We start from the raw sequence: 67572 nt of genomic DNA, 5'->3' as shown, positions 1-67572 counted from the left end.
CTTCACATACACCTTTGAATTTCTTCGCAGATGCAATGAGTTTAAGAATAAATTAAATTCTACTCAATACTGAAAACTTTATTGATGACTCTGGATACAGGCATTATCAGTATTTTCAACGGCTTGCCTGCTTTACAAATAATAATAATTAGATTAAAATGATCAATATTGAATATTACCTAGTATTTTTAGTAGATACATTAGTTTAGTAGATACATCATAATTAATTGGTAAGGAAAACTGGATCAATTGCAATGCTCTAATTTCAAACGTGTCCAGAATGTCCATTGAGATATATAAAAAGAGGTTAATAGTTACATAGCTTAGAGCATATGTATGTATATTTCATTAAACGTAATGTTTTAGGCTATAAGAAGACAAGACACTAAGTATGTAGGCATTTGGAAGTCAGTTCTCATTGTTAACCGACTTCTTTTCCCAGGTTCTGTATTCGGTTGTGGCTATGTTTTTTTATGTATGTTCACCTATTGTTCCGAGATCCGTGGTCGGATTTGAGTATTTTTTTCTTGTTTTAAAAGAGTTACCTCTAAAGTGGCCCCATATTAATTTGATTCTGATCTTATGATGGAATCCATGAGGATTTCAGGGAACTCCTCAATTATACAAGGCACATTTATGGTGATTTGGGTGTTTTCTTTGGCAACTCAAGCATTTCCTCTTAAAAATTACCATTTTTTTTTATATTGATTGATGTAGTAGACCTGATAATGCAGACCACAGATGATATAGAATAGAATAATATTTATTCAGGCAACTCATCGTTACATTACGAAATGCATAACAAAAATGTGAAAGAAGAAGTATGCAAAACACAGCGAACATCAAACTGTACATAGATAAAGATGTGAGGCTGAAATGGTCTCCACGCAGCAATGCAGTTGGTACGACTTAAGCGTTGTGAACGGCGCCGGCGTTGGTTTTCTGTGGAGCCAGCGAGGTGTGCGGTGCGGGACAGCATACTGCGCGAGTTGGGTATCAGACTAAATAATATCTTAATGTAGGAAATACCAATACTTATTATATTATAACAATATTATACATATAATTTTTAAACTAGAAATCGACTTCGCGGAAGGAACTGGAACTAATACTGATATTTTAGAGAATGATGCTCTTAGGCCAGCAATATCTTGTTCAGCCATTAGATGTGTTTTCAGTTTGGACTTCAACCCACTAACAGTAATACTCTCCCAAATACCTAGGTGGCGGAAGGTTATTCCAGCACTTACACCACAGCATACGATATGTGGAACTTCTCTTACATAAGATATTCTTAACAATTGGTACCAAAAAACTAAAAATTGGCCTTAGTCGAAGTCGCTCGGTAGGGTGCCTAGAAGGCTGGCCGCATTTCCCCGCTGGATGGCAATGCTGATCCGCTGGGCAAAATATTGGCCAGCCCTCTGGAAGCGCTTTGACAGCTCCTCATAGAGTCGACTCGCGCTAGGCCCCCACGGCCCCAGGGTTTCTACCCCAAACGCCGCAAATATGTAGTTACTATCTACAGTATCTAGTGTGACATACTTAAATAGGATAATATTTTATTTTATCCTTTTTGATCTCGGTTTACTTTATTTTTGTAAAAAGTTTTTTTATTGTTTTGATGGTTCCATCGGGCAAATACGCTACATCGCGCATCGTTGCCAAAGTGGTTGAAAAGAAGAAAGAGTTATGTTCATATAAAAATTAACATACTTGTACGTTGGTCCCTTGTTATATTTGTTTACTATTTGGTTGATTTTTAATTACACTCTTCTTCACATCTAGCGAAATCGATACGTTGAGCTCATTAACCGTAGAAGGAGGTCAACGGGTCCCAACGCTGACCGCCTCGGAAGTGACAGCAAGGTTCCTTCCTTCCTTCCGGTGCCACAATTATCTTAAAATATACGCCACTTTACTTTTACTTATCATAATTAAGTTTTCGGCAATTAGGTTCGTGACAAGGTGCTCTATATTCGTTTACGCCGAGGTCGGTAGGTAGATAAGCCAACTTGACTTAATGGATAAAAACGAATGTGGGAATGTATTCACAGAATCTTCTACCATGATACATTTTTAGGGTTCCTTAGCCAAATGGCAAAAAACGGAACCCTTATAGATTCGTCATGTCCGTCTGTCTGTCCGATTATGTCACAGCCACTTTTTTCCGAAACTATAAGAACTATACTGTTCAAACTTGGTAAGTAGATGTATTCTATGAACCGCATTAAGATTTTCACACAAAAATAGAAAAAAAAACAATAAATTTTGGGGGTTCCCCATACTTAGAACTGAAACTCGAAATTTTTTATTTCATCAAACCCATACGTGTGATAGTCGATAGACACTTCCAAAGTGGTAAAATGTGTGCCCCCCCCTGCAACTTCTAAAATAAGAGAATGATAAATCTAAAAAAAATATATGATATACATTACCATACAAACTTCCACCGAAAATTGGTTTGAACGAGATCTAGTAAGTAGTTTTTTTAATACGTCATAAATGGTACGGAACCCTTCATGGGCGAGTCCGACTCGCACTTGGCCGCTTTTTTATGTAATAGGAGGCAAATAAGCACACGGATCGCCTATTGGTAAACAATTACCGTCGCTCATGGACACCTAAAGCACCAGAGGGGTTGTAAGTGTGTTGCTGGCTTTTAAGATTGGAGTACGCTCTTTTCTTGAAGGTTTGAAGGTCGTATCAGTGCGGAAATACCGCAGGCGACAGTTCATTCCAGAGCGTAGCATACAATACGTCATTTACAAATTGGTAACTCGATCGGTAACTTTGCATACATCTAGGAATAGAAGAAAATGTTACCTACTAATAACGCGATATTAGACTACAGGCGGCCTTATCTTATCAATAATTAAAACAGTTGATATGGCCGATGGCCAAGGGGAGGGGGCGGGGCATACATTTAGCTACAAATTTTAATATGAACTTTTATGGGATGAATTATTCATACTATTTGTAAGCATTATATCAGATGATGGGTATCAGAGCGCGCCAAAGTCATGTCTAGAGCGAATATTACCATATGGAAGTAGAAAACTCCTGCATGGTGACCATCTCAGATCATGTGACCATATATGATCCTCAATTAATTCCATAACGTCAATACAAATAATTATGAAAATAAGGCGAATGGAATTAATATTAAAAAGAGTTTTTGTTAGGTACCTTCCCAACTTAGGTTAGGTAGGCTTCCTTGAAAATAAATAAAAGCAATTCATTCACTGTATAATCCTATGTTCCTAGAAGACTAGATAGCATTTTATTATCAAAAGCCTTGCTTACTATCTACTTCCGTAATTAGGGATATGTTAGTAGTGTAATACGCATACGTGAATGAATGTTTTATTTATGTACCTATGTTTATCTTTCCGGCTTCCGATCAAACATTATTGCCATATACAAATAAATAAAAGGCGCAGCAGAGGTTCCGCATGCGCTAGACGGCTAAGACTTAGCGGGGGGTAGGATCCCAGGGAATTCGGCGCCTACCTACACGCTTTCCCTTCAGTACATATATTAGGAACATTTTTGGAACCACACAGTCTGCCCGTTGCGACTTGCCTGCGCCTCGGCGTCCGACTGGGTCGCATAAGTGCCCCTGCGGAGCTGACGTAGACGTCCTCGGGTTTTTATTATTTATTTATTTTAAGTTTAGGTTTATTTATTTTTAGATCTAGGTTTTAATTTGAGCTTACTTTTATTAAGTTTTAGATTTAGGTTTTAGTCATATTTTAGTTTAGTTTAAAAAAAAATTGTATTTGTAATTCCGATAAATAAAACTTAATAAAATACCTATAAAATAAAATGCGATACTACCTTTTAATTTACCAATAAACCTATGAATTTGATTCGTATAAGAGGTACCTATAGGTATTTACTTAATTCGCGGAGACCAAGAGATCAAACTATTAGGCATTATGTCATACTTACCTATCAATGCAGTCTGAAAAATGTACATATCAATACAGTCTGAAAAATAATATAACTTATAAATGATGCTCGCAAGTGATTATCACATTCTCGGCATCGCAAAATAACAGGCAAAACTCATAGTGTAATAGCCATTGTCTCTTTAAACAATCAAACCCACGAACGAAGTTCATGCCTCATCGATAGACTCATTGAACTTGGCCCAAATACTCAAATTATGAAGTGATTTAGTAAATATCTTGAGTTTTTGTGCGTCTCGGTTGAGCGCGAGGCAAGGTGAAGGCTGCGCGGGTTAGTTTACCATTTGACATAACATGGCGATAGATTATTTTTAACTGCGCTCTCTGGGAGTTACCTACATGCTAAAGGTCGCATATTTGGTATTTAAGTAATTGTGAATTTAAGCAAACAAGTATTATATCATTACAGTACATATGGTGCTACTTTAGCGCACTAGTGCGAAAATGAGCATATTACGTTACTGTGTCGAACATTTAAAAGGCCATATGTACCGTAAAACGTTGTACGATACATGTGCGAATAGGTAATTCGCAACTCGTGTCGATTTAAAACACTCCCTTCGGTCGTGTTTTAATTTATCGCCACTCGTTTCGAATTTCCTATTTTTCGCACTTGTATCGTAATGTACTATTACAGTACATATGGTGCTAGTTTTCCGCACTTGTGCGAAAATTAGCATATTACGTTACTATGTCGAACCTTTAAAGGGCCATATGTACTGTAAAACGTTGTACGATACATGTGCGAATAGGTAATTCGCAACTCGTGTCGATTTAAAACACTCCCTTCGGTCGTGTTTTAATTTATCGCCATTCGTTTCGAATTTCCTATTTTTCGCACTTGTATCCTAATGTACTATTTTATGTATGTAGGTATACTATGTACAATTGTAAGCTGTTTGTTTCCCAATAAAAAAAAGATTAAGTTATATTTTACTTCTCCTTGCAGTTAAGATCACGTATATGTTTTATGTTAAGTAACTCATTACCTAGTAGTACCTAGTAGTAGTTAGCCCCGAGCTGAAAACTCGCGGTTTGTCAAAAACTTATACTTATAGGGTAGATTCATAGACATGTACTTAACTTTCGAGACGATTGAATAAAAAATGTGGAAATTCGAGATGGTTGCCGTTTTTTTTATAATTTCGACTATGGATATTTAAAGGTACTAATTTTAGGTAGGGCCTTTTAATTTCCTTCGTTGGATGTTTTACCACAAAAATTATATTCAGTCAAAAAAAAAATCATCTCACTTTTTAGGGTTCCGTAACCAAATTGGCAAAAACAAACTTTTATAGTTTCGTCATGTCCGTTAGTTCGTTCGTCTGTCCATACGTCACAGCCATTACTAGAAAAGTATAAGGTATATTTTAATGGAATTAATTTAAATATAATATAATAAGGAATTTAAATCATTGGTCTATTTTGTATGTTGCTAGGGTACATTTCGTGCATGTAACTAAAAATGAAATTATATGTTTTCAGTTAAAATCAAAGTGTGGCACTTCATTCGATAACTCATTTTTAATTGCTACAAGGTTTCTAAGTCTGTCAAGCCTCTTTATCTCGGAACACATGAAGGTCCCAAAGTCCCTTGAAGATGTGAAAATATCAAAAAGATACAGTCGCAAAAAAGTTGGGTACGTTTATTTGACTCTTCGAGTATCTTATTTCGACACACCTAAGGGAATCAAAATTTAATAGGGTACTTTCCGTTGACCTAGAACTGTGTTTGGAAAGTAATAACGTCTTATGGGTACAAGTATAGAGAAAAATCTAAAAACTATAAATTTATTAAAAAAAAGTTAAAATTGTAAGGAACCCTTGGTGGGCGAGACCGACTCTCTCTTTTATCCGTTTTTTTACAAGCTTTTATCTAGTTTCACCTGTCTCGTTGTCTGTCTGTAATCAAATCTTCCAAGTTAAATTTGATCCACTTCCCGGTTTATTGACCTGAAAATTTGCATACATATGTAAGTCGGGTGACAATGCAATATTATGGTACCATCGAGCTGATCTGATGATGGAGACAAGAGGTGGACATAGGAACTCTGTGATAAAATAAAGCAACCTAATTGTGTTTGGGGGTTTTTAAAGAAAAGTACAGTCAGCGATTAAAGCTTGTACCAAAAATGAAATTTTTGCCAATAACTTATTTTTTATTTGTAATGATAATTCTAGTATAGTAGAGGAACTATTTTGTTTAGAGGCAATGTGTTTATGTATGTTAAAGAATGAAATGCGTTCAAGTTAGCGTTGGTGTTCAACGCAATTATCATCAAGAAGGTTTTCTTAGTGGTTTTCCGATGCGTCATCTCAGTATTAACGGCGCGAAAGAACTGTACGAAGCGAAGAGAAGAATTGATAACAGCGGTTCATTGATTGATACAATTCAAAATTTAGGTCAATGTTGTAGTCTTTCAAGTTCAAGATCAGCAACAGAGTCAAACTTTTCTCGGATTTTTTGTTATTATTTACTACCGCCATTGTTTGACTCCGTGAGACTTCCGGTAAAATGTTCTTTACAGCAGTTGGCTACTTGACTGTTTTTTGTAAATAATGTCAAACGATCTTGATTTTCCTGAGGATCAAATGTCTACATAGGACTCATGCCATTTAAGCCACACAAAGATCAGAAATGAGAGTTAAAGTCTGACGCTTGCACTCGACGATTGAAACGCCTCTAACAAAATGATAAGGTGATGTGACGTCACATCATATAAGTCTGTCCTAAATGTATGGAAGATCAAGGAATTTCCCCTTTTGACTCTGAAATATTGCGTTTATGTGTATAGTTGTTTTACGATTATTTTTTCAATAAAATGTAAGGAATCGAATGGTACCATTTTCTTTTCTATTTTTGAAAGACAAAAAAAAATTTTTTTGTGATATTCCGAGCCATGTATTTTTTTATAATCTCAATCTAATTATTTAAATTCCACTTTTTTATAATGGATGGCTCATTTTCTATCCATCTAACTAAATTTTGTTATAAGATTCAACATGTGTCAAGTACCCAGTTGCAAGAAAATATTTTTAACGATTTTGTCTTAAGTATTTAAATCTAGACTAAATAAAATTGTGACTTGTTTTTTTTTTCTTTAAGATTATTTTGGTTAGAGCAAATGAACTTTGAAGTATAGTTATTTATAAATTTTACAGGCGCCGGTTTTACTTTTAAATTTTTCATTATTTCGTTTTACAATGATAATTCAGATAAATAATCAAAAATACTGTTTTATGTCGTGTAATAATGTTTTTTGTACGTTATAAATGTCGAACGGCGAAATAAACAATCTGGAGGCACAGTAGTGCCCCCACCAAGACCAACCTTTTCTCGAAGCGCCTCATCGTTTTTCTGAACCCTCATAACTTGAGTTTGGATTGTTCCAGATAAACAAAATTATCGGGCTAAAATGTATTAATCATATACCTAAAGTTAAAATTGTATAGCTCTTATAATTTAGATTTTATTGAAATCTAAAAAAAAACCGTTTAGTCACTGATTCACTCACTAATGATCTTCAAAATTCTTGGGGTACTTCCTGAAGTCCTAGAAAGCAGAAATTTGGTATGTAAGCTAGTATAAGTTCATAAGCAACAAAAAGAAACTAAAACATTTAACTTTCACCCCCCAATTCCTTAAACTAGGGGACGGAAGTTTGTATGAGACATCCGCAAATATTGATTCTAGAGTTCTGAAAATTTATATAGGGACTCCTTTGTATAAGTACTTATCTCTGATGTCCAAGAAAAAGAATGAAATAATGACAAAATAAAAAAAAATGTCCTAAGAAACTTACAAAAAGAAGTGAAATCCCACCAAAACATTTTCATGTCGGTAAAATGTTGCCAAAACGAGATCATATGGCTCACACTATCAAAAAGATATCAGAATTCATGTAGAGCGAAGCTTTTAACTCTACAAGCCCTAACTGTACAAATTTACACCTTAGTCAAAATATGTGGCCTGGCCGTTTCCGTTTCGCTATCGTCACAATATATTTATGGGCGTAAGGTGAAAAATGTATTGACTGTTCATTACTTTTTTGTTATATACAATAGTTCTTCTAGTAACAAAAGCTTGGCTCTAAATGAGATCTGATAACTCTTTGACAGTGCGGTTTTTAGTGGGATAAAATAAAAAAATAAATATAAACCAACAAGTGCGAGTCGGACTCGCCCACCATCTGACTCGCACCGTCGGACTCGCAACAGAAATACATCATCTGTGAATGGTTCATGAGATACAGCCTGGTGAGAGACGGACAGAAAGACAGTAATAGGGTCCCGTGTTACCTTTTGGGTACGGAACGCTCAAAAGCACTAGTTCATAAAAACGTACTTTGCGAACGCTAAACAGTCACGTAAAGTACCGCTTTTTGAACAACTGTATTAAAAAAGGTTTTTAAAACGTACGATTCAAGAGGTGTCGTTTACAAATCGTATATGTTGTATCTAGATTCTAGTATAGAAAACAGCAACAAAACCTACGATAAAAGCAAAACAGTCCATCCTAGAATATTTCCATCCTCTTCTGTTTCTTTATTAGCGGTTTAGTTTGGAAATAAAGTAAAAAAAATATAATAATAATAATTTAGCCTATATACGTCCCACTGCTGGGCACAGGCCTCCTCTCATGCGCGAGAGGGCTCGGGCTATAGTCCCCACGCTAGCCCAATGCGGATTGGGGACTTCACATACACCTTTGAATTTCTTCGCAGATGCATGCAGGTTTCACGATGTTTTCCTTCACCGAAAAGCAAGTGGTAAATATCAAATGATATTTCGTACATAAGTTCCGAAAAACTCATTGGTACGAGCCAGGATTTGAACCCACGACCTCCGGATTGAAAGTCGGACGTCATATCCACTCGGCCACCACCGCTTAATAAAAATAAAGTAGTCCGAACAAAACTTCGAAATTTGAGTTTGTTATTTAGTGTTTTGAATTGGCAGTGTTCCTGATCCTGGCCTACGTCAGAGCGATGAAATTAGCGATTATAACTAAAGCGTCCTACATTAGCGGTAGTAAGCTATACCACCCCACACTAGCGTCTCCCGAGCGGCGCGCGGCGCCTAGTTAACTGTAAGGCTGCTGCTCGACGCAACGTTATCGCAACTACGTAGCGACGCTATTTTCCATAGCGTTCATTAGACGTCGACGCTTAAAAGACGCTAGTGTGGGGTAGCCCTTTAGCACTTATCATATTACTACGAGTAGTCCTTATATCATGGACATATGTACTAATTAGCTTTTTAACTACTAACTTGGCTACGACAACATTTGACATAGGTATAAAAATCTTAAGCCTTTAGGGATGTAGGTAGGACTTATCTACGTATCATAGCCGTGCGTACAGTTTAGCCTAAATTTATAAAGACACGATACATAGGATTTTCCATCTCGTTCGCCTTTACTCAAATTTGATGTTTACATACTTACTTATATATAAACCAATCCAAAACAGTCTTCATGCATAAAATGACCTTAGCATTGAATTGGTTGTTATTAAAATTCCGATAACAAATATTTAAATTGTTAATATACCTAACTAACCACTAAAGGGTAATAAAAATGTGTATAAATATTCGGAAGTAATCTCGCTGTTAATCGGAAAAGCTATGTCTTAATCAGATTAATTAATCTTTATTCGTGGTCACTGTATTTTGGTTATATTATGTGATTTATAAAATTACTTACATTTTGAAATGTTAAACGTTACGATCCAGTCCACCACGCATAACAGCCATACCAGGCGTTATACCGGGTGTTTCCTGTAACAGGAGCAATAAATTAAACTGTAGGCTGTACTCCTCAAACTGACCAACATTTGTTCAGCGACTTTTAAAAATAACTTATGTTTTGATTTTTATTACACTTTAAAGTTTATTTTAAGGCGCAATGTATTGCAAATTTTGTTATGTTTTAAGCGTGACAAGCAACGTCAAACACACTGATGTCAGCGTACATTGAAAATAATATTTAATTTGTATGAAAAAGGTAAAATCTAAAGATTTCGTAATTTTTAAAAGTTGTTAATCAAAAGTTATATCGTTTGAGGAGTACAATATATGGTTTAATTATTTGCTCGTGTTACAGGAAACACCCGGTATAATCAATCAGTTTGAATTAGAATTAATTGCGCGATAATACGGTAAACGATTGAATACGTTTCTAATGGCTGTTACGGCTGTTATGCTTGGTGGGGAAGCATTGGTCAGCCTTATTATTGAGATGTCCTAATTAGTTTCATCCTGATCCTGACTTTGTTAATATTTTATAATTATACTCGGAGCACGGTAAGTTTTCATGCCAAGCGATACGTCAAGTATGTATGAATTCTTATTGCCAAGTTTATGCAAAGTTAGCGTGCTCTGACCTGGCTCAGACTCTCTGAGTACACACCTACGTTCAAATTTCGAGCAACTCAAAACAAATAGCACAATCGGGTTAGGACCAACCTTGGAATATCTGGAACAGTCATGAAATTTGGTATGTATATAAATTAAAGTCCCCTTTTTCATTCCCACACCATTTGACATTTGGGGACCTCGAGGAATCGCAGCCATCTTGGATGACGTATCGGTTGATTCCTCTTACCCTTCACAACTTGTTTACACTTGTTTTATTACAGAAAAATTAAACCAACCGCCTTGAGAGGACTCCGAATATTAAATCATATTTTTTCTTCTAGCGCCTAAACTATTTAGCGGATTTCAATAAAATAGACATTAGTAGATCCATAAATCCGTTGAACGCGTCGGTGGCGTGATCCTAGTACCTACGTTCTAAAACGTAATACTAAATAATTATAAGTATTACGATATAGTGCGTATTAAAAAAATACTTAAATAATCAATTTAAGAGAAAACTGCGGCCAAGGAGGCTCAGGTAAACTTAATATCGTGTAATATATATAAAGACCCTTCGGCCGCTAGCATAAATAATAATTTAGAATAAAAAGTAATATGTCAGATAATTTTGTTCTTATTATCTTACACATATAACCTATTGCGTGTCGTTTTTCACGTATTTGCCATCATATGTATTCATATTTATCTGTATTTGGTTTTATTGTCATATGTTCAAAAAGTTTTATTATGTATTACACCTGTTGGAAAACCTTAATAATAAATAAATATCATAATGATAACGATAATTGATAACAATAATACACTCAACAGCGGTCGCAACAAAAGCATGGTTATTTTTTTTAAATGTAAGTTTCGAACATTCAGAGCCTATTAGATCATCTGCAGCCAAAGGTATGGTGTACATACTCGTAGCACCTGCTCGAGGATTTGTAAGGCTGCAGTCACGACATTGTGCTATCCCAGCCGGGGGCAATGACCTTCACCACCCACGTCTGTTGCTGCGGCTGCGACTGACACGTGATTGCGGAAGTACCTAGGTACATACCGGTTGCAGTTTAATATAATATCACAAAACAGCTTAAGGTCTGGTGGGGTAATAGGAACACTGGGACAAGATAAACGCTAAAAAAAATACAAATTTCATACTGTCCCTCTGACTACCTTATCGTTTCACCGTGCCATCGTCTGAAAGGAAAGTCTTTAGCTGAAAAATATCCAATCAATATTTGGCGATAGTGATAGCGAAAATAATCCTATTTAAGGCTATCATTTTTTAAAAGCTTGACTAATAGCAATAATAGCACTTGACCTATTGGCACTTCCTCCCAACGCCATAAGTTTTTTTCAACACACTTGCTCAAAACGACGTTTTTATTCCACCGATTTTTGGCTTATGATCCTAGATATTAAACACGCGTGCTTTTTCAGTATATTATAACATTCGTGCTTTTTCATTATATTATCCGACTGAGTTAAGAAGGTAACGGATTGCTAATAATATGCATGGAAACGGAGGCTTCTTAATTTGGTCGAGTAATACATTTTTTTAACCAGCTATTAGGTTTCAAATGTTAGTTCAAAGAGGTTTTATCACACCAAACATAATTTATAGATTAAATTATCTCGTAAATTACATTTATGAATAAACATAACATTTTATCAATTTGATCTCCATCCGTCGAATAGAAATACGAAAATATTACCTTTTTACATTTTTTTTATTGACTGTTTGTCGATTTCGTTCACGCCTTTGCCTTGCGCGCGCATTGGAATCGTGCGTAAAAAAAAATAACGCGCCAGCCATTTGTCATAAAATTGGAATAGTTTTGCATGTTTTTAGTTTATATATTGACGAAAATGTCATTTTCAAGCATTGAAAATGAAGAACACAAAATTGACGCTGCCAGTAATACTAATTGGCGACAAGAGCCGAGAACGATAGACTTTTACCATCAAAATCGGGTGAAAAATAATTGGCGGCATATGAAACTTTTATTCAATGGGAAATCAGCAAAAACGCCCCGTCTTTATTGGAAAACGTGTTGGTAGCTTACTTTAGTGAACTGGCGGATAAGTGCCTACAAGCTCAGCACGCTTTGGTGCAATTATTCGATGTTAAAACTGTAAGCCACCATTTTGAAAATTATACTGTTTTGACATATAACAAAATTAAAAATTTTGAAAAAAACCCACGACGGTTAAAACGTAGTTGAAAAAGGATAAAATAATTTTGAAACCCCCGACTTAAAGAATTTATGCTACGAACTTAATAAAAAAAACCAAGAAATTCCGTCGAGGGCTGCCATCTCTATTTTAAATATAACACCTATCTAAGAACATGCACCAATCAAACCCGAACCCATCACTGAAAACCGCATCAAAATCGGACTCGTAGTTGTGATTTTGCACAAATAAATATTTACTGCAGCGCCCTCTAGTGAGTTGTCACCGTAACACCTATCTAAGAACATGCACCAATCAAACCCGAAATCATCACTGAATAACCTGCCAAGAGCATGTCGGGCCACGCTCAGTGTAGGGTTCCGTAGTGACTCTTCCGTCACAATAAGCTAAACTGGAGCTTAAAGTATAGTAAATTGTTAACCAAGGGATGAAACGGTACCTTTCACCCGAGTTAAACAAATAGGCAAATTTGCATAATCAGTACCTAATTAAAGTAAGTCTTTTTACTATGAAGGGAAAACTTTTTGCGATAACTCAAAAACAGCTAAACTGATCATGTCCGCTATAGTTTTCATTTAATGTCTTTCTTAAGCTCTACTTCACGATTTTTTTCATATTTTTTGGACCTATGGTTCAAAAGTTAGAGGGGGGGGGGACACATTTTTTTTTTCTTTCGGAGCGATTATCTCCGAATATATTCACTTTATCAAAAAATGTTTCTTGAAAACTCCTATTAGTTTTGAAAGACCTTTCCAACGATACGCCACACTCTAGGGTTGAAGCGAAAAAAAAAAATTCACCCCCACTTTACGTGTAGGGGAGGTACCCTAAAACAATTAAATTTTTAGATTTTATTGTACGACTTTGTCGGCTTTATTGATTTATATATCAATGCCAAATTTCAGCTTTCTAGCACTAACGACCACGGAGCAAAGCCTCGGACAGACAGACAGACAGACAGACGGACATAGCGAAACTATAAGGGTTCCGTTTTATGCCATTTGGCTACGGAACCCTAAAAACGGCACCAAAATCGGACTCGTAGTTGTGATTTTGCACAAATAAATATTTACTGCAGCGCCCCCTAGTGAGTTGTCACCGTAACATCTATTTAAGAACATGCGCCAACCAATCAAAACATTCTTTTGGCCACCTTGGCCGAGTGCATCATTAGATTAAAAGCGGAAACCATACAGCTGTCATCAGGTGCAGGGCAAACAGCAAGAGATAAAAGTATAATATCGCGCATAAGTTTACACGATTTGCTACTTCGGTGGTTTTTATCGATTCGACCTCAGATTTAAATTTGTATTGCCTTTTAATATAGTATTTTTTCTACTGATCGACTGTAATGGCTGAATTAAGATTCCGTATATCAAATTATAATTGCGTACTTTTCATGTATGGGCTCCCAACTCAACTATAATAGTATTTTATACAATCGTGATATAATAGAGAGCTTTTCAGTCGAGTACCGTGTTTAGGCAATAAAGCTTGCCGAGTTGCCTAAGTGAAGTATGAGATTGAAAAGCTTGATTATATCACTTCTTTTTCTTTTCCTCGCGTTGTCCCGGCATTTTGCCACGGCTCATGGGAGCCTGGGGTCCGCTTGACAACTAATTCCAAGATTTGGCGTAGACACTAGTTATTACGAAAGCGACTGCCATCTGACCTTCCAACCCAGAGGGTAAACTAGGCCTTGTTGGGATTAGTCCGGTTTCCCCACGATGTTTTCCTTCACCGAAAAGCGACTTGTAAATATCAAATGATATTTCGTACATAAGTGCCGAAAAACTCATTGGTACGAGCCGGGGTTTGAACCCGCGACCTCCGGATTGCAAGTCGCACGCTCTTACCGCTAGGCCACAAGCGCTTCTAAGCTTGATTATATCACTATTGTATACAATACTTTTTTCTCAAACATGCAATGAAATATTGATGTTATGTTCCTTATAATAGGCTGCGAAGTATGACGTTTCAGGTGCGGCTAAGACAAGAGGTCGTTAATGGAATTTCATACAAATCTGGCAGGCCTAGGCCGGCAAAGTCCTCTTTTTTAATTTGTATTCCACATAAATTTGTGGCATCATCATGACATTCAGTTATAAAAAACTAAGCTACATTTTCTTTCTGGTTCACTATGACATTCTGCCACCATGCGTATTAAAAAAAATCAATAAACGAGTTGGTATGTACTTAGTTGCAGTGCAGTTTTATTTACATAATAAATCCACATGAACATAACAAATAACACATTATTATCATATCATATATTATTATCATTAGCTATACGTTACGTGTATACACATTGAAATATTAATATGTCATCCAAATATTAGGTGGCGGTAAAAGTGTCTACTCAAACGTGACTCTAACCATATAGAAATAAAAAGGTTTGGCAAAGGGGAGACTTGACAATTTTTCGCTGTAATTCGGTTTTATCGGATTTCATTTTGTTGTTTGTAATCTTGTTTTGTTATAAATAATTCAATATGAGTTCGGCCGAAACTACCGATGAAGAAATGATTATTGAATACACCCCACCTGAATTAAGAGCCGAAGCAGAATTGACTATATAGAACTTGCCGCCGGTTAATTAAACCAAAAAAAAAAATGCCCACAGTTTCTCAGAACACGTGTTTATGGCATATTTTATAGAACTGGCAGAAACTAAAAAGTCCTCAACATTGTGGGCATTGCGATGTACTTCATGCAGGCCACAATGCAGGTGAAGCATAATATAAACATAAAAAGCTATGTAAACTTAACTATGTGGCTAAAATGACAGGCAAAGAAATCAAAGATATTTAGTTCAGAAGATGTACAAGTATTCCTAAATCAGGCACCCGATGAGATATATCTGATCTGGCCACAAAGGTAATGGACATTTTCAAAAAATATTATGCCCTACGGCCTCAGGGCACACAATCTAACAGGCTTTTTCCGAACTACATAAAGGGAAAATGTACCAGGCAAATGCTATCACTTGCCTGGTACATTTTCCCTTTTTGGCGTGACGGCATAAAATATTATCCCTGCCAAGACAAAAAGCCCAGTTTTAGAATTTGGAACACCCCGAGCTCTATACCGGTAAATAAAAAAATATTTTAGATGACTCATAGAAACAATACAACAATACAATACAACAGTAATATAATCAAGCTTTTCAATCTCGTACCTTTAAAAGGACACTTAGCAAGCTTCGTGGCCTAAACATGGTACTCAACTTGCTACTCAATAGTGCGACTTGGCAAGTTTTCTCTTTTTCAAATTCCTTTTCCCATAGGTGTATACCTATACGTATTACGTACGTAAGCACGTATGTGCTACCTGTAGAATTGATTAAATGCTGACTGTCGTTAGAACTGGTATTCCAGTACATGGCTAGAAAAAGTGTGCTAGATTTTTACGAAAACGCCAAATTGATTTCTGGACTGCTGATGCTGTTTAATTTAAACACTGAAAGGTCACGTATGACTTACTCCTCCAGTAGCGAGCCCGGATTCGCACGGTGTAATTACTTTAATGTACATCGATTTCGCGTCGGTCCCATTAATATGAGCCGGCCCAGGTATAGCTGTAACATTTACTATACACAGTAGAATGGATGTGCTATAGGATTTTTGGAGGATGTTATTATGGTAGGAGGCTGCTGGAGAATGATTGAAAATCTCCATGTCTATTTGGGTCAAATATTAAACGACTAGAGACGTAGAAATTGTTTAAATCTACGCTACATATTTTATTTCTTTCACATGACATATTAAATAATAGCTAGAATGAGGTCACCAGTTACACAATGGATCTAAATGCGCACACAAATGGTATTAGTTAATGTAAAATGTAATCCTTATATATTCGCCATGTCAGAATAAACACGATTAACCAGCTTTTGAAATATTCCATCCAATCAGAAATTTAGTATTTTTAACAAAGTTCATAGGACGGTTTGTAAGGGTGCTTAGAATCTTGGGCGGGCGGACGCCGGCTGGCAGGGCGGGCACGCAGTCCTAGTGGGCCGCGCTGCACTTCCCGTACGACGAGGCCGCGCTTAACCTATATAACCAGTTGTCGCCGCTGAAGCGCTTACTGCCGACCAGCGCCCTCCGCCAACCGTACGCAAAACAGTACGTACTTAAAATAAACTTTTGTAACGTTAATTAAAATTCCGACCCAGCACTGCCAAGGTCGCGTGCGTGCACTGAAAAGTTACGACACCACGTGATTCGCTTCTGTGCGCATAGATACGTGATCTATTAAGAAAATTGTTGTATGTTTGTGCGGCATTGGTACCTTCTACCACCACCGACCGTTGCAGGCCGCCGCGTACGTCAGTCGCCGACGGTCCAGCTCAGTGCGCCCGCGTTGCCGCCACCGCCTCCCCACGCCTGCTCACGCGCTGATCTTTGTGACAGTGTCCCCATCGACAACATGACCAATTACATCAGAATCGTAAGTTTACTTGTTTAAATTGACTAATTTGAATCATAAAATTTTGAAAAGGTTGAGTACTCGCATTTTGATAATTGTGTGGAATGACCGAAAAATAAATAAAAATAGCATTTGGAATAATTACATCGCGAGCCTCATAAACAACGTTTTCGACAGAATTTGTGCAATACGTTCGCGTTATAAATTCATGCGGTTGCAGATGCTATATTCCGTTTAATATTACGAGACTCCAGTAAATTGATCCAATAAATATAATAGTTTATAATTTTGGTTAATGCGTAGTTACATTGTAATAGCGTACGTGTGAAATCCCTCAAATTATCTTGAAAGAGTGTGGGAATAGCAGTGATGAATTTTAAATTCTCAAGGATCTGGGTTGCCCGATGATACTGCGATATCATTTTAATAAACGTATGGAAATCTCGAAAGTAGGTACCTTGCGAAATACGCGAGCTTATGTTACGCAAAGTTAAGATTAATATTTTGTCTTGTACTGAGCAACAAAACTAATTGATTGTCAACGCGTCAAAATAAAGCATTAACCAGATCGCGATAAGGATAGTAAGCGATCTTTATTATTCACCCATAGTAGCTACCAGTTTACAGGGCAAGTTACGATATCACCTTCGGGCCGTCTACGCATTATCAACTAATCTTACTAGATAACATCCTCACCACTAATAAAACAACACAATAAGAATTTCATAATCATATGGAATAAGCTAATAGATACCAGGATACATAACTTACAATGCTCCTTTGTAGGTACTGTTTTTGCAAAGAAAATTCCGTATAAGCACATAATTAAGTAGCGCATATCGGACGATCTAGCTACAATGCATCGCTTACAAAATAGGACCTAAACTGGTTATATGGAACAAATTTCTTAATTCGCTTGTCGTGTAAAATGCCACCTTATCGCTGCATTAAATTCCCCATAAACGTACACTGTTGAAGCAATTACATGACCCAAGTCAATTGTTTAGTTAATCTTAATCCGGACGTGACTAGCGAAATCAGAAAGACTCATTCATTCGCTGAACATACATTTTTATAGATCTATTTTTAAAATAGAACTTATTATAATTATATGCCAAAATAACAAAATAAATAGATAACTTTATAGGTTATTACAACATGAAATGTGTATAACACTATTTTTATCTATAGGTAACAATTCGATGTGTGTGTGTGAGCAATTCAATTCGTCTTCGGACCCTTAGAATAACTGGGACAAATTCTATGCCACTTACTGATCAACTGCTTCCAAAAAAAACTACATATTTTCATTCGGAAAGTTTACGTGTGTATTTAAAATCATCAGATAAAGTTATATCGCAGTTAACCGGTATTTGCAAGTATTTCACTTTATCAGGTAAACAGACATTAACTTTCATCTTCAACTTGGTTGTAAGCTGCAATCTGTCTGCAATTTTATTGATTCACTTTTGTAGATTAGGACGCGGCTACATTCAAGGATTAAGCAAGAACCTACAGTAACGTCTACTGTTTACCCTGTCATCTTTTATACCTATGATAGTTAATCACTTCTTTGATATGACAAAATATTTAATGTTTCGAGTTTTACTCGTATTTATCATTTTACGTATATTTTCATATCAGGCGTGTAATAACAATTACCGTGTTATCATCGTCTAAAAATTTATCGGAGTATAGATCAAGATCATGTATATAAGTAGATCCAAAATAAGTACATAGGTAAAGTCAGACCAAGCTAAGATGGCAGCGATTTTGATAGCCCAGATGGTGCAAGTATTAAGTAAACGTCATCATTTCATAGGAGTTTGACGTTTAAAATACACGCAATCATAGAATACTTAGCAATGTCTGGCCTATCAAAATCACTGCCAACTTATGTTGGTCTGTCTCTATGTGCTTATCGGAGTGAATACACTTAAGAGTACCTACATAATAAATAATGCATTATACCAATAATAGTTGACTGGTCTAATTTACTGGAAAAAGTATGGCATTGATATTTAACGCGATGATGTTATGAATTGAAACCGATAAACGACCTATTTGCGGATAATTTGTAACATGATTAATAGCATTAGTAAGAGAATTTAATGGTTTGAAATAACAGTTCGCGATTTCCAATAACCAATGCCTTAGAGTTAGTTACAGCGTCACTGGATGTTATATCACTAACACATGCTTCCTCGTTGAGCAAGCTACGTTCATCTCACAATTAATTAAACTTGACTCAATTAGTACCTCGACCGTGTAACGAGACGTGTGAATTACAATTTTTAGTGAGATTGTGATTGCATTTCATTGTTTGTGATTAGGCTTTATGTCCATAATAACAGTTTATGCTTTTGTTTTTTTTTCATAGTACCTAATAATGGAAAAATTAACGCGCCATTATACTTACCTATTTAGGTCCACGAAAGGAATTAAGTTTCTCTGGGAGTGTATTTTGATATAACTTGGTTAATTCAAGGTCAAGTTAACATAAAGGGAATATTTTCGGAAATAATCGTTCCGAAATAAAAAATATATGTGTCCCCCCCCCCTCTAACTTTTGAACCAAGGGTCCAAAAAATAATGAAAAAAATCGTGGAACAATAGCTTAATAAATAAAATTAAAACTATAGTGAACATGATCGGTCCAGCCGTTTTTGAGTTATTGCAAAAAATCTTCTCTTCTTAGTAAAAAGACGTACAAATACAAAGCGCTGCGAAGGTACTCCTGTAGTACCTTATGCTTGTAATGTACATAGTACTTAATAATAGCCCCCGTTTGGCCTTTTCTGATTCTGACAGAATGGTAAAGAACTACGATACCCTACACTGAGCATAGCCCGATATGCTCTTGGCCGACTTATATTAAAGAGCTATTTTTACTAATTTTCTAACTAGCCATAACACGCAAGTGTGGAATTGAGACTGACTTATTTCCAGTCCCTTATCCAGAGAACTTCATTTCAAAATATAAAACAATTCAAGAACCGTCATTTACCTACATTTAAATATTTTACCTCCATGCTAATTTTCACCAAAATTGGTTCAGATGTTTAGCCGTGAAAAGATAACAAAGAGACAGACAGAATTAATTCCACGTTTATAATACCTAACCCTACAGTTGTAATGTGATTTATAGACATAAAGCTGATTATTTTTGACATGTGATATTACTATCTGGCTTGGCTCCGACTTCAAACATATCAGTTGGTAACTTAAAAAAACCGGCCAAGTGCGAGTCGGACTCGCGTACGAAGGGTTCCGTACAATTATCTATAAAAATAGCAAAAAAATATGTCTGTTGTATGGGAGTATTTTATTCTAATTTTTAGTATTTGTTGTTATAGCGGCAATAGAAATACATCATATGTGAAATTTTCAACTATTTAACTATCACGGTTTATGATATACAGCCTGGTGACAGATAAACAGACGGTCGGACAGCGGAGTCTTAGTAATAGGGTCCTGTTATAACACCCAAAAAGGCTATTATTTTATTATATCGTTTTTGAAGTCGGTTCACTTTTTATTTTACCATTTTTAGTTTTAAGGCATTATTAAGAGCTTATGAGTGACGCGTGACACATGAATGTAAAATACAATCATGTTTAACACTAAATTCGTTTTCTCCAAAGTGCTCGGATACGTTTACCTTATTGTAGCAAAAATAGTACGGGAATTTCTTCATTATGGTCAAACTCAATTTAAAAACAATTTAAACCATTATTGTCGTGTTTTAGCGGACGGGAAGTTCTTACTGTATTGTTTTTTACTTTTTTAAAACGCGTATCCACTAAGAAAAACGCAACAGCCAATTAATATAGCTGCGGGCTTGGCTACACGACCTGGTCAGCGTCATTTCAAGCTATAGGATAGAGTCGTATAAGACCGTTGTGTAAGATCGTGCGAATATTGCTAAATAAAATCAAAGACTATATAAGTTTTATATTTTTTTAAGGATCTCATGCGTGCATATACAGCGTATATTCCACAATTATATTGAATGAACGAATATTGAATGATGGTACTGAGGGCAGAATAAGTTGTGCCTTTAACTTATTAAAAATAATTAAAGTGGGAAATTGTTTTTGTAGTTTTTGATGTGAAGGTTCGATTTGAGTGCTGGTTGTTGCTTAAATATTTTACCTTATTTCCTCGCATGTTTGAAGAAAAGCACTATATACGCCTCGGCAGATTCGTTTTCTTTGTCGGACTCCACTTCGCATTGTCCGACGAAATCGACACTCCCCCACGAATTGCCTTTTTCCGTCCTCTGCAATAATGTACTATAACTTTAATAAAATATCAGGAATTTCCTCTAGTCCGTCTGGGTAATCATTCCTGGCACTACTCTAAATCTATCCTCTGCCCCGCCACTGACCCAATCCCTTAACCTCACAGCACATCAACCCCTGACCAACCTTGGACCCTGAACCAAACCTTCAACCATCATTCTCCGACTCCTCAACCCCAGACCCTTTAACTCCTAATCCTAACCCCCAATCTCTCCACTTCCAACTCCCAACCGCTCAACTCCTAACACTCGATCACACATTTCCCAACCCCTCAGTCCCCGACCTATCAACTCACCGCCCCCTCAACCCCCTAAACTCTCAAACCCTGACTCGTCAAGCCCCAACCTCAAACCCCCGTCAACCTTCACCACCACATATTATATATTTCCATCACTACCTACATCAAAAATTATAGTACACCCAATTATAATAGTGAAGTTCCACATATCCTTACCACGAGTAAATAGCCTTACCACGAGTTTGACACAGATATATTCGCTAGTGTAACTTACTTTCTATGCATCTCGCTCGTACTGGTATCCTATTAGTGGTTAGGCTACAGTTGCATACATCAAATTCGTAGTTTTCGTGAGGATGCTTGAGTTGCTTAAGAATACAGTCAAATCACCATACATGTGCCTTTAAAAATAAGGAGTTCCCTCAATTCCTCATGGATTCTATCATCAGATCGGAACCAAATTATTATGGGACCACCTTGGAGGTAAAACTCCGTTCAAACAAAAAAAGAAATTACTGAAATCGGACTACGGATGTTGGAGTAATTGGTGAACGCACATAAAGGAAGCCACAACCGAATACAGATCTCCTCCTTCAATGAAATTGAAGCGGTTAAAAATCAATCAAGATGTGTGTGAGTGAGAACCTCATTTTTTATAAATTTTGGAGACATTTATATAGGAGAAAAATCAAATGATGGGTGTATTGTATTGAATTGACATAAGATAGGCAGGTATTAGTAGTATGAGTGAGTATTTAACAAAATCTTTGATTCATTACGGCCAAGGGCGTAATGTTATCAAACAATCACGAAGGCATTTCTCACGTTAATTGCAAACAGTTTTGTGTTGTTTCGCACATTACTGAGATGATCAGCCGACGGGCTCGTGACCGCGATACAAAAAAAGCGACCTTCGGAATCGCACGCTGCACGGTGGATAACCCATTTTTTAATGATAATCTTTACTAATTTTTTCCAGACTTTTTTACTTAGTTCCGGGCTTTTAATGAGTGAGCAGTATGTTTATGTTTTAACAATAAGTGTCAAAAACAATGCGATTTTTTTAACGATTAATTGTATTAAAACATTTTCACATAACAGTTTTTCAGTTATATTATATTATAATTTGTTGTCGAGATTTTAAATCTATTTTTTCTGAAGAGTTTATGATATGTTGTAGAACTTTGTCCTTAAATCTAGCCTAGACTGTAATGCTTATTGTCTAGTTTGGTTCGGTGTGTTGAGTCCGCGATCCTCGATTTCACGAACAGAAAATATTGTATTTCGGTAAAAAAATGTGCGAAGTGATACTGTAGGTGTTGTGTGTTGTAAGCGTGATCGAGTTCCAAGTGAGAATGCGGATGGTGACACCGGGCATCACTAGCAAACCCGAAAGATGGTAGATCGCTATGGTGTGTGGGTAGATCACAATTGAAGTCGCGGCACGTCAGTTACTCCGTGAAGATCTCATGTGCGACCGAAATATCGGGAACTCACAAAAACGAATATACAGGGTAAATACCGTATTCAATGGTATTTATAATTTATAGTTTGTTGGATGGATATATTCAAAAATATTGCGCGTGTTTGAAATTACGCTAGTAGTTCTAGTAACGGATAACTTACTCGTAACTTTATGCGTCTTAAACTTACAGGCAATAAGTAAGTGATTATTTCATTAATTTTATGCAAGTATTAAGCACCTAGCTACATTATTTACAAAAATGTTGCATGGTGGCTATAAAGACAAAGTAACGTAATAGTACATTACGATATAAGTGCGAAAAATAGGAAATTCACAACGAGTAGCGATAAATAAAAACACGACCGAAGGGAATATTTTAAATTAACACCAGTTTACAATACATATAATGCTACTTTCCTCGCACTAGTGCGGGAATGAGCACTGTCTGTGCCTACGTCGAAAGTTTAAAGGGCCATATGTACTGCAAAACATTGTACGATACACGTGCGAATAGGTAATTCCTACTTTCCGCACTTGTATCGTAGGCAACTATTGTAAATATAGTGTTACCTACAGAAACTATGATTGTATTGTATTGTATTCGGGCGATTTTCCGCAACTCGACGACTTGCGCCTATTTTGCGTGGTATGTTGGGGGTGGGCTAGTCCTGCCAGCCCAGCTCCTCGAGGAATCCTATCAAACCTTTAATGTTGAGTAGGACCTCGGGGAGGTCTCTCGGAGATCCGAGATGTTTAGCCCTGTATGGAGTCACTCCGCTGCATTCCAGCACCACGTGAGAGGCTGTTTCTTCTGTCTCCATGCATCCTCGGCAGAAACTATGATAGAATGGTCGCATTTACTTCTCGGTTAAGCTAATTAATTCTTACGTATGGAATTCCGAATTTGATTGTTTCTTTGTATTATATTTGCGACTATTTATGGCCCAAAAAGAGGTATTATACCTATTTTTAATCGACTTGGGTTTAACCATTAAAGCCCTGTACTTGAAGTATGCCAGGTTAAGAGTACTTAAATATTTCAAATTTACAACGTCTAGTTAAAACAATAGCTCGTTTTCCTAATAGTAACCGACTAGCAAGAGCTAAACACTGAAATATTGACACGTGGCAATTTCGTACCTAACTTAATTGTCTTAGAAGCAAAAAGTTATATGCGCTCTCGAAAGTTACCTACGTCCTTACAATCTATATTATTTTGAGCGAAATAATAGGACTTTAATGGTGCGGCTGTAGACAGTTGCGTAAGCCGGACTGCGTGTTCAAATATTTCGCATTACACGGCGAAAAGCGGTCATCAAAAATCTTAGTATACATATATAATACCTACACAATACGTCATTGTAAATGTATTTATTTGTGTCACACACAGATAAACTTCATTTGCTTAAATAATAATGCATATCTTTTTAAAACAATTAAGATTAATTATTACTCTACACCTTAGTCAAAATATGTGGCTTGGCCGTTTCGTTATTACAAGAACTATTGTATAATAAATAAAATTAATAGTGAATAAATTTTTCAGCTTACGCTCATATGACTAGCGAAACGGCCAAGCCATATATTTTGACTAAGGTTAGAGTTTGTGAAGTTAGGGTTTGTAGAGTAAGAAACTTGGCTCTACAAGAGATCTGATAACTTTTATTACAGTGCAAGCCTTATGGTTTCGTCTTGGCAACATTTTACATGAAAATGTTTTTGATGGGATACATATTATTAGAATTATTCAGTGTTTTATTTGTATAAAAATAACTCACATTTATGTTCTACATAAGAACGTAGAAAAAAGAAGTTTGTGTGACGTGGTGTATCAGATGTAGCAGTCAGCCTTGTAAACCAAGTAGTTTTAGTTATACATGTGTTGTGATTTTTGTTAGCCAAGGATTATTTTGTTGCTCAAGTTGTCGGACTAGCAACCGTTTAAGAACTCCTCGAAGATTAGTAAACAGGTTCACAGAACTCTTTGCCGGCGACATCAATGGCGACCTCACGGCTATGCCGACATAATTGTGAATAGAAGCATTGTGACATATCCTCACTTCCTCTTTTTAACAAGCAGTATACGAGTCAAGGCGAATCTAAATGTGCACTTGTTATATCGCTTTAATGTCGATTCAGACCTTGTCATTGTGCATTTACATAATTGCTGGCCTTGTGTCTGATATCACATTTTCTATGTAAAATCACATAATATCGAGATTACGATGAAGCGCACGAAATACTTGGGTCAAAAAGGTTTGACTGATAAAAAAGTTACAGGTTAAGATCGCTTATAATTCATAGATATGGGTTGAAAGCTTATTTAATGCTGAATTATCTACATTATAATTAAACTTAATTTGCTGTCTCAGTTTTGCACAATTCTATGTAATATTCAGAAAAATGTTATAAAAAAACATGCAATAAATACGCGACCACTTCGAGGTGATTTTGATCCCTAGTTATTTATTTTTCTTGGTCTAATCTTACATAAAATTAAAGCTGAATCCTTTATCTTCCTTAAAATATATAATTCATGTGCATTGATATTGCCAAACTGCAACTGTACGTGTTTCACCAAACGTACTCTTAGGATGGCAGTCAAAAATTTGCGTATCCCTGAAAAATACCCTAAATCTGAAGGGTATTAGCTGAAGTACAGACTTGTCGGATAACTAATTGCATGTGATAAAATAACGTTTTAATAAAGTAGGTTCATGCAAATAAACGATTGTACCTATTTTATTAATGTGACACTGAGTTTTACTCCCTTTGGTAAAGTATAATTTTTCACAATTCAACCGCGTATTTACGTCTAACGTCAATCCCAAAGTAAACAAGTAGTAAATTAAGACCCGATCAAAATTTTTAACTAATTATATATATTACGTTTTGATCAGTATAAAACAAGCTTTCAATTCATGGCAAACTTTTTTATTAAAAGCTTTGTATAGCGTAGCGGCTTACGTGAGTAAATAACTCGCGAACGCTAAGCGGCGCGGCGCGGCGTGGCGCGGGTGAATTCAATCCTTTGATACCTATGGAAGAGTCCTACGTGGGCGATCTCGTTGTGAACGCGAATGCCGTTGGGTCGCGGCGCCGCGCCGCGTCGCATTCGCTAGTTATTCGCTCACGCAAGTCACTGCGTTACATTTCATCAGTCAAAACCTTTGTGACAGAACTTATGACCCAACTAATAACTTAGTTGTAGAATCAATACTATGGTGGCTGGCTCCTCTACACTACGCTCAATAGTAGTGGAAAAGGGACGCTTAGTATAGAAATTCACAAAGTGGCCTGTTTTAGTGGAGTCACTTGAGAATAATTCAAAATTTCTAAAAGCAAATTAATGTGCACGCTTTATATCAATAATTCTATTGATATAAAGCATCATTAATTTATGATATGCATCATTAATTTAAATTTTCGTACAGTGCAGTGCAGTATCTTTGTAACATTTTATGACTTTGTAACAGAGTTTCGTAAAATGAATAAATAATAAAATGCAGTTATACCTTTCTGTCGTTGCTTACAGCCTTGTATAAAGCTTTTCGGGCCAACTTCCATTAAACTTCGTTTATTTCATTAAGGTGTTAAAATAAATTGTATAATGTTAGTTTATTAGTAGTTACTCATTTCAGAGCCTATAAATTGTACAGCCAAGTGTACGGTGCTAAAGTCAGTTCCACGTAGGAGGTACGTGACCTCTTCGATTTACTATCGATTAGATAACTCTAATCTACCAATAAAATCTAGAAGGCGAACATTCGTACTTTTAAATAGCTTTACCCATGTGGGGGATTATACCACTGTTTATTTATGGCAATCTCCCTCTCATCTGTCATTCCTTATTGTCATTTTGGCTATTTACGACCCCCGACAAGAACAACTGAAAAAAGAAAATTATGTAAAAATCAAAAATTCCTAAAATACATAATTTTCGTTTACAGCTTGAATATATTGTATTACATAACAAAAAACCTGGCGGGCGGGTGACATAAAAAGGCGTTGCGTCTGAACCTCCACCATGAATGGGCGCTGTCTAGGACCACGCTTACGCATATGCGCAGGGTTACCAAACAAATCTCGATACTTATATCAACTGGTGGACTTTTTGATGCTTCTTTAATTTATATATAAAGTGATTGATATTATGAATAATATATTTTCAGCATTTTTCTTCAGTCTCAATATACTCATCCAACTCAGAATTCGTTGCAGACAAGCAAAAAATTATTAGTTTTTTTCGAGGAACTGGAATCCTACAAACATGAGCGAGCCTGGCCAGGATGACAATCGTACATCGACAAAAGCCGATCGAAAAGAAAAAAATATATGGTGACAAATGCAACGAAACATTTTTTCACTTTCGATTTCCGTTTTCTAGCAATAATTTTCATTTGGCTGGTCCCCAGTATATTAAAATAAATTTATCGAAGAGTCTAGTATAGCCCTAGACTCAGCCGCCAGTCGAGGCGAGGCTGCGCACACTCACACACTCACACATCACTTGCGCCGGCGACGCGTGCCGGACCGGTCCGCTTCCGCCTTCCGACTGCTGTTACGAGACAATTTATAGTCTCGTGTGTGCCTTACGGGCTTATCGGTGGCATGTGGAGGTTGTGACGCTCTGTTCCTTATGTCGTCGACATATCAAAATAATGTGATATGTGAGGTCACCTCAGCTTATTTACAGTACCTATAGCCTTGTATATATGAAGTAGGATAAGTTCATTAATTCTTTTCCACCTGGGGTAAACGTGCCAAAGCGTTTGGTGGCGTCGCAGTTTACAACTAGGCATTTTTTGGTGTGAGAAAGGCCTTAGACATGCCAAATATAATATTTTAGCTAAATTTGTACAACATTTTTTTTGTATACATAAGTTAATTGGTTTTGGGATTAAGGTAGGTAGGTAATTAAAAATAAGACTAAAACTTAAATTATTACTAAAATAATAAATGGCGAGCATATGCACAGTTATAAGCTAAGCATTCAGACCTATTTATGTGAAATGTAATGAGGTCTGTACAATTCAACCTCGTTTTAAACCTCGATGTGGAATTTTGAATCACGTGATAGAATTTCAAACAAAATTTATAATTACCGTGCCTTGTTGTGCATGCTGCCAATCCAATATGTTATTATGCAATTATTTCAGTTAGGTTAGCTTTACTATCGTAAATACAAGGATCTTTTCGGCTTTATCTACTAATTCTTTCTTGTTTCAGTTGCAATTTCTTTATACCTTTCTGTCTAGAATTTAATATTATACATAATAATATTAAAGTATTCATGTTTTAATTATGTTTTGATTTCAAAGTTTTAGATTTAATGGTTCAGCGAATAAATTAGTACAGAAGCTTTTAAATTGCCAATTTCAAATGTGTATAATTAAATCATACAGCCTTCACTGATTAAAACCAATTATGGGAGTTTTGTTAAAATAATATTAAACATAAATTCGAATCCGGGTACCTACACGAAATCCGCTACCTACAAGTATTGCCCGGAGCTGGCAGAATGCGGAACACTTCATGACGAAATGGCTTTTCCATTTACAAAACAACAACAAACCACAATATGTCTCAGGTAACTCAGTTAAGATTTATTTATATTATACCTAAGTGGGTGCTCAAGTGCACAATTATAATCCGTTTCGATGTTAAGTTGATATATATTGAATTACGTATATCCATTTTATTCTCCTCTCGTCTTGGTAAATTGTAAGAGTACCTACATAAAACCGATGTTTCTATTAATTTGTGAAACTATGTAATATTCTAATGTGATTTCGCTATTTATAAGATCATTAATTTCAATAAAATGTTTTGTCATTGAGCACAATTATAACATAACAATAGTTGCATTGGTGTATGTTCGACCTTCTATCACTTACTGTACTACTTTAGAGCAATTTTATAATAGTCTATAACGAGATCGTAACTACTTCATAACCGTGTAACGTGTAACAGTCAAATGATTCTAAACATGTAGGAGTGGCCTAATGCTACGTTAGTGCATGGTTGCATGGCGACGGAACTGGGCGCAACCTACCACGAAAGCTTCTTTGTCTCCAAGGCAGAATGGAAGTGTTTCAAATAACAGTTCCTGCAATATCGTTAACCTTCATTTATATGCAAATAAAACATTTAGCGCCTGATGTAAGAGATTATAATTCTGTACTTATTTGTGAGAATTTATATCACGGTGACTAAAACCGTGTGGCATTTAGTTTGATACTGAGTAGCAAATATATATGACTGTTTAGTTTTATTTAAATATTCACTTAACTAAGTAGGTCAGAATAAACATACATATTTGTCGCGTTTTAAATGTTTCGCTTGTATTTTCATTTATGATGCCTTAGAGATAAACATTGTAAAAATTTAGATGAATTTTTGACAAGAATTCAAATTGTAAGTACGTACAGAATCTCATAAGTGTTTTTGAAATTTTCTTGTTGTGTCTCGTGTCGCTGTCGACGCCGTGTTGATTGAATAAACGAAGGCAACCTATAAACTATTTTTTGTTATTTATTTTGGTACTTATCCAGTATCATAATCACGATCAGCTTACGGAAGTTCACTGCTGATCTCGCCTTATAAGGCTACGCGGTCTTGTCACCGTCTTATCCTGTGGTCGGAGAGCGATCCACTACACATTGTTTTTAATTTTTAATACTCAATATACTCGTAGAAATATAGAAGATAGTCGGGCTTCATTGCCCGTGGCAGCGTGACAATAGTGTACTTGCCTTAGCCTTCAGTATGTAGGTGACAATTGCACTTAGCGTATTTAGTATACCGCATACCACTATTTTACACAGCTATTATGCAATAATGTCAATGGTGTTTATCTATTTAAAGCGTTTAAACATTAAATAAATATTTTTTTGATAGTGCATTTACACTGTATGGGACATGACATTACTTGCATAATAATGTAACTGCTTTTAATTTCTTCATCACTCTGTTACTATTATGATCTCATTTACCAACAAGTGTCTTAATCTTATGAAAATAAAATGTACGTTTGTAATCAAAGTAGACTGATCTAGAAACCTTGCATATGAAGCCGCTGGTACGAGTTCGAATCCCGGTAAGGGCATTTATTTGTGTAATGAAGACGGATATTTGTTCATGAGTCATGAGTGTTTTCTATGTATTTAAGTATTTATGTTATATATATTTATCCTTGCCTGAGTACCCACAACACAAGCCTTCTTGAGCTTACCATGGAACTTTAAGAAAGTCCATTATTTTATTTTAAATATTATAATAATTTACTTTGAGCAACAGCAGATAGGCAATAGAATAAAATCTGCAGTTAATAACCTTTGCAAAGTAAATGTAGTCAAAGACCAGGTCAGTAAACACATTCCGTCACTGCTGAGGTGCTCAATTATTTACACAACTAATATCTGACATTAGTGCGGAAGGTCTTTAACAACTCTGCCTTGCTAGTTAAACAAGATGTCTGTGTAATTCAAATTCGTAAGAAGTTACGTTCTTTTAGTCGGGTAAGGCACCTGCAATCGCGTGTCGGTCGCATAATAATATATAGGTAATATGTAATTTTGTCATTGATCGACATTGACAAGGAGGTTAATTCATTTTCTATATTATAAAATATTATAAATGTTCATAATCACGGAATGTATGTTCGTAACATATGATTTTTGATCATTTTTAAAGGAGTCATAAACGGAAAAGATCCTATAATATTTTATGTGAAGACGTCTGGGTATTAAATATTATAGTATCGTAAGGTATCACACACTGTTAAGTTACTATAATATATTATAAAGCTTAAGATAGTGTAATATGAAAATATACCTATAGTATCCTAGGCGTTTGTGTTGTCAATGATAAAATCGATTGTAGAGGTAAGGTCTAAGAAAAAAAACGTGCCACTTAGTTTGACATCCTAAACAGATGGCGCTGTATTGCACTATATGTTTTGCGGTCACTGAATTGTCAAACGTCAATTTTTGATAATCAGAGTTACCGCTAAATGTATGGAGCTGTACAGCGCCATCTCGTTCACCTGACAAATACGAAGCACGAAATTATCTTACATTTTAGGCATCTTACTCAATTAATGTATCTTTGGTATTATGTTCTTAAGATTACATTTTTGCATCGCTAGGCATCTTAACATTAAATGTCCATATCGCTGGATTAAGATAGTGTAATATGACAATATATGTATAGCATCTTAGCCGTTTGTGATAGTTCATACAAACTGTGTAGTGAATGATACGAGTATTTTATCTTAAGATAAACTATTATAGTATCTTCTTATAACTACTAACTATTATAGTGTGACACCCTTACTCTTTAGTGTGAAAAGGAAACTTAAATACGAGTACAACAGAAGTAGGTATTCTCGTATGTTATAAATGATGTTAATAACAGCACATTTAGCGGAAGCCGTCTATCATTTACATTGCACTGGTATGGTGCTAGTGCAATGTAATATCTAAGTGGTATTTTTTATCATTATTAATACTTTTTTATTCATTGGGTTCGATTGATAAAGGAATAATCTGCATGCATGTCTGATGAATATGTACGAATAATTAATGAACACGCCTCGTTTTTCCTTCATATATTACTTATTAATTACCTACCGACCCTCATTATACATTAAGTAGGTCACATACTTCAAATATTTGATGTGGAGTTACGGTAGATATTTTATGTGAGTAAAAATTAAGTAAGACAATATAAAAAGTAACGAATTCATTGTGATGTTGCGTATATTCTTTACTAATTTAATAAAATAGCTACAGTTCTATTTTTATACATAAAATACACACATGTTAGCATTTATAAATAAAATACAAACAAGTTTATTATTTAAATCAGGTTATTCATTGTTCAAAAGAAAAACTTAAACCATAAAAGAGGGACTAGAGGCCATAGGTCACTCTCCAGCAGCTGCTTTTCTCAACGATTTGTCCGACATCCGCCATTGGATCGGACAATGTAAAAAAAAACGCACTTAGGTACTGATAAAAATAGGGGTCATATTTTAAGCGAACGCATAAAAATGTTCTGTTTGAAAGCTCCTATTGATTCGAGAGTATCTCTAGCACGAGTACCTGTAGAACAAATCACGCGATATGGTGAGCCATGAGACTGCGTCATTATGGTAACGCCCAGTTCAGCAACTTGAGGAAATCGATCACGGTTTATAAAAAAGTTTCTTTGCACAAAAATTTATGATATTTTTAATTGTTTTCTAAAGAGTTTGTATGTTTGTATGTGTATATTTAGTATTTGAACTGAACTTACGAATCTGCATAACAATTACTTATTTACTTATAGTTAATTATTAAAAAAAACATAATTGATTTCTAATTTCGAGTTACCGGCTGCTAAAATTACCTTAATAATATTTTTTCTCTTAATTTCAACATATTATTGATTATAGACACGGCCGCCTCCTACTGATTGAAGCAACGATAATTATGTTTCTAAAATTATACTTATACTTCCCGTCTAATAGGTTTTTGTTATACATATACTTAGCTATTATTAAGTGTATTAAGGCATCATAAAATCAGTTTCCTGCGCATATTATTATAGTCGGAATTGTTTTATGCTCAGTTGCATAATTTTTTTCAAGCTCAATTAGGGGTTAACTGTCCCCATCATCGAAAAGATCATCAGTAGGTACTGTGGGTGCAGTGTCTAAAAATATTTGAACGTTCAGTCCACCACTATGTTTAGAGAGTCGTATTTACTATCTTATTCACTCCGATATATCTGTTGTGGGAATACAGACAATGCACTTATTTATTATATAGGATACATAAATTTGTTAAATGTATTCAGGCCTTCTGATGTCTCCGCTGCCAATAGTAATATTTTATGTCGCAATCCAGGACAAGTAGTTGGGCGCTTACACGTGATACGTAGAGATCCTTTCATTGGTGGCTGTCGTAACGACTGAGACATTTGTTAGATAAATGTCGTAATTATTCGACTGTCTTGTTAACGCAAGATGATGTAGAATTGTTTCTGTAACAGAAACTTTACAAAGTGACTTACTGTTATATAGATTACCTCAGTATACATACGTATACGTCATATGTATATTTAATAGTACATTTCGATGCTAGTGCGGAAAGTACCTATGTCATTACCTCACGAGTACCGAGATATGCCCGGGACGGCCCGGGACGAGTGAAGAATGACATTTCTGCACGTGTATCGAACGACGTTTTTTAATACAGTTGCGAAAAAACAAGAAAAACAACAAGTACTTTTTTATGCATGTTCTATAAGACAGAAACAATTGTAAATATAAAATATTATACTATTATTACCTAAGTATCGTTATTTACGATTATTTGTGTATCGTATATTTAAATTGTTTGAAAACAATATCGAATGTTGCCTTTGGAAACAAAACATTCTTGCAGTAAGAAAAAACGCCTCTGCTTTGACAGGCGTTTCGGCAGCTATTCCGTTCCATTCAGACAACTTATTAAGAACGGTTTTTCAATATTCAATATTAAAAAATAAACGTGTTATAATGATGAAGAGGTAAGTAATAAAATATTAAATATGCTTATATTTATTATTTTTTACATTACTAGTGGGTTTTTATGTTGATTACGACTTTTAAAGGAAACTAACATTAACACTCATCAATAAGTAGTCATGAATTGGAACAAGTGGAAAAGTAAAAAGCACTAGTTCACGAAATCCAACTTTCCGCACGCTAAACAGCTATGTAAAGTAGCACTTTTTTAGCAACTGTATTAAAAAATAATATTTCTATATCGAGAGAACTGCGTACAAAGCTTACAACTTTACGCAAAACTTGTATAGTTAGTTATTTGTTTTACAAAGGGGCAAAGTTGTTTGTTAACCCCGCGTGCTAATATTCATATCATATCATATCATATCATTTATTCCATTGAAACCCGAGTAAGCACAATATTACAAAATTGAATCACGAGCGTAGCAAGTGGTTCGAGTAGCGTTACGAGGATTTCAAGGCACACAAAATTGTGGACCATAGCACCGTGAGGAAAATACTAACTGTAATCATTACAAATTAAATTCAAATAAACCCTATTAAATATTTATGATTGAAAAACCATCACTGAAGTCAATGCTGCCAGCTAACATGAGTAGAACTCTAAATTTGCATCAAATTACTTGGCCCCTCCTTTGGATAAAATGCAACTTTCTCATCAGTTTTTGAAGAATAAAGAGAATCTTTACGGGCTGGTGTGGTGAAAAATATATCACATGTTTCTTTATCGTCGAGTCATCGAGTTCAGATTTAAATCAAATAAACTGTACACTATATATCTTTAAGGGGATTTGTCAAAATAAGGTTAAATAGCTATGGGTGCAATATTTTCCCTGAAATTCGCCGTTGTTATTTTTTACTGAGTTTGTTGTACATTTATTATTTTTTGTACAATGTACATAGTACATTTATGAATACGTACATATTATGCATTTATTTTTTGGACGTATACGAAGAGATCAAAGTGATATTTACGCTCAAGGAATTTGATATCTATCATTATACGAAAATGAAAAGAAACAAAAATTATAAGAAATGGTACGTAAATCAAATTCGTTTATTTTACATAATTATTTAGCGTTAACTAATATCAGTTTGATAAATGTACCTCTAAACATCTCTAAAAGACTACTCAGTTCACTATAGCCGGCAGAGTTAATTGACCTTGACATTGATTGTAGTCCACAACCACTAAATAATTAAGTACTTAATAAAGGTATCTCATTGTGACTTTTGCAAAAATAATGACTATAAATCAGCCCCATATGTATATGGTCTATATTGGTTTGAAGGTTGTAGAATGACGTTTATCAAATCTGCTCTAGTTTGGCTTCTGATGAATAATTGGTCAAGCTAATTTGCGAATTTAATTGCATGTGATTTATTACACAGAAACATGTCGATAGTGAGGCAATAATATATGAGGCTTATTGTTTGGTTAATATACTTATTATAATTAATATCTACAGATAGTCCTATTAAAAAAACTGTTATGTTAATTAATTACTTTAAAAAAAATATTGTTATTTGTTGTTAGTATCAATAGTAGAGTAATCATATATATAACGTTGTTGGTTAGGGAGAAGTATGATTCAGCTGCAGCCGAGAATTATGCGAGATACAAAAAAATATGAACAGTAATTTTTATGAATATATGGGAGTGATCAAGTTTTCTTTATATTTCATACAAAAAAAAACTGCATACTGAATACGTATTACTCTTATTAGGCGTTCCTAATGGCCCTCTCAAATCTAATCTCCTCAAATCCTTTTTGTTTTATATCATTAGCGCTATGCAAATGACTATAATGTTGGCATAAGATGTTAGTACAATGTCCAGCGAGTTGTGTCACTCTGTCGCAACGTTAGTTCACACTTGATTTGGTTTCAGTGCACGCGCGCGCGTGATTCTCAGCTTGTTGTTTCCATGTACTTTGCATACTGAGACGCGATAACAATCTTATCTTTGTCCCCGTATCGCACTATAGTAAAATATATTCAAATTTGGATGGTATACCTATATTCCAAAAGGCATCAGAATTAAATAGGTTCTGTTTTAAGATCTCTTATCCGAAATAAAAGCGCGGTTGTAGCACGAGGCAATATACAATACCTATACTACGAGTGCATAATATAAGACAAAGTTCGAAGATTATAAATAATAATTCGCAAACAATTACTTTAAATCTATTATAACAATCAGATCATTGCGTATATGCAACTATCAGTTTATCAGAAGTTCGGTTTATAAGTTTTTAGTCAATAATTCCAGTAGAACTTTTCTGTTCAGTTCAGAGCTACTAGATTACAAGGTTGTAAATTTTTGTTATTTTCTTCATACCTATTGGGTTTGCGCTAATGTTACTCAGTTATTTAACATCGATACAATCTAAGCGTGATTACGATCGAGCTTTGATCGATGCACGAATATAGTTTATATTGTTTTAAATATGTATGAGGTGCGTTGCGTTAGCGGAAAGCGGTAGCCAGGAGTAATGTCTAAGAGATGTAGCGCTCTGGCTCGACCCATTGGAATTTCACAACTGCAGTTTTTACATTACTCAGACAATGCTGGACACGTAATGTAAATCGAATGCAAGTTTGCTTTTAAGTACGACCTATCGTAACGGGTATGCAGTCCAGTCTGCGTAACTACTATTGACAGCACAGTGTTATTACTGTTAGCAGTGGTTCGATCACTTTAATTAACGACAGTTAGCCGATTAACAAGGGGCGTAAAATCCAAAAGTCATTCTATATTACGTTTAAACAATTATGCAAAAGTATTAAAAAAACGGCCAAGTGCGAGTCGGACTCGCGCACCGAGGGTTCCGTACACACCTGTGAAAATTGACGGTTTTCGCAATTTTTCTTTATCTGTGCTTTAGATGTTGCTTCGTACCAAATTTGAAGATTCTAAATTCACGGGAAGTACCCTGTAGGTTTTGATTCCTTTGCGAGTGTCGAAAATTTGCGGCATATACGGCTGTATCTCTTGATTGCGTTGGCTTAGAAGTTCGATTTTTTCACAGCCCCAAGGGACAGTAGGACAGTGAGTATTTGATATAAATTCGAGAAAAAGGGTCTTGACAGACAGACAGATGGACGGACAGACAACAAAGTGATCCTATAAGGGTTCCGTTTTTTTCCTTTCGAGGTACGGAACCCTAAAAACGATATATAAAATCGAATATGCAGGCACCTACCGTCCGTCCGTCTACTTACCGTTTATAAAAAAAAAAAACACCTTAACAATTAGTAGAAAAAGTCAGAAATAAATCAAATAAAAAATAATAATTCAGCCTATATACCTTCCACTGCTGGGCACAGGCCTCCAAGCCCTCTCGAACATAAAATTCCTAACACGACTTTTTTCTCTTTATGTTATTTTGGCCTGTCACTGCTTGATGTGCGTTCAAGGGAATAGGAATACAATATGTATTTTATAAACTTAAAGCCTCCTACTGGTTTCAATATTTCCACTGTGCATGAAGTTGTTACAGTTCGGTTTTATCGCCCCCGCAGTTTCATCAATACCTTGCTAAACTTCCTAGACGGTCTAAACTTGACGCTGCACTTACCATACTAGCCGTTTGTCGTGTTGCATATTTAAAGGATTTCTTAATGTTTCTGGCGCAAATTAAACACGGACCATAAATACGGAGAAACAGTAATTATGAAATAATTTTCCAACATTATCAGATCACAGGCGTTGGCTAATAACCCCTACCCTGTCTTAAATATAGTGTATTAAAGTTAATAGAATTTTCGAAGTCATAAATTAACGTATTAATTTTTGTCAAGTATTAACTCGTAATAATGGCACGGCCCAATTCTTTTTGTCTTGTAAATTTATATGGTAATTTATAATTGCGTAATTTAAATTTCTATGTAATAGTTTTCTTAGTAACGTAGGAAGCTTTAAGCTTATTTTTAGTAAATTTATTTAAGACATAAAACTTGTAAAAGGCTGTTTTTTTTAATAAATAAATAAAAAATATTTTGCAAATGGGTAGGTAAGTTACAAGTATGAGCCTTTTTATCACACTCCGCTAAACCTGACTCACACTCCGTTAAAATACGACCGTCAATGAGCAATAAACGGTAGAAAAGAAAATAAATAGTAAAAAAAAAACCCGAGGGTGGGGTGGTAATACTTTTTAGGGTTGGGTACCAAAGAGTAAAACGACCCTATTACTAAGACTCCGCTGTCCGTCCGTCCGTCCGTCTGTCCGTCTGTCACCAGGCTGTATCTCATAAACCGTGATAGCTAGTCAGTTATAATTTTCATACATTATGTATTTCTGTTGCCGCTATAGTAACATACTAAAAAGTACGGAACCCTCGGTGGGCGAGTCCGAATCGCATTTGTGCGGTTTTTTTTAATTATGTCCCTTTAGAAGAACCAAGAAGGTTATAAGTTAAACATTTATTTGAAATCAGGATATGAACGAGTTTTAATTTTATTTACCAGTAATGTTTAATATATTTTATTTATTATTAAAAAAAGTTAAATTACCTATAATATTCGAATTATTTGTAATTTTACCGTATTTAGCACTTATTTCACTTAACCATTTTGTAAATGTGATAAAAACATTGCGTGTAACACAGAAAGTAGGTATTAAAATCGTAAACTTGAGTTAGGTATGGTATAATAATTCTATTGACTCTCGTTAGCAATTTTGGCCATACCTCCTTTATTGAAAAATGTACAATTTCTCTCAAACTTATATTACATAGGTTACTACGCTTTTTACTCAGTGAATAAACGTACGGTTTAAGTAGTTAGCTACATAATAGTTTCTTGTCTCGAAAATTGACGAGAATTTTTCCTCGAGACGGAGAAAAAAATCCAACGCTTCGAGAACTCGAGACATGAATTCGTCGTGATAGTCTGGATTGGATAGCAAGTATCGCTCTTGTTATTCGAGATAGACACGATTCGAGCCGATTCTACGTAAACAAATATAGGAATGTATTCACTTTACAGGATACTTTAAAATTATTTACAAGTACAAGGTCTTAGTGGGTCAAAGAGTATAAACAACCATCTTTCTTGATTTTAAGTAATTTACAATTCCACGCATTGCTCATAACTCCCTTATTTATCAGTTGGCAGGATATTTACAAGTGTGAAAATGAAAACCGCAATCAGATCTGCATAACTAAATCAATTGCGTATGCACAGACGGGCGTCGGTCCTTGTACTTATACTTACCTGCCGAGCCTTTATGTAGGGCTTATTACGAAACCTCTAGGACAAATTGCTAGTCACGTGAACTTACCATTATCGTTTTGTAAACGCTTTAATTGAAAGTCAGTCTATGGGGTCATTTTATCTTAAAGGTTTTTATAATATTTGTTAGTTTTTAAACGTTATTTTGTTTTGATAAACGGTATGCATTTTTTAAATAATACTGTCATAGATCAAGTTACAATTTTGGATACTTGCTGAAACAGATAACAATTATTCAACCTTTTATAATAAATAATTTTTCTTAACTCAACTGTGAGTGCCAGTTTATTTTAAAATTACAGTAGAATCAATTGGGTTAGGTACTCTTCGTGAACTATCATATGACGAGTATGGGTCACCGAATATAGGCAAATACTGCAAATAATTTACAATACTTATACAGAAACATCCAATCCTCGTTCGTTATAAAGTAAATCGCCCGTGTGCAATGTGCATTCACACACGTGCTCGTATCAGTCGAGCTAGGGTTCATACATATGCCGTGCAGACCTCAGCCGAGGTCAGCTCAAGTTCAGACACTTGTTTTGGTCCAAACCAGTCCGACATGTGAACAGGTTCGTTACGTAACGTTTCCGCGGTTTCACTCGTGTATGAAACTTATTGGCGGGATATGTTGCTACTGTGACTGCTGAAAAAGTGAAAGGATATGGGAACGACAACAAAAAAGGGAGGAGAGACAACATAGCATTGTTAACAAAAAATATACACGTTAGTAATATTTTTTGTCCATGAACCGATTCGCAAAAAATTGCACGCGAGTTGTCCCAAAAAACTTAAGTAATTATATTAAAATGGGTTTTTTGGGAGTAAGGAAAAACTGAAGATAACGAGCGATGAAGATGATTTTCGTTAATTACTCAAATATGTGACCGCGGCTGGCAAAACATACCTACTTTATCGCTGGCCATAAGGACGCCTTGACAGGTTATTCGTATAAAGATACAAGCAAATCTATCCTTATGGCAAGTGATAAAGTGGGACGTTTTGCCGACCACGGTCATATATGTTGAAAGACCTCCCAGTGCGCGGAGAGATAATTAATCAGCTGCATGTTCATTATTCTAAGACTATGTTTATTTTAGTTGCCTAACAAGAGATTTGGATTGGTCAAGAAAAGGCATTCATACTGGCCCACATTCATACTGGATTCCTCGCCTGGATCAACAGATTAGCAAACACTGGATTGCTACTGGATCAGTGTCGCGATTACTGCGTTAAGGTCATGCGTACAATGCAACATAACTATCCAATGTAAAATGTTGTTATTAAAGTAAAATTAGGTACTCAAAGGCCGTTGACCGAAAACGGAAATACTCATTCTCAACAACTCTATTACAAAACTAATCGCATTTCGCTATTGCTTGTATGAATATTAATATACTAAAGGTTTTGTTGCCTTATCGGCCATTACCGCTGTATTTGAAAGTATGTTAGGTATGTGGAGTAAGGCCGCGGAAGACCACCAGCCGTGATTACTATACAAATCGATTCAGATATTATGATTGAAATAAACGATTGTCGAATAATCGTAACACTTTAAAGCAATAACGGTCATACTATGCATGGGTACGCGAGTAAGTTATCATTTATAATTTTTCATCGATGTCGTAACAGCTTAGAATTCAGATGCACTCATAGATACTTTGGCAGATTTGATACGCATGTAATTATAACGACGCATTCAGTTAACGCCTAGTTAACTGCACGCTTCATTTGCTAACGGCCTGAATTTTTAATTTGATTACGTTATTTTACCACCTCAACCTTCATAACCAGGTTATCTGAAATCGTCCAAGTGTTAATCAGAGTTAATTATAACTTGTTGGATAGTAAAATAAGTCATATCCTTTGTTAACGTCAGTAAGTTTGTGTGTCGGTAATCTCGGTACAGTAGGTAAATGAAACGTTATGAGTTATGAGCATCAATCAAAAATATAATGAGAAATTATTAAATTAAGTTAAGCAAACATCGTATCGTTTAAAAGCCTAATTTAAAATGATTTATGAGTAAGAATGTAGGTGGCAACTATTGGGATAGTGTCAAGAACAGGATAATTAAATATGCCAATGCTTATACCAATAATGTAGGTATGTTGTCGATTCGAGACCAAGGGGGGGGGGGGGGGCTAATTCGGTACTGATTTGAATTTAATATAGCACGCAAAAACAAGTCTGTGTAGGTATATGCACCGATGCTAATTAAGGTCAAATTGTTATAAGAATGTTTCTATACTTACAAATATTTTAAATTCAAAATTTAGCATAACTAATGTGACCATGTGGTTTTCCTAGGCATTAGTCGTGTGCGCGTGCGTCGCGCTGACGGCGGCCCAGTACAGCCTGGACTACGGCCTGGACTACAGCAATAACTTTGCTCCCACCAACTTTGGCGGACCCCTCCTTAACACGTTGTCGGCCGCCGGAGCCAGAGACCCTAGAGCTAACACCGGTAAGTGAGGATACGTCGCAATACTTTCACTGTATTCTGGGGCCAATTTTTTTAATTGAGTTTAGTAGTTTCTTCTGATTTTTCTCATTTGATTACTTAAGACGAAAGTAGAGGACCATACAAAGGTAGTCCTCATTTTCCTCTCTGGATATTAACATTATTGAAAATATTTGCACACAGTTTATTATACGTCAACCACAGCTATGCCCCTACGTTTGATTATTTTCGAATTTTTAAGGATTATAAGAGTAAGGAGCATTTAAAAATTTGTATAAAACCTGTTTTTCGCTCATAATTTTTATTATAATCTAAAAAAGTCAAACGTACCCTACGTTTAACTTTATTAGATTTTTTTTAGATTATACATAGCTATGGTAAATATACATCAAATAATGTTAAAATATTTTCCATAATTTCAATATCCAGAGAGGAAAATGTGGACTACGTTTGTATGAAGAAGCGGCCGAGGGTGAGCTTCGTTATCAAGCCAATTTCAGATGAGTTAAAAAATTACATTCGTTTTTTTTTTTTTTTTTTTTATTTATTCAGAAACAAACAGTCATTCAATAACATCAATCAGTAGATTAAGCAGCAGTAAATTGACCTATAGTTTCCTCAATTTACATATCAAAATACGAAGCTAATGCACTTTTTAAATACAAAAAAATATCGAATATAAATGCAAACAATTTTTACAATACTTTAAACAAATATCTACAGCTTGTCTATATACAGTACAAGTTGATTAACACCTAAATTTCGTTTTATTGACATGATTGTAAAAAATTTACAACTGGAATACAATTATAAATTAGTCACATCTATTTTCGCGTCAAGGCAATACTTGGCGCGCCCAAATCTAGTCACTGATCAGTTTCAAATGTCAAAATGGAAATCTAGGTATGGAAATTTATATCTAACGAATGTCAACGTAAAATCATTTTAAGTGACAAGTTTAACCAAGTGGTTACAGTCAAAGTATAATCAACACCCATTTATATATAGCCTTAGTTCAAAATAAATAATGACATAAATAAGATACGGAATCTGGCGGCGGTGGGTTTAACTGGTTTCAATGCAAACCAACCAAGTAGGTACCTACCTACTCGTAATCGCGTTGACTACATTTTGCAGCACTTAATAGTCCGTCAAGCTAACTGATTCTTTTTTTTACTTACTTCTCGATTATGGATGGGCCATTATAAACGTGAAATTACTTACGGCGTGATAGTGCCACGTAAATGATTTTTTACGGTCGCACTGCCACACTTTGTCACAAAATCGGTGCAGCTTAGAACATAGTAAAGTTTTTACACAATTTCGTTTAGCTTCATTGCGGGTATTTGTATACTGTATATCGTATGTGGGTACTTCTTGGTACCTATCTGATTAAGTTGAAATTTTGACTAATACATTTATTTCGATGATAATGCAATAATAATAATATGATATCATAAAGTTGATCTGATGATGCAGTTAGAAGGAAGCAATCGGAGCTACTTGTTGGGAAAACAAATATCGAGTTTGTGTTCATTAGTAAGGTTTTGAGAAGTTGTACTTGATATATGGTACGCGAATGAGAAATAGTACAATCGGAATACAATAAGTGTGTCGGCCCGATTCGAAGAATGAGATATGATAACGATAAGTTCTGGTTTAGATAAATTGTCATTTAGATATCGTTCGTATGTCGTAAAATTGACAGAAACAGCTCGATTTGGGCAACCAATGTCAATTTGCCCTTGGAAATATCGTAGATAGATCTTATTGTGATCACAGCGGAATCGAAATAAACGTCAATTTTGCTGACATATCGTTTATTTATCGATCTTTTAAAGATCTTTCCAAGATCTTTAACGAGCTTTAATCATTCTTTGAATCGGGCCGACTGTCACAAAACATATCAGTAACTTGTTTACTTCACATATCCATGGGTAAGTAGTTACACTAGTGACTTTACTTCCTTAATAGGAATAAAACCAAAGTGTGAGCCACTTCGGTGGCCGCTTGACCTGTAGTAAACAATTTTACTACTATTTTTATTGCGTTCGCTGACGCAATTTTATTATTTACTAGTTACTACTTAATAGTTAGCTGACTTATATTAGCAATAGAACATACAATTACAAGCTTTTACTTAAGTTACAATGTTGTATGGGTCAAGTTAAATTTGACCTACTTACCGGTTTCCGATGAAGCTGAAAATTTGCATGCATATATAAAGTCGGATGACTGATTTGATGATGGTGGCCATAAGAACTCTGTGATAAAACAACGCAACCTGTGTTTGTGGTTGTTAGAATTATCTCAATGAGTATTACTGTCCTCGGGAAAGAAAAGTACAGTCAGCGATAAAAGCTTGTACCAAAAATTAAAGTTTTGCCAAAACTTATTTTTATTTAAAAACTAAGGTGAACACTGCTAATCTGCCCTAATCAGTTCAAAAGCTACACTGTACTAAGAGCTGCCCGAAATTAATACAATTGAGAAGCTAATGGTAGTAAAGCTAAAAGAAATATTTTAAGCATAGGCAGAGTTACTTTGCCAAGTTGCACAATGGTAAAGGGCTTAGGTAACGAGGAGAGTTACTTTGGCTTAGTGGACGTGACATTTCCTTATCATCACGGTTTGTCTTAAGCGGCTGTTGACTGGAAGCAATCATTCAAGCACGGAACAGATTAAACATTGTTGCAATTGTTGATGATATTAATTTTATGAAGATGTAATTCCTAGATATTATTTCAATGTACTCAAAGGATTTGTATTTTTAGAGATGATGGCTGTTAATCGGCCGATATGTTCGATTTAAATCTTCTACTCTTGCGAGGCCAGCTTGGAAAGTGTTCCCATTCCCTCTCGTACTGTACTAATATTTTACAGAACTAGTCTGTTAGTAGTATAGGTACCGTATCTGGAATGATAGTAATAATTGAGTAATTTGACAAAAATACTTAAGTTGTTTAATCAACCATGTTATTTACAGCTAACGATTAAATCTGTTGGAAATTAGTAAGCTAGTCAAGTATTTTTTCTGTTACGTTAACGGTTTACTAAAATCATAAAACTAGGCATAGCACACCATATTCATTTGCCAATATTTAATTACATAATTACTTAATTTTATATGACAGTTGCGTTAGTGTTGTAAGTAGAGTGTTTTAATCAAGACATAGAGCACTGCATCGCCCCTGGCTGTTATGAAAACAATTGCATTTCGATGGTTATCATACTGGCGGGTGTTACACAATATAATTTACCTTAGTCCAAGTTGATTGCCATTTTACACTGGCCAAATTACTATATTTAAACTCCGATTAAGGCGACTTCATAGCTGTGTAACTTAAGTTTAAATGGTCAACTTATAATTATATTGTCAAATGTCAGACTGACAAAGTTATCATTATTTCTTGCCACTAATCTAAACATAGTAGGTACTTTAACGTCATAGATTTTTTCCATCAAAATCTAGCTAGTATAGCAATACGACATATAGTGATAGCATTCTCATAGCAAATGTTTTTTTAATTATTATTTGACTAATCAATTCCCCACATAATACCTGGAAAGATCTCTCGCCACATGGCGGTCAAGAGGGAGATGAAAGCGCAAAACCTAGCCCCTATAACAACCCAGGGTGGAGCGTCCCGGCGCAGCCGTACTAGGAGGCCCGATCAGATAGAAATGGGACTAATGGAAGGAGGAAGAAGATTTCATTGACCAATCCGATCCGTTCCCTGCAAAACTTGAAACAGTTAAAGCAAATCACAAAATACATAATTTATATAAAGTGAGTTTTCATAATATGAAATTCATATTATATACATATATAGTTATTATACTCTATAGTATGGTTATACTCATGCATAATATGACGAAAATGAAAGTTTCAAAGTCAATGTCTATGTAATTATCTACCTATGCAGCATTGCTGACAATCACCAAGATTACTCGAGGATTTCATTATACAAAATTGTTTTGCACTGATAAAAATATCATTTAAAACACTTGACATTGCATTAACATTTATTGCTTTAAACAGTTCCATAGGACCCTATTGAACAAATCAGTAAATTTTTCTGTTCCGAAAAGACAGTAAATTCTACTGTTATGAGTAACTAAATTGTCGTGACTGTTCCTTTACTTTTATCGTTTTTTGTATTTTACTGTTTTTCAAACATTTGTTGATATTGTATAAAGCAGTTAATCTCACTTTAATGTGTGCTCGATAGATCATATTTTTTTCAGTGTGTCGGTTAAAATCACTCATGTCTCCCTACTCAAATTAAATAGTATTAAAGAATTTACGCGATTAGTATACCATACATTCTGATACAAGCCTGATAGGATCCCTCCTATCTTATTGTCGCATTATATCGCAATTGAAATTTGAGCTATTACAAAAGTACCTAATTGCGACCTATTTGTATTCACCATCTCTCTATGTAATTAATATTTATTACATTATTACGAATAGTGATTAATTGATTATGTCCAAACTTTGCTTGTCAGGTATCAAACACACAGAGATTATCGGCGCTTGAAAATAGCTTTTAATCGCAACTCGGCTAATGCAAGTGAACCATTACGAGTATACTGTAACGTTGTCCGTCTTAAAGGACGGTCACAACTCGTCATCGCAACTATAGTAATGTGATTACGTATAAATACGCTGACCGTTGAGTGACGGTCTGATTTGCATAAGGCGTCGATATGAATTAGAACTCTCTAGTTAGAAAAACACAAAAGTATGGCGTAGCAATAGTTATTCGTTTGATAAGGGAGCAAACTTGTTGTTTAATTGCTCGTCCCAATTTTAATACCCGAACAAGTGAATTATTCTAAAATTGAACCACGAGCGTAGCGAGTGACTCAAAAAGTGGAATCTTAAGCGAAGTGGAACCTTAAAACACTAAAAATTTGCATAAATTACTTTGCCACTTTTGTGGATAAAATGCAAATTTCTCACCAGTTTTTGAAGAATAAAGAGTGCATTTACAAGACATTGTGGTAAAACGGATCTAGAGGCTGATTTTTTAATTTCGAGCGAATTTTTTTTTAAATCTGTGGAAAACGGCGAATTCATTTTAGAAATACGAGCAATAGAAATTGGGAATCTAGTGATATTGACCACCCCTATAATGGAACAGGCACCAGTAATGGGATGGTATAGACAAATCCTGTAAAACAGGTATTTACCATCAGTTTTTAATCGCTGGCAATATTTATTTTTCATTGATATTTGTTATTTTCAAAACGAATGGCGCCATACATCCCATGACTGGAGAAAAAAACCAGTTTTAATTGGTTAATAATATTAAAACCAATTGCAGTAGCTTTCATTAAATATATAGAAAACATAAAAGACGAATTTGACCTTCAACTTTTAAAGCGTAAAGCGGTATAGATTTTACAGGTGTTGGTGAAATATCAAAAATACTTCAAATTTTCTCTTAAATGTTCCATGATTGGTACCGTTAACATAGTAGTCGAGATAAATTGAAGGGAATCGAGCACTCGAAATTCAAAAGACTAGGTTTTTGTACGAGTGGGATTATTTAAGCATCCATTAATATGTGGTCAATATAATGGCCTAATGTTACACTTCTCATTAATCCTTGGAGCAAGTTTCGTAAGTATAATTTGGATATGTGTTTATATCGGTGCGACAAAGCAGTGGGAGGAAGTCATGCGCATTATACTTGGAGATAATGACAGCTAACTAGCAGGCCCGTGTGTACAATAACCCATAAACATTGTTAGGAAATATTTTTATTGCCCGCCCAAGGGACCGAAGGGCAGACCCTTTTACTACCTTTAGTAGGTAGGTAGTCGTCAAAGATCAAGGCCAGACTTTTAAAGTACGTAAGTTTCATTATGAACAATATGAACTATCAGGTAATAAATAGTAAGTTTGACTACTTAAAACCATGAAACAATATGTAATACAGCATTGAGATTTTTAATCAGATATTTTTATGAAATAAATATATAAAAAAAAACAAAAACACTTGGCATCGTGTTATTTGAACGAGTAAATAGCTATTTTCTAAATTATATTAAATAGCCAACTGATTAATATCATCAACCATTGTAAAAATATAAATGCTAACTATACCAACAGTGAACAAAAATACTCATATTTTTCTTATACTCACTTATATACTCACACGTACATATATACACTACAGTTAGTATCTGAGTGTAGCGAAAATGCAAGTAGGTATCCGTTGTCATTTGGCTAACCAAAAGCTATTAATTCTGAGCATATGTTACTAAGATTATAGTAAAATTTTCTTGAAATCGATAAAGCAATACACGGATATTTAACAAGACGTTAATTAACTAGATCGTCTTATTGAGTAATTTTAGAAATCTTCTAACAGGATATACCTACTTAATTAAATTAACGATAGGCGTGATCAATATTCAATGAGTAAGTATTGAATGAAGCTGTGGTGCAGATATGTTTACATAGGGAAGGTTAGCTTGCGTAACAATGTAAATTGGTTTTGTGTCATCATTTACCTAAGGACCAATCCTGGTTATTCATGAATAAATTAATTTGACCTAAATGTCTTAAAATATCTTAGATTTAGCGAACAAGTAGTGACTAAAATAGTCCAACTTTTTTATATTTCATCGTATTTCCTTGATTTGACCACCCAAATAGCAATCTTCCAAAGCACATGTGGCACATTTTCTGCTCAAGTAGCTGTGTAGCTGCAACAGCATGTCACTCGCCACACTCGCTCGGTTAGAAGGGTCCGATTGACGGGTCGCGCTCGGCGAAGCGCAACACGCGCTGGTGTGCAGTGCTCCCTAAGTAAATTTAATCTCAATTCATTACGAATACCTAATGTAAATATAAATATTATATTTAAAATTTATAGTCGCCGCTGCTTGCTTGCATTTTATTTTTGTTATGTTTGAGGCATGTTTGCGGTAGATAGAGCCCCTATTTTGCCTATTTGCTAAATATGATAGCTGCACATGATATTAATTATGAAAGTCATTAACCCCATCCACTCTCTTCTACAGTTCATATTGTCCTCCCGTTGGTGTGGTGAAAAATTGTATGTTTCACTCGGTGGCAAACTTTGTTTAATCCTCGTACCTTGAAACCCTCGCAACGAGAGGTTCCATTTTCAAACGTGGTTCAATTTTGGAATCTTTCGCTTGCTCGGATATCAATATTAGCACGAGGGGTTGCAACAACAACTTTGCCCCCTTCTAAAACAAATAACAATTAATGCAATTTAAAAACTGCAGTTTATGATTGTATATTATGATAACTAATTTCTCAAGACGCGGTATCAGATCACGACTGTATCGTAGTTGATTTAATTGTTCTTGTGGAAGTGGCAATGCGTGTGCGTTACAGCTGCGCTCTGTTTACGACCGACCAATGTCAGGTTTGGCAATGGTCATTCAAGGATGGTGCTTCCTTATAACGTTTATTGACTGTTTTACGTTATGATTAGCTTATACGCTAGTCTATTGGATAAGTTTTTGTCGCACAATTAATACAAAGTACATATACATTTGTGGATTGATGGGGGGAGAGTTTTAATTTCGAGTTGAATTTGGTATTACCAAAGATACAATGATTGAGTAAGATACGTACAATCTAAGACAATTTCGTGTTTCGAATTTGTCACGTAAACGAGATGGCACTGTACGGGATCCCTTTCTTTCCCATATTCTTATTGTTCCGAATTTCGATAGTCAGAAATTGATATCCATATAATTAAAGAACATAAAGATCAATAGTCATAATTTTTGCTAAGCATAACGTTTAATAGTTCGAACATTATCATTCTATAATATTAAATACTATAATCGAAAAAGTTATAAAATTGATTAGTATAACATTCTAAGGCCTATGCATTAATATTCAGAAATATTTTAAGGCATACATTTTAACGGACTAATGGTTATTATTCATATAGTTTTAATTACTAAAGTGAATTACACAAAACATGAACAAAAAATCATGTTTCCCCAGGTAGGTTCGTTAGTTACCTTGTGTCCCTCAGAGCGAAAATAGGAGTCCCGCGAAGCGGGGCTCCGTCGACTCGTTGGCGGCACGAAATGTATTAATAAGTTACATGAAATATAGGAAACAGAGGTAAACTCAGTAAGCCAAACAAAAAATCATGTTTCCCCAGGTAGGTTCGTTAGTTACCTTGTGTCCCTCAGAGCGAAAATAGGAGTCCCGCGAAGCGGGGCTCCGTCGACTCGTTGGCGGCACGAAATGGATTAATAAGTTACATGAAATATAGGATATCAAGTGAATATCGATCATTATACCTTGCGAAAATAAACCTTACGACAATTATTATAAACAAGCTTATTACCTTCTACATTATGTAATGATATAGAATCTGAGCTTTGAATATTATGACCGACAAATATTATGACTAACAATAATGATCACCTGCAAAAATCGGATCTACAATTTATGTCGTTAAATTTTATGACTATTAACAATATGACTAATAAAAATTATGGTAGAAAACGTTATGGACTGAGAAAATCGGAACTAAAAATTTATGGGAACCAATAGAGACCCGGCACTGTACAGCTCCATACATTTTGCGGTAATCTGTCTAATTGTCAAAAGTTAACGTTTGACAATTCAGTGACCGCAAAACATATGACGCAGTACAGCGCCATCTGTTTTAGATGTCAAACTAAGGGGCACGTTTTTTTCTTAGACTTTACCTCTCTGTTATAATCAATTTTCTTTAGTATTACTATATGGCCTTATTAGGATTAGTCTGGTTTCCTCACGATGTTTTCCTTCACCAAAAGCGACTGGTAAATATCAAATGGTATTTCATGCATAACCGTTTGAACCGCCGACCTCAACCCGCTAGTGACCGTTCTAAGTACCTAAACCCATGAAGCGTTGGTAGCCCAACGCTTGTTACACTTGTACGCTTAACTAAGTTTATACAGTGTGTCCCTAGCCATTGGACAAAGCCGAAATGTACTTATGCATTAGGGTATTTAGAACCAGTGTACAAAGTATCATAACAACCGGTGCAGCGGCTTCGAAGAAATTAACACATTACCATTTTTTACTTTGGAGCAGCCTGTATGTGTTATAGTAGCTCCTAAGGTAATATCCTCAAAGAATAGTATGGAACCTTCTTCGACCTTTTTGATTATCTTTTTTATTTATGACACTAATAAGCTTCTGACTTTTGATAAATGTCATCATTATCAAATATTTCGAACAAATTGTCAAAAACACTGCCAAAGATTAACACAGTGTGTTTCTTTTTGTTGTCGATTATTGCAAATAACTTGTTCGAAAAAAAAAAATATTTTTTGTTCTAATTAAAAAAATATTAACGTCAGAGCATTCCTGAGAAGTAACCCTACGTGGGATTTCAGAGTTTGTCCAATATCTAAGGTCATATCGGTATAATATTGAAATAGCTCGAAGAGCTACGTCACAGACTTCTGAATCATAAATACCTAGCCGCAATTCGTAATTTCAAGCTTCTTACCGATCCATTATAATGTAACTGCAATTATTCTCTAAAGATAATTAAAACCAAGTTTTAAGTACTTACGACATACCTAATCAGGGTAATAAATAATCATTGGGTATTTTAAACTTATAAAACATTCAGTTTAAATTCAATGCCAATTATCATTCGGATTCATTATATTTTTCAGTTATTACGTAATTAATTAATAAAACATATCGAACTGTTACATTTATGATTATGACCACTGCCATTCTATTAATAAATATAATGTTTTGTTATTCCGCTGATTAACATAGACTATCGATGACACGACTTTAATATGCAAAGCCTTTGCATCGCCAATATTCAATCTTCAACTTCGTAATCGTAAATATTTTTGACGATTCAACCCAATTTTTGTTTATGTAATAAAGAAAGTGTTCTCTGCATTTTACATCAGTTCTGTGTAATTAAGTCTTAAAAGAGGATATTTATTTGATATGAGAATTGCTTAATATATTTCGCTAACATAGTTATTATGTAAAGAGGCTGAACCGTGATCAAACTTATACGTCTCGTCGTCATTCGTTTACGATAAAAAATTAATAAAGTGGGTTCCTCTTATGGCAATTTTTTCGTTTAAAATAAGTACTTACGTTTAATGTTGCTAATAATTTTATCAATATGTATCTAAATTCAACATAACGCATCTACGACAGTTGATATTGATATCGCGTGGAATAGCCGGACCCGATACTGAAAGAAGATACGGAGAAACAAAATCTGAAAGGAATTTGCGACCAAGTTTGGCATTGATGCAGTGTAAATCATCATAATATCTTTTTTTTAAATTTATTTTGTCGTAATCAATTTCAGGTCCAGTAGTGTTCCCCCCCTCGCCGCCCGGTGACCCGTCCCAGACCAGCGGCGTGGTGGTCGGCGCTTCTGGCTACGGCTTCGTGCCCCCGGGCTCGCAAGGTAAAACCTACCCCTCTGGCCGATGATTCACTAGTCAACGTAGTTAGTACTAATAACCATGGGAACAATAACTACTACTCCTTTGTTGGCTGGCTATTTAAATTAGTGTCAACATATTTTCGTACTTACTGAAGAATGTAGTGTTTTAGACCGAAAATTATCTGAACAGATCGCGAGCAATTTGCACAAATAGCACAGCACAGCGTGGTCTCTTTCTTAATATTTTTAGTTTTAAAACTACGGCATCGAAATAAAACGTTACAATTAATTGACATTTGAGCACTTAACCTATCCTATAATAAGCGATAGCGATTCCTTTTTATTGACCTTGCAGAGGTCAGTCAATGGGCGGCTTAAGCTCTTAAATACGATAATTATTTATTGTTCTCATGTAATGCCACAACGCACTCGGATTTCCCTGAACTTACCTCAGAATTCAGCAGCTTTAAAATGGTGCTATTAATTAGCATTTATTCTTGCGCAGTCGCTGATATTAAGTGATTTGTGAGAGAACTTTAATAAAATTCTTTTTTACTCTAAATTCTCGATGTATAAGCTAATTGTTCAGTATGAATTAGTGTATAACACTTATTAGGTATGGTTTTAATGTTTTCTTTTCTGGTGAACAGTGAAAAACTAAATTGGCTAGTAGAACTCGCTTAAGTTGATTTTTCACCATTTTAAAGATTGATTGGATTTTATTGTGATAGTATGCGGGGTTAGTATAGAAAATAGTAAATTATTTTATAATTGTAGACGTAGTTGTATAAATGCATGGGTATTTTGTGCATGTATCCCAGTATCCTAGTTTGGCGGTTTACATTAATACATTTTAGTTCATTATTTTTTGTTTGTATTATGTATGTACATAACTGTCTGTAATGTGTAATAATAAGTTTATATTGCAAATGTTTTGTTTTTGTTATTCGGTTTTCGTTATGAGTGGACATGTAAAATATAAAGAATGTGTACCTTGTATTTATTAAGTATTGTAATAATAAACAATAATTATTGCTAACTGTTTTATTATGGATTCCTTTAAGATTAAGTTGCACATATGAATATGCTTGATAGCACTGCACGTAGGGTTGGTATTCGTAGTGATTATTAATAGTAAATAACAGAATGATGAATATACAGTAAAATATTGTTTCACCTATAAATAACTGTTAGATGTACTATTACTTTTTGTAAAGAAGTTTTTAAATTTATTGGTACTTATTTTTTGGCAGAGAAAAATATCATCTTTGAACAGAGCAAGTGTTTAGAAACAAAACAGTCCTTTAAAGAATTTATATATGCTTATTTGTTAATATTCTACAGATAACACCTAACTAATCTAGAATAAAATATAATTGATTAAAATTGTAAAATAAATCCATACATAATAAATACAAAATAAAAATTTCAGGGACGGGGAACCGACTTAAAATAGGCAATTGTGTGATTATTTAGTAATGTTTGTAGTTCAGATCTTAATTTAGGGACTTAACTAAATGTTTACGCGATTAAATAAAGTTCGTTTACCAAAATCAAAATACCAAATTGATCTGGTCATACCTCACTTTAACCGAGTAAATATTTCCCAATGCATGCATGCATGGTGTTGGGTGAATTCAAATTATCTGTGATAAAATGTCATCCTAAGAAATTGGTTTACAATGTAGGTAGATACAGTGTACATAGTTTTTTATCCCATACATATTTAACATTCTGGCCAAGACGGCTGTTACGACAAACTCTACTTCAATAAAAGCATTCATTAATAACGCAATTAATGGTTAATTCAAGTTTCGTTAATGCCCAATCTTTCCATTATTTATGTTCTTGCATTTTTTTTATTTTATAGAAATAGACACTGACCTATCACACATAGACAGTTAGTCCTCATGAGGCTAATCTGGCAAAAGTGAAGCCGAAACACGATCAATGTGTGCGTGCGACGCTCGTGTCTTACGCTCAGCGACACACACATATATACAAAAATGGGTTGCCAGTGTTAATTTATTCCCCTCAGAGTAGAGAGATTTTAACCACATCCTTCATTTGGAAGTGTGTAGGTATGTAGATATTAAATTTGTAGCAAAAGCGTTCAAGGTTTCTTTTAGGGACTTTGCATTTCTGTACTTTGTAAAATAAGGTTTAAATAAATAAATGTTTATTTTTTATTTTACAAACGTGCACAAAATAATAACAATAATTTTCTGAGCCTATTTACAAAGAGTGACGTTAAAATACTGTTAGCAACATATCAATAACCCTTGAAACTTTCCGTCCATCTCGCAGATAGAAGTAGATCATTCGGAAATCTAACACGAATATTACACAAAATAAAAATATGAATTTAAACTGTAATTTTATAAAAGACAAAACATAATTTTAAATAAAAGAATGAAAAACTAAAAAAGTATATAATTTTCTATAGTCATACAAGGAACTTAAAGTAAGCATTTTATTTTATCAATGTAATCGTCATGCCTCATTTGGAGGAATAAAGATTCATATCACCTGGCAACATAAGTAATGGCGACTGACGAAAATTTGTATTTTTGTATTTACAAATACATAAAAATATCACATTAAACAAGATACTTACGCCTGAAATGTTATATCAGGCTGTTTGTTTTTATTCACTGATGTGTTGTGACACCCATTCACCGCACAAACAACCATCTTTCTTGTGTTTTTTAATTTATAACCGGGAGATGTACACAAACCGACACGACCTTGAGTACTGCGAGGGCCGTTCGGATACGATGACACGAGTGCGACATAATGTCGTACTCGAAATGGCTTCACTAGGGATGTAGAGACTAGGCATCTATGTTAATTATAAATCTATGGAAATAGACATACCTAAATTTGATAAAAAATATAACACGTAAGGAAATACTTGCTTAAGATGATTAGTTGTCCAATAAACAATAGTGGACAGAACGTAACTAAGCCACAAACCATACTTGGGCAGCGGGGCAGCAAAGGTAATGCCAAACTCGTTCCGGCTACACGCTTAACCTTCACCGTGCCGGATCATTACTTTTCCTCTTAACTTTATTTATGTTTATTAGTATCTTTTGTCAGCGGCTCGATTAATCACGACTTGAGTTAGTAAGCGAGTGTTGCTCAAGCGGAAGCGAGGTAAAGAATTCAATTGATAAAATCAAGTCAGCTGTCAGGCGGAGGTTCAAGGGGAAACTTTGTAGTTCAAAATATTATATCTTAGGACGTGAACGACCGCAATAGGTTGAGAGATTCTTAAACGTTCTTAAAAATTTGTCTTTTTCGAATTGTTCAAATTTCTCTGTAAACATTATGTAATTTAATTTCATTGTTCTTATGTCGTTTACCTATCGCTGTAAGTATGTATCTGTTAATACGAGTAAGTTGTTCTAAAGAAATATATCTATAATAAACCTACATTTTTTGTGTTTGTGTTTCCTCATAGTCAAAATGAAAAGTAGTGTTTAACTCGGGTAAAAGTAACCATCTCACCCTCGAACTATTGGCGCTCGAACGAAGTGAAAAATATCTCGGGTCGGGTCGGGGTGGTTTACTTTCCATCCTTGGTTAACAATCTACTATTGTTGACTCGTAGGAAAGGATTGTATGCAACGTTGTATAAGTAGGTCAAAAAATGCTCGTGGCGATTCCTTTACAATGTTCGCCTACGCGGATTCCTTTCTTTCGCATAATTATCGGAAGTTTTAATGTAATGATAGTCATATTATCATTAGTCATAACTCTGAAACCGTTAACTTTCTGGAAAGTTAACGGTGAGTAACTCCTGTACTAAGTAACTAAAGTAACTGCTGGGAGTTTCCTTAGGTTTTCCTATAGATAGGTTAGGTTAAGTTAGGTTTGTTTTATGGCAATCCTGAAAAGTTACGCGTTTCTGAGAAAAACCAAATTATGGCTCAGGAAAATGCGTACAAACAATACATTATGACTTAAAACTTTATGGGAAACAATAGAGACCCTCGCCTACGTCTTCGGCTCCGGCTCACATTGTAACTCACGCCGCTCGCCTTTTTTGACCCTTCTTATACAACTGTTGCAAAAAATACTATAATTTAATAGTTATTATACTGTGTACTTTACTTAAATGAAGACACAATTTCATTGATGTTAGAATCGTACATTTCGATGCTAGTGCGGAAAGTATGTCATTACTTCACGAGCACCGAGATATCTTGCCACGTGCCGCAGGCGAGTGGCAAGACTCGGGATGAGTGAAGAATGAAATCTCCGCACGTGTGTCGAACGACGTTTTTAATACAGTTGCAAAAAAATAAGAAAAACAACAAGTATTTTTTTATGCATGTTCTATAAGACAGAAACAATTGTAAATATAAAATATTATACTATTATTACCTAAGTATCGTTAATTACAATTATTTGTGTATCGTATATTTAAATTGTATGAAAACTGTATCGAATGTTGCCTTTGGAAACTTTAAACATTCTTGCAGTAAGAAAACGCCTCTGCTTTGACAGGCGTTTCGGCAGCTAATCCGTTCTATTCAGACAACTTATTAAGAACGGTTTTAAAATATTCAATATTAAAAAATAAACGTGTTATAATGTTGAAGAGGTAAGTAATAAAATATGAAATATGCTTATATTTATTATTTTTACATTAACAGTATGTTTTTATGTTGATTACGACTTTTATAGGAAACTAACGTTAACACTCATCAATAAGTAGTCATGAATTGGAACAAGTGGAAAAGTAAAAAGCACTAGTTCGCAAAATCAAACTTTCTCCACGCTAAACTGCTACGAGAATTAGCACTTTTTGAGCAACTGTATTAAAAAACGTCGAGATAATTCTCAAACATAACTTCTAAACTTGGTTTTTTGAATGGTCAACCAGTCAATAATTGGTTTAAATAGGCCCCTAATATCACTAGACAATGGAGTGAGTTGTTACAAAACGTTTTAATATAGAACAGTCAATTTAATAGCAATTACCATTGGAGACACGTATTAAATAAGATTTAAATCAGTTCGCTTTTTGTGAACTAACCTTGGTAAGTAAATAAAAGTTTGCTGAAAGTTGTTACTGATATGATTAAAAAACTACCTACAGACAGTGACCTTTTTCTTATACAGACTATCAGGTTTCACGTGTAAATAAAACCTGTTCAACCGTAATAAAACTAATAAATATCCAAATTACGTATAGTCTTCCTCCTTGTTTTTTTGTCTCATGGGTACCGGCCAGGGGCCCATTTCTCGAACGGTATTAGTCTAATATTATTAGTGTGTTACCATGGTAACCCATACGATTTGACAGTTCTTGGACTAATAATATTAGTCTAATGCCGTCCGAGAAATGGGCCCAGGTCAAACTAGTTAGAGTTAGAATCTTTGAGCTCTACGAATAATATCCAGTTTTCAAGTAGAATCCTACGTAATAGGAAATACCAGTGCCTTTTTAATTAAGTTGGAGTCCAACAAGCAATTTTTTTGGAAGCAATTTTGCTTACTTATAAAGAGCAGATACTACCACCACCTCGTATTGCGAATTTGATATTTTTCGTTAGGTAGTTTATTTTCTTTTTACGTATCTTTATGTATATTTTAGTTAAATGATTGTAGAATTCATTTTCTAAAATACTTGTATAAAGAAAAATATTCCTAAACCTTAATTTTTAATTGCGTGGAATTCTGACGTCTCCTGGTGATGTCAGGCAAAAAAATACTCCTTAAATTTATGGTGAGAATTACAAGCCAAAATAAAACATCGGAAATACATTGGGACATGATTATTTTTAATTTCAATCATAATAATGGTTTATTCGTGAAAACAATTATAGTTTAATTTTAAAGTGTACTATTTCGACAAGAGATAGATGCGTACAGCCATTGCTGGCCCACTACCTTTGATGACACTGACACCGCGGCCATCCTATCGCCATCCCGCCGCGCCATAAGCCATCCGACACCATTACCCTCTCTACACGCTGGCCCAGCTTAGTGGGCCACTATGATGGTCCATCGTGTAGAGGAGCCATTACACAGGAACATTACGATCTGCGTAATCTTACGATCGGCCACCGACATATCGATTATCTTTCTCAAGTTAAGCTATTTTTGTGTATAACTTTTGGAAAATAGTGCTAGTATAGTATAGTTAGTGCACTGTTAAAAAGTTTAGGACTACATTACCCAATAATATTATTCTACGTAAATAAAGAAAAAAATCATAGTTGACATTATTATATTACCTACTTCGAACTGCTAAACAAGTCGGTTTTCATTACAGCCGTTTTTGGCTGAAATGAAAAAAAAAAAACAGGATGTAGGGCAAAATTGGCGAATAGGAAACCTGAATATACCTCGTTACGGTCGAAAATTGCAACACATGCAAGCCTCTCAACGTGCGCACTCGCGCATTTGATATGTCTGGAATTCTGGATGCCCCGTTATGAAAAGTTCTTAAAACTCCGAAATAATCATCGCAGCCTAGTTTCGTCAGGTTGGCTATAGTTGCGTATAAAACATGCACAAAGCGCTGTCATTGTGATATACAAACTTTAATAGTAGCTCTTAAGGTGTGTAATTAACTATACGATATTACTCCGTAAGTGGGCCCAAATTGAAGTTCATGACTGTACATTTTCTGGTTTCCAATCCAAACTGGTGTTTTAGAATACCTTCATTGCCAAACAGAAGTTACGTCTAACTTTGTTATGTACATTTTCCCCCGGCAGTTCTGACCGACTTACTCATGAGGTCTAAAATATTATCTTTAAAGAGCCTAAGGTGGTAGGCATCTTCAATTAGATTATATTTCAACATGTTTTTAGAAGTTTAATATTTGTGTGCATATTTAAGTAATTACTGCCTGAACCCAAAATATACAGGGTGAAACGTTACCCCTATTATAAAGGGCTCGGGTAAAACAAAGAATAAGTTTAGCGATGAATAAATATAACAAATACACACACGTCTCGACGCCCTACGTTTAAAAATGAGCAAACACATAAATATGTATTAGTTAAATATCATAACAGCAGCGGTCCAGTTAGAAAAGGTCGGGATGGTTCAATTAATTTAATAAGTACGAACTCTTTTATTAAATCAAAATGGCTGCCCCAAGCGCGGCGTGATATGTCAATTTCATAATTAAAGTGCGTTTGACCGTGAGCTAGGGCCAGCGAGATTAGAAAAGCGCAATTTGAATGTGTGGGTGGACCAAAAATACAAATGAAGTCATCGGGAGTTTTCAGCAAACCCAATTACAAAGGGTTGAAATAACTTGACGCAAAAGGCTAGTGGTTTTAGGTGAATATTTAGGTGTATCGGGTTCGTATCGTTAAGCATTTAAATGGTAAGGTTCATAAAAAATGGAACGAATGGATCTGTTAAGTTCTAAATATTAAACAGAACGGATTTTAATCTCGGAACTCTGTGTAAGGACACCCTGTAGTAAAATTAATCAGTAAATTTTAAAATGTTTTACTACAACTAGTGTTGTAGGTTGTAACATACAAAGGTATCAAGAAGTGGTGTGACGCACTCATGTTGTTAACATATTGGTATTTTTTTAATACCACGTCAGTGGCAAACAAGCGTACGGCCCGCCTGATGCGCGTTGCCGACTTTAAAAACCTGTAGACTCCTTTTTTGAAGAACCCCACACTTTAGCCCCTAGGAAAAACCTCGGCAGGGAGCTGGGGGCCTACCGCGAATCCGCCTTGCGGGGATCTTTATCTTTTACTCTCACTAAGACGTAATTAGAGTGACAGAGAAAAATGCCCGCAATTGACGAATTTCGATTTTCCCGGTAGCCGCTCTGATTCCACAGCCGGAGCGTCCACGGGAGGAGATTCCTTTCAAACCGGACAGTGCGCGACCATTTAGGTTCTAGGGTGTGAGGATAGATATACTCTAGGATAAAAGAATTTTTGAATTATAAAAACATGATGACAGATATAAAAATGTAATGATGATTAATTCTTTGTTTTCTTATTATTTGGCATAATTTTCACATACAGAGCTCACAAATAGTAATAAATTATATATAAATGTATATAATTAATGTGTTGTGTAAATAGATGAATGTTGTATTATTTTAAGAATAATTTAAAAATTTGCATGCTGTCTTGAGATAGCGGATAAAGGTGGAACAATGATTAACCGTATTTTAAGACCTGTAACTAACCCTTTTTTTGCAAATAAAAATCTGAAATCTGAACCTGCCGACGGCGAGCGGTGCGGTGTTACAAAATGTCAAACAATTCTTCAGAATTATTGTACTTGATTTAATAAGGCCCCAGTCGTTTCTATAAGTTCTGAATTCGTATTTCGACAACTGTTTATTGCTCACGTATGTTATAGATATTTGAATGAAATGTAGAAACGTAAACAAACAATAGAACCAAGACGCGGAAAAACGGATATGCTCCGGAAACTTGAAAATAAGTTTCTAACTCTGGCAGTTTTATAAGCTTTTTGCCCAGACAGCATTATATGAGTAGACAAAAAATCCTTGATCTTATTAAATAAACTTGTCAACGTCAAAGAATCTACTTTTAGTAAATTTGAACTAGGTATTTCCTGTGATAAATTCAGGCTCCATCGTAATATTCGTAACAATTCAAACGAATTTTGTACAAGCAGATAAGCCCATAAAAGACTGTCAATGAACATGACAGTTTGACAACTTTTTATTGTGACTGCAATGGACTGCAAGGTTATGCATTTAGCCAGGTTTGACAACTGGTCTGTTACTGGCACTTCACTTGGCTTTATAATTTGCCAAATATTCGTATTGCATCCCTTTTGTTTTGTATGTCAAAGGAAAAAGATGCAATACGAATATTTGTCAAATTTAGCCATGTGAAGTGCCAGCATGTGGATGCTTCTTGCACGGTGACGTAACGCGCTCCGATTGGCGTTTGCAGTCACGTGATACTCGGCATTATTTTTAACGCTTTTGATTAATTTATTATGCATATTTACATTTACAAAATATGATTTCCAGCATTCAAATATTCCCTGCTATGGTAAGAACGTAACATTTTATACATTCGCGACTCTTGTCAACATCTCTATGATAAAGAATAATTGAATTATCTTATACAGATGTAAGCCTATGGAAACCATTACAACTGGTTAATTGGGAACTAGAGTACATTGTAATATCATGCATTTTTAGCAACTTCTTAACATGTTTTGTGGCATTTACTTATTTATTAAATTTCTCAACTTACCTTATTTTTGCAGTTGGTTGATGGTCTTTGTAACATCATTATAGAGACCGTGCGCGTTGGAGAGTCTGCCATCTTGTGGCCAGAGTCGGAAACATAAACATGTAAAGTCTGCAATACTATTAGCTTAGCACCTTTGCATACAAACTTCTATGAATTACCTTTTCTCTGTAGGTGACTGTACATTGAAACTTCACGCCAAAGCAAGTGCTGTCATCTATCGTTCTCGTACGTTTTCTAGTAGGTTCTGCCATCTTGTGGGCTAACTTCACATTTAAACCTCGCGCCAAAAATCTGACGTCTTCTGTGCTGCCTCTACAGTTTATGCACACTATATTTACGTTAGTGTTCTATGACAAGAGCGTGCAGCATGCAGCGTTCTGTACATTGTTGATATGTAACTACGTTGTTATTGACAACGCTCATAGCTTTGAGAACGGTTTATGAGTAACCTAGGTAATTATTTCAATAATGGTCGTTGTCAATGACATAGCGCATGCGTTTTGTATATTATTTATTTGTAACCTGGCGGAAATTCAAACTTAAATAGGAAGTTTGCGCCTGTCTTTGACTTGCAATTTAGAGGCTGTCATTCATGAGATTCATAATACACAGATTTCAAAATAATAGAAAAAATATTATTTTTAGATCTGCCGTAAAGTCTTGAATGTTATTAAAATAGCTACCATTTTCATATTTCTCAATAGCTAACATTCTCATATTTTCGGGATTAAGTAACTGGTTTTTAGTTATTTAAATACTGTATATTAGTACCTACTTAAAAAAGTAATATGCTTGTAATAAACTATTTTGGCGGTTAAAAATGTTTAGATTTTAGGTAAAATCAATTAAAAGGAAACGACAATAATTCGTTAGCACCTTATACAGCGTGTTTTTTTTTATTTCCGTTAATTTCAAGGGTGCATACGTACCTATGTGTGTGTATACGGTGTGTGTGGTTGTACTTAATTGAACGACATATAAGTTTTTAGATTTGTATTACAGATCTACTCACAGTACAGATATATGTGTTTCTATAATGTGTAGTGAGTTATTTTTAAATAAAATAACAGTGACAATAATGCCTTTGTCCATTATTACCGCTGTTATGGATTTGTGGATGTGTCCTATTTCAGTGCCCGATTTTTGAAATTATAAGTGTAAAGGGTTAGCATACCTATTTCGAAATCGAACTAATGTATGAAATCACCCAACGAACGTTTAACATAGATTGGCAAAGTCGAAATATTATTTATGTAACGAATGATGTAGGTAATCTTTACCAAATTAACATGCAATTTGTAGAGTATACAGTTGTGACAAAAAGAGTGGGGATCCGTTTAAGGGTATATTAGGTATCGTGTTTTGATTAGGAAAAAGTACAAGAAAATTGTTTTTGACAGCAAAATTCTTCTACAATTTCCTAATTAAAACATGATACCTAATATGCCCTATAACGGATCCCTACTACGTTTGTACATCCTGTAGATGAAACGCGTTATAATAATTGTAAAATATAAACTTAACGGTTTGAGTACCATTTTAGTTTTAGCTTCAATTTAGATACTGCACGTAATTTAATGTCTAGCGACTAGTTGCAGCCGGCACCAAAACATGTAATGTAATATAAGTACTAACATTCGCATTGCGGTAAAATAGCTGTAGCAAAGGCAATTAAATGTCAAAGACTAATTCATATCAGACAATTACGGAACTGATTTTACATTCCTAAGTTAAAAATAGCTTCAGATACTAGTCGTCATAAGTACAGAGCTGAAAGGCAAGGAATTAGTGTCATGTACAATCGAAACGGAGTTGATAAGCTTATCATTTACTTGCCTCTGTTAAAAATAGATATATATTTGAGTTTAATTAGTATCCACATTGTTTGTGATGAAATACGTAAGTTATCGAGGCTGGTGTCGTGACGTCGCGGGGCGGAAGCGGCGTCGCGTCGCGTCGGCGCCGCGCCGGAACCCGCTGAAGGGTTGCCCCGTCACAAATCAAGTTATGAGCAACGCCACAAAAGGAAACTTTGTGCATTTCCGAACCGGCGGGCGTGAAATCCATACAACAAGTGCCATTATCGACCGTAACCTCCATTGAATAAGGGTGGCAACAGTGTGGTGTGTGTGTAATTTTGGAGTGCCCCCTTCATCTGATGTGACCATACTAGAGCAATTAAATATACATTTTTGGTGTTATTGTGCCAAACAACTACTGCAACTATGTTACGATATGCTTGCGATATGCCTTTTATAAAATAAGAACATTTTTTAAAAATAAATTTAAAAGTGGAAAAATTACCGGCTAGGGTGAGACTTGAACTCACGGCCTCTGGATTGAATTTATTCTAAGCTTAATACTCTTAGCATCGTTCGCAGACGTTTCTGCTCATTAAATTTTTACTGCACGCGACGTTATGTGCATAGAAATACTTACCTACTACTTATAAATAGAAACTTTAAAATCCAACTTCCATAGTAAATTCTACCCCCATCCTAAATTTGTTTACTTGTTTAGAGAGTTTAAGCGTGAAAAGATAACAGATAGAGTTACTTTCGTATTTAGAGTCAGACCAAGCTAAGTTGACAGCGATTTTGATAGCCCAACCTGTGCAAGTGTTAAGTAAACGTGATAATTTCATGGAAGTCTGACGATTAAAATAACACTTGCACTGTCTGGGCTGTCAAAATCGTTCCCAACTTATCTTGGTCTGACTCTATAAAATTAGTTAAGAATTTATTGCCCACAAGATAACTGCAGCGGCGAACTGCTGTATTCAACCGTCGCGCAATGTAGATAAATTGTAACCAGTGCTTTTGACGTTGCATTACAAATAGACAGAAAACATTCTGTTGTACTTGGGTATCCGCACCGTATTGTCTCGCATAGGCATAACTTTAACTTTTAAGTATATTTTTCTTTTACCGGCAGTCGTTAAACAGCGGGGAGACATAACTTTGTTCTTAAAAAGTTATGATATTAAACTAAAACCTAATTGCCAAATCTTGGTTCACAATCACTCCACTCAGGAGCAATGAAAGTGGCTCACTTTATACTTACTCTTTATCACATATTAAAAATTATCTTGCTTAGCACACAGGGTCTTTTAATCATCAATATTTAATTATTTTTAATATTATTCGTATATTACATTGAACTTGACTTTTAGTAAAGTAACTAAAGAAATTTATTTTGATATAATAATATTCGTATCATCGGGTCGTACTCATTGTTTTAACGAATTGCTTTACACTATCGATATCGTCGTTATACCGATTTTATACGTGTTCATACGTTTAGTATGGGACAGATGATTTAATTTAAAATTTCTCTCAAATTTCAATAGGACGCTTGTCCAGTCCAAGAGTCTGAAAATGATAATAATTCACAAATTAAAGTTGTATGTATTTCCGCAGAAAATGAAAACTCTGTTTGCGTAAGGATTGAAATACTGAATTTACAATATTTACTTAATATATGTACGTTATTTTTTGCAGGTCCTGCAAATCCGAGATATTTCTACCCAGGATTTTTCCTAAGAAGATAGGAAAATCACCTAGCAAAAATAAGACCATATTATACGAATTTGTACAAATGTTATTTAAGAAATGAAATTATACATTTGTAATATATATATGCCTCATTCCACATTTATATGTTTATGTGTAATGTATAGGTATAATTTAGAAGTATGCAATTTAATTAAATCAATTATATGCCTACCTATGAAACTGTGATAAAAAATAGCAACCTAAATTCATCATTTAAATTAATTTTAAAGGAGTTATTATTTTAGCTAATTAAGAATATTTGATGAATCTAAGGTAATAATTTATATAATGATTAAATGTCAGAAAAACTTTATACAGTGTGTAAATAAATATAGGGGTAATGAATACAAATGTGTTTTTCATTTTCCACGCATATTAAGGACTATTCATTGCAATTTGATAAATAGTTTCTGATAATAATAAGACGAATTCCACACAAAGCTCGATGTGGGTAAGACTTTCTATCAGGTAAGACCGACTAAAAGCTCCTTTGTCGCTCCTAACTCTTGCGATTGTAGGTACACATACACATACATACCTATGTACCTACTCTACTTACAGAAGGTCGGTAAAGCAGGAGGAGCGAAGCTCTTCCATTCTGACTGTGTCTGAGCGACGTACGAATACAAACACAAGAGTTCTTGCCCAATGACGGTCTTCTCAACCACTAATTTTATATGCCGGTTTTCTCCACATAGACCTTAGGTAACTACAGTCCGTCTAAGTTAACTTTACACTGATTAGAATAGAAGAAAATGAGGGAGTGTCATTATAAACGACATATTTTCATAGCCATTTAACATTAAGGGTGATATGTTACACTTTGTCATTGCAAATGTCATGCAGAGTTATTTTAGTCCGACTAACAAAATTTTACAAAAATTTCATAAGCCATGTTTTTTTAAAATAAAAGTCTTTGGAATGTGCAATAGTATATTTCTGAACTATTGACCACATACAGGTGTAACAAAAATAGTGCAGATCCGTTTAAGTAGTAGAAGAAACAGTTCACGTCAAAAAATATTTCCTTCTACTTTTTCCTAACCAGAATACAATACAGCATATGCCATTAACGAATTCCCCACTATTATTGTTACACCTTATATACTCATCTAGGTATATGATATTTATCTCTAATAAGTAATATTTAATGAGATATTTAGTTTGATTGGTTTCCTAATATCTAGTGAACGTACGAGTACATATATTGTTTTCGTATACATCCCTTCAACTCTCACTGTCCATACGTAAATGGGGATTTCTAATGAAGGGTTTTCATTTTGGCTATAAATATGTTAACTGAAAACCTGTACGTATGTTAAGTGTAGTGTAGTAGGTACTCTTGCTTTAGTTTCTTCCGATAAAAGTAACAAGGTTACATGTGAAACAAAACTAGATTTACATTCACAGATGCGACGACGGTGTAGCCTCTTTCATCGTGTCACATGATCCATTTCACCTTCTGACGAAATCCTTGAAGATGGGTTACTTTTTACGTCAAAATGTATGGATGTGTCGGGTCTTTCATTTCTTCTTCTTTTAAAATATGGCTTCCATCAAATCTATGATGATTTTGCCAATATCAAGTTATGTTGTAAGTTTTAAGTGTGCTCGTAGAGCATGTCGTTGTTCGGTAGTTGCTTTTAGTAAAGAGATAGCTGGACTTTACTAAAGGCCACGATGGATTGCCGGGTGTTGATTAAAATATGGTTAAACGCGTTTCAAGATTAGTTTTTCATTAGCTGCACACTTCTACGATAGTTCACTGCATAATAAGCTATCAATATTACACTTTAAACTACATGAATGAGCAAAACACAAAAAAATATTCTAGAGACGTGTTCGCCATCTTGAATCTCAACGACAACCGGGTCTTTCATTTGCAGATATCTCCTTGGCGACAACTTTCTGATTTTTTAAAATTCTTTTATGTGTTAACTTCTATTTTATTAGGTTTTACTAGCCTTTATATACTTTTTTCAAGTAGGCGTTTGTAATAAATAAATAATAAATAAATAAAATAAATAAATATTATACGACATTATTACACAAATTGACTAAGTCCCACAGTAAGCTCAATAAGGCTTATGAGGGTACTTAGACAACGATATATATTATATATAAATACTTAAATACATAGAAAACACCCATGACTCAGGAACAAATATCCATGCTCATCACACGAATAAATGCCCATACCAGGATTTGAACCCGGGACCATCAGCTTCAGGTAATTTAATATAATGCAAAAAATTACAACAGTAAAATTTTATCAAAAAGTCCTCCTCGAGTTGTCCCTGGCGCAAAGGTCGCCATCACACTAGCCGCGTTATCACGTTGAATGGCGATGGACAACCTTTGCAGCAGGTATACTTACAAACCCGCGCGGGCGTCATACCAAAACCCCTCTCCCTAATTAGACGTCCCACTTCCCTAATGAAGCCAATTTTTACATACTAATAAAAACTGTCTTATTATTCGCTTGCAAGAAGCACGCGAGGTTGTGTTCATGAAGTAAGTATGTAGTATTTATTATAACCGTAATCAGCACGGTAATCACAGTGTGAATGTGAACTGCGACGATTTAATGGCTGAGGAAGTGGGAGAAAGGATCCTATGCCCAAGTGATGACCTCAGGGGCGGAGGACTGTTTCCATACAATAAAATCGGATCTCACATGCGTTATGTAGGTAGGTATAATTAGTACACAAAACTATGTACATATTACATAATGTAGGTAAAGTTAATGACATAAAATTTGCACCGATTCGACATACAAGTTGTTCGAGAGATCGGTGCAAATTATATTTCATCAACCATACAATAGTGCACCGAGGGGGGTAAGTGAAATATTGTATGAGGCTGGAGTGAATTAAAGACTCGAGTGACAATATTATAACCCCCGGAGTTACACACAATGTATTTCATCATACTCGTACTTGCAAAACAAAAACTAAATTTTAAGCAAAATGATTCTTAAATACGGTGATATTTCAAACATTTGTCCGGCATATTTTCATGTTTTGACAGTTTACGCATCGAAGGCATACTCGTATACCTATCCGACGTTCGGCCACAATTGAAAATTTTGAAAAATTA

The 67572-nt window shown here is 35.1% G+C and overlaps 1 protein-coding gene across 2 annotated transcripts; it reads left to right on the top strand.

The window, feature by feature from the left end:
• Positions 1 to 16384: 16384 nt before the first annotated feature.
• LOC133534683 (uncharacterized) lies at positions 16385 to 64681 on the top strand. Of its 2 annotated transcripts, XM_061873912.1 has the most exons (5): positions 16385 to 16663; positions 16855 to 16988; positions 41082 to 41238; positions 51597 to 51698; positions 64420 to 64677. In XM_061873912.1, the coding sequence occupies exons 2-5, from the start codon at positions 16968 to 16970 to the stop codon at positions 64467 to 64469; spliced, it is 330 nt and encodes a 109-aa protein (XP_061729896.1). In that variant the 5' UTR covers positions 16385 to 16663; positions 16855 to 16967; the 3' UTR covers positions 64470 to 64677. The 2 variants fall into 2 exon arrangements, with proteins under 2 accessions (XP_061729896.1, XP_061729895.1); XM_061873911.1 differs by lacking the exon at positions 16385 to 16663 and having other exon boundaries at positions 16680 to 16988; positions 64420 to 64681.
• Positions 64682 to 67572: the final 2891 nt, after the last annotated feature.

The sequence above is a fragment of the Cydia pomonella genome, chromosome 2, assembly GCF_033807575.1.
Source record: "Cydia pomonella isolate Wapato2018A chromosome 2, ilCydPomo1, whole genome shotgun sequence".
NCBI classification, from domain to species: domain Eukaryota; kingdom Metazoa; phylum Arthropoda; class Insecta; order Lepidoptera; family Tortricidae; genus Cydia; species Cydia pomonella.
This window is presented reverse-complemented; position numbering and strand designations above follow the sequence as displayed.

Bases quoted from the DNA above. Each gene is read 5' to 3' on its own strand.
- LOC133534683 (XM_061873911.1), top strand. From the start codon at position 16,809: ATGTTTGTGCGGCATTGGTACCTTCTACCACCACCGACCGTTGCAGGC. The intron at 16,989-41,081 runs GTAAGTTTACTT...TGGTTTTCCTAG, and splicing joins TGACCAATTACATCAGAATC to GCATTAGTCGTGTGCGCGTG. The intron at 41,239-51,596 runs GTAAGTGAGGAT...AATCAATTTCAG, and splicing joins AGACCCTAGAGCTAACACCG to GTCCAGTAGTGTTCCCCCCC.